This window comes from Netta rufina (assembly GCF_964035555.1).
Source record: "Netta rufina genome assembly, chromosome: 4".
NCBI lineage: Eukaryota > Metazoa > Chordata > Aves > Anseriformes > Anatidae > Netta > Netta rufina.
In genome coordinates, this window is record NC_140127.1 from 8017878 (window position 1) to 8076152 (window position 58275).

Genomic DNA, 58275 nt, shown 5'->3' on the forward strand with positions numbered 1-58275 from the left:
ACCAGGAAAGCAAGCCCTCCCGCACAGCAGTGAGGTGATTCTCAGTACCTCATAAGCTCCAGAAATACCAGCTGAGCATCAGAGAATTAGGTTAAAAAAAAAAAAAAAACAGAAACCTTACTGTTAATAAGCAGTTCCCAGGAGGGCACTCTGTAACTGCAGGGTTATATCAATACAGTATTAGCTCAGCATCTTAGCAAAACCAACTGGATGCAACAGATCTAAAGTGCATACGCTGTAACAGGTGATCCTCTGGGTTACACATGCTAAATCATGCCCATGCCATTATGCTGGCTGGATTACATTCTTACTCTGGAGAACCTGCAGCTTAGAGTGTTTATGGAGAGCTGGTTCTGTAACACCAGGGCAAGAAAACAAAGACATTTAGCAATACAGGCGTTCAGTTCAAAGACTTAGTTTCTTCCCAGGCTGCGGAATTGATGGCCTAGCTGTTGGGTAGCAGTTTTCAGACTACTTTGTTCTGCAAAGCTGTTGATTAAATGAAGTGTCTTTGAAGTAATCCCTTTGTAGCTGCTCGGCTAACAGAGGGATTCATTAACACAGGTGCTCTTCCTTACACCTCACGCTTGGCGACTGAGGTACTGTATGAAATTGTACTATCTTGCCACATGCAGGGACTTCAGTGACCAAAAGTTTCCAATAAATAACTGCATGTAAAATGCATATACACTCTGCTGACTGTCACGTGAAAACGCAGCAGCACTGAACTAGCACTTGTTCCCTGCCCTCGTGCTGTTCCTTTCATTCAGCATTACCTAACACATCATCTTTCCTTAAATATTCATGCCAATTTGCAAAAACAGCATGAAGTTTTCACACCATCACGTGTCATTTCAGAACTGGGGATGATAGTAACGGGAAAATACTTCCCGAGATTGTTTCAGAACAAATTGCACACTTGTGTTTTTTGCTAAGCGTGAACGACTTCTAAAAAGCACCATCAGAAAGTTAAAATCGGGTTGTTTTTCCTTTTGAAGTAGATAGCAATTCCTGCAAAAATCAAACACAAATCATTTCCCACATCCAGTCAGCACAAGTGCAATACATAATGTTCAAGCAAGGCTACAGCTAGATAGGTGAAAAAGGTCTTTTTGCAATATTTTTATTAAATAAGTTCTGTTCTCCAGGCTGATGTGTTACCTCATGTTCAAAGAACAAGGCGGAGATGTTCATCAAACTTTTCACTCGTTTAAAAATACCGCAATCGTATGAACTCGGTAGAAATTGTGGTTTCAATTCATAGGCAGAAATGCATAGCATCAGAGATTACCTGTGTTGAAAACTTGCAGTGTTGGATTTGGTCGTATCGGTGCAACAACAAAGAGGTATTCGGGTTACACATGCAGAGGTTGAAGACTGGTTTTGAACTGGCTGCATGCATCTACGAGTGGGCTTGCGCCAGTGCAAGCAATCCTGGATATAAGTGAGCACGCTATATCCCGTTTTGGATCACAAAACTGTAATTTCTGTTAAAAGCAGCTGCAACTTTTTATTTTATAGACCAAAACTGAAGTCCCCCATCACGCGCACACACACGCACATAGAAAAGGCAAGACCGCTGTGACCATTCGAGCGAGTGATATGGTAGGCAAACCTCCAGGACAGCCACCGCCCCGGCACGTTACGTTTCGTTCAGCACAGGCAATTCCACTCGGAGTACTACAGTCTGTTCTGTTAAAATCTATACACACGCACACACGCATACGCACACGCACTCTAGATGCATCATTTCAGGTCACTTTACTGCATAATTAAAAATAATAATAAAGGTAATGAAAACATTGCAATGGAACTCTTACAGCAACAGAGGTCTGAGGCACTCAGGGCAGAGAAGACGGTTTCTGGTAAATTTGGTATTTGGTAGCGCGCGCGCGAGTCCAGTTCTGTGAAGCACTAACCCCTTTTCCCCACCTAAATTCTGCAGTGCCAAGGGGAGCCGAGGGGATCCAGTACCTCACGCTTGGGTCTTATGTGGCAATAAATCCACCAGCCACCTTGGTAAAAGGTGGGTTTTATGCCCGTGATGGTATGATTTTGTGTCTGCATTGGTTTGACTACTTGCATGACAGTGGTGTACGACTTCTGAGTCTGCAATGGGGTCTGAAAAAAGTTTCATTACGATTCAGAGAAGAAAAGAAAAAGTAATCCCCTCAGCAAAGATAATGGAAAGGAAGTGGGCAGGGGAAAAGAAAAAGTAGAGAGAAGACAGAGGCTTAATCCACCCTTGTTAAGGTGACAGTTCCCAGCTCACTGTGACCCACTGATAGAGAAGTGCATATTGATTGTGAGATTGCCCACTATAGAGCCTGAGGACAAAGATCTGTTTTCCTGTGTCCCCCTAAGACTTTTTAAAACCACAAAACTCTCTCAATTGCTTGACTGGGGGAAAAAGACCTGTTTTAGAACTACCAAAGAAAAAAAAAAAAAAAACAAAAAAAAAAACCAGCATTTAAGGTGTTTTGTCTTCTCACACTCGGCCTTTTGAGATATATAACTCATCTCACTGTAAGTCTTGCAAATCCAACCCCCCACAGCTACTGTGGATGTACCTTTATAAAACGTCCCACAGCTGACCCACGCAGGGATCTCATTTCTCGTGGGATCTTTTTGGTTCTCGTTTCATTCCTTTCCCTAGCCAAGTCTGATACATCAGCTTCACCAAGCATTTGGAGCAGGAGACTGCCTGCAAGCGCTGCTCTGCAGAGAGGTGGCTTGTTCCAGGGAGCTGCATTTAAGACCAAATTTAGTAATTTTCCGTGTAGGAAGCCCATACTACCCATCTCTGGTAAAAGAAGCCCTGCCACTAACACAGCGCGTCACCTACGGTCATAATTACCACGGAGGCCATCAGCAGAGAGATGGGAACAGAATTAAAGGTAACGGTCACCTACTCTTGGCAACACGCGTGTCTCTCTCCCCTCACCCACTTCTCAACTGATAAACAAGGCCCAGCCCATGAGAACACTATCTGCAGAAGCAGGAACAGGTCTTTGGAACTAGAAATGCTTAAAATCTCAGGTGCCACTCACACCCAGAGAGACGGGGCACACTGAAGTAGTGAAAAAAAAAAACCTGGATCCCAAAGTCCCAGTGGGAAAGGTTACCCACACTTTTCTAGCTAATATCATGGCGGCAACAGAAGCAACTGCAGGTCTAGTTGGAAGAAAGGTGCAAAAGAGATAATTGAAGAAAAAAGAAAAATACAGCTTTGAGTGTTGTAGGCAGGAGGAAAGCAGAAAATTCTTTGCATTCTTCTCTGCTTTACCAGACATTGGGTCAGGTTGTTCAACGTATTCCTCTCTTATCTACAATCAGTGAGAACAAAGTAAATGATGAAATTCCTCTCTATTCTGTACTCTTAAAAAATGCATAGAACAGAGACAAAAAAAAAAAAAAAAAAAAGAAAAAAAATGTATCGTTCAGATCCACCTGCTCAGTCTGCTATCACTGGGACATGAAATGGGGACGAATACTATCTAGCCTCCGAGTGAGGATCTCACAGCCTGTATCGGTGACCAGAAGGGTGTGTTCAAACTGGGCAGATCGCTTCCCATCTCTTGTTACCGCAGTCCAACCATCGGGCCATGTTTCATCTTGCCAACCACCTAGAAATATTAAACAAATCAAAAATTCATCATTTAAAGACCAGATATTAGTTCCCCCCAAAAGAACAGGACCAGCATCCTATTCCATCGCTTCTTAAGAGTCAATATGAGTAACCATTTTACTCGGTTCAGGCATTATGCAGAATCAGTTTAGTTTAGTGATTTTTGGCTTTTGCCAAATTGCTTACCTTCACAGATCATTGGTTCGATTGTAAATACGTGACCTGGCTTCATGACTCCAACCGCCTTATTTTCTGCAATAAAGCAAACAATCAGGTTAGAAAATTTATCCCATCTTAGGTAATAAATGAATCGAGTTCACTTGTCCATTATTTTTTATAATAAAATTTCCATTAGTCGTTTTTCCTTCTCTCCATGCTCTAACACTGATATATTTTCTCAAGGAACGGTCAAGTAATCCCATGATTCCATTTATGAAAGACATCCTCATTACTCGGGAATACTAAAGAAGTCAAGGTAGTCTTGGGGTGATAATGCTGCATTTCCTTAAGTAACAATACTTTAAGTAACATTAAAGGAAAAAAAGAAAACAGTTTCCAGCATTGGAACTTTCTGATGTTAGATTCCCCAAAAGCATTTGCGTGGAGGCATAAAATGCTTCTCCATCTGCAGAGTCCAGATTCTCTTAGAATTGTGGAATGACTTGGGTTGGGTTGGAACACTTCCAGGGATGGGGCATCCACAGCTTCTCTGGGCAGCCTTTTCTCTTCGTTTTACATCACAAAACTTAAATAATATGAATTCATACTTGTTGACTAACAGATTTTCTCTGTTCTCTGTAAAATCATTTACAGAACTGATTTTCAGCAATCCCTGATAAACCAGGGACATTGCCGTTTCCAAAAACTAAAGCAGAGAACCTGTGGGAGCAGCAGGTCCCTCCTCCTCTACCACACACTACAAAAGTTTTCCAGGAAGACCACAACACTCAAATAGAGAAAAGCAAAATATAACAGGATCCAGATTCAGGCACACCACCTGCCTACACCACTCAAAAAACTTATTTACATCTGGAAACGGCATTAAGCTTTCACTTGGACCTTCTGACTGGAAACATTTGGCTATTCGGGGCAGACAAGGACCGATGTCTGAGGGATTAGTTGGGAATTCATGCAAGAATGTTGACCACTAACTAGTTCAGGTGAGGGCTAATCATTAGCGTAGGCACAGATTGCCTCAGTATGTGACACAAGACACCTTGCTTAGCTTCATGAAGCACTCTATGGTCCAGAGTTCAGAAAAAATATCTCACAAGTGCACAAATGCTAACTTGATGGCTGTCAGGCAACGTGCTATTAAAATATAAGCAAGAAATAAATTGGGTGTGCTCATTGCAAAGCATATCCTGTCTGCAGGACAACACAACGGGAATACTCACTGGCATAGTGTGGCACATTAGGGGCTGTATGGAAAAGTTTATGGATTCCATGCCCACAGTAGCTCCGAACGACCGAGAATCCATTTGCTTGAGCGTGTTTCTGAATAATGTTTCCCAATTCTCTATACCGAACACCCGGTTTTACTGCAAAATTAAAAAGATAGTTACAAATTTATAGAGCTTTCTTTCAACATAAGTAACGATCTAATACCATTCAGGCTCATATCACCTCTGTAACACTCCTGGCTGGCGAGCCCATCTGTTCTAGTATGCAACCTCCTTTCTCCACTATGTTCACTTAATTCACCAAGAATGTGAGTGAGTGTAATAACGTGAAAAAGGGAGGAAACAGCCTCACATAAAGGAGAAAGTGAGGAAGAAGGAGAGAAACTCCTTTGCAAGAACACTACCTCTTTCCTTTCATGGACATAAGAGCTCATATATTAAAAGGATGTTGAAGTTGGAAATCAAAGACAAAAGATTTTCAACACGCTTGGCAACTTCTCATATCCAGAGTTTCAGTGCTTCTTTCAATGAATGTATGAACTGTATTTTAATATGTACTTACCTTTCCATTATGTGAAAAGTGCACACAAATTAATAGGGAAAAATGATTACAGGTGAAGCACCAAGAAGGGAAAAAGATAAAACGGTTATCTCTGCTCTCAGACTTGGTTTTTAATGGCAAAGCTACAGCAAATAAGAATGTTCATATGCAGGGCTAGCATTTTTGATGGTCTTTTAGGGAAGCCTTGAAAATTAAGTAATTTGCCACTTATGAAAATGGCGTGAAGAATTCACTTTGAGCACAAGGGATTGATAGCACCATGAAAGCAACGATGCCTCATCTGTCAACTAATAAAGCTGCATACTGAAAGCAACCTTCAGCAGCTAAGGAAAAAAAAATAAAAAGGAAATTTTATTTTATTTCAAGATCGTTCAAAACTCCGTGAATATATGCTGTTCTTTCAGGAGCCAGACCTTGGGTGGTTAAGTGGAGCCATGTTAAGCAAGATAAGCCTGAACAGTTCGCATACACAGCTAAAAGCTTGCATAAAGCAAGCCACAGTTCACTTCTCTGCTAATGTGAACAACTGTAGCTTATCAGTTCTGCTTACTGAACTTAGAGAAGTTTGGCTTACTATCAGAATGTGCATGCTTTTCCCAAAATGTAAGACAGACACGGTGGAAAAGACGAAAAGTTAATCTGTTGGTGTTGTACTAAACAGTTGTGCAATAACCTCAGGCCTCACAATTCCAAGCAGCTCAGTGCAATGCAACAAGGAGCTCTCTGCTGGGCTCTCTGACACGACTCCCCTAGTTAGGGCTCTGCTGGTCCAACAGCCCGAATTTAAGATGGCACAAACAGGGCTATAAATGAGACATTTGCTGCTGGAATTCCTATTAGCAGGGAGTGGCTGAAAGACATCAAAAACTGTTACAGCATCTGAAAGGGTACTAAAAAAACCCACTTACACTGAGAATTTATATATTGGTATAACAAACACAAGAGTGAACCGCTGTAGTTTACACATCAAAGCCAGGATATGAAAGATAAGAGACAACATATTTAACTTTTGCTATAAAAATTAAGTAGAGGAACAAAGATAAACAATCTAGGTCTAGCTCTGGAAAATTAAGTCGTCCTTTCGGAGCAGTAATCCCACATAAATAACCTAGGTCCTTCACAGCTCGACTCTACAGTATTTTCTCACTCACAGAACAGGTGTGCAAGATATCTTTCACATGGATTTTTGTCTTTGCAGTTTGGTTAGCTACCTCCAAATTATTAACCAAAGTAAGCTCACTTTTTTTTTTTTTTCCATTTAATTAACTGCATGTTTAAAACCTTCAGATACAGTAACGTAAACTTCAGCCTGCAGGATCATGAAGTGAGTAAATTTTACTGGAGATTCTAAGAAGCTACAGGATATATAATACGCAGAGGATACAATTATTTGCAGGGGCTTGAGAGATTTTTGTTTTCCCTGTTTGTCCAAGAGAACTTGGGATATTCATTTGTGAATACAGTTGAACACAGCATTCTCTAGCTACCTTTCTATCTCTATGTATGTCTCAGTGAAGGTGTCCTGATTTAATATATTTAATATGTTTATAAGCAACATAATCAAAGTCCTGCAGGTACTGAAGGATATAGATCTCTCTTCCCCAGCATACTCTCAAAGTTTAAAATCTAAGCACATAATTAGCTTTATAAAATAACCATCAAGTTTATGGGAGTAATGGGGTGAGTTAAAAAGTCTTCAAACAATGTTTTACCTTATTGATTCATTTTACAATGCCATGTGTGTTAGAAAAGTAGAGAACCATACTCTCATTTTCCAAAACGTACTTTGTTCCTCACGTTCCTTAAACAATTCAAATCAAGGACGTCTTACTCATCTAAGTAGCCCAAAAAGGCTATTTCCATGTAAATATCAGCGCTCGTGGATCACCTCAGCATCAGTTACATTTCCCTTGTCAGCCCACGTTTCAAATAAAAGTTGCAACCACCACCCACAGGACCGTAGGGTTTGAACCATCACCGTGTTATACAACATACATCATCTGCTAGTGACGCACACCAACACTTCTGTGTTCTGCAACAAAATTCATTCTCAGGGGATAACAAATATGAGCACTCGAGCTTGAGAACCAAAGCCGTGATGTTTCAGGCCTCTGCCAGAGCATTTACCTGCATCGATGGCTTGCATTAGGCACTCGTATGTTGTTTGGACAAGCCTCCTTGCACCCTCATCCACTTCTCCAACGTAAAACGTCTCGTTCAGATCTCCATGGTAGCCGTTACGATAGACAGTAATATCCACTGCAAAGAATACCAGACACGTCATACCACTGCCACTGTGTTTTCCACTGCTTCTCTTTGTTTGTGAAAATACAATAACCACATACAATGTGTTACTGTAATTGTGAAGTTATTTCTCTAATTATGAAGAATTCCTCATATCAACTTTTTCAGCAGATTAAATTCTGACGCTTAATTCTATAAATTCGACGGGATAACTATCAAGATAATGTTTCACTGCTCAATGATTTAAGAAAAAATAAAATGGGAAAAAAAAAATCCACCTGTGCAATACAGCCATGACAAGCTTATGATTGGTTTTCTAGGCAAATATAAAAACAAGAAACAGATGCTCTTTACTCCATGGTGATTTACCTGGCTAAAATATTTCCTTAGAACTAACTCCAGCACTAACAGGAGGAAATTAAATTTAAAGTAGGAATGTAATCATGTTTTAAAGCCGTATTTTAGCTTTAGTACTTTCAATGCACATTTAAAATAATAAGTCACATATTTGCAGGAATCAGAATGCCAAAACCCACTGTTTCCAGCCAAAAAGGTAAAGTTTTATCGTGAACATTAAACACGAAGAAATTTTCCAATATTATTCCTAAGAAAAAATACACCAGATGGCTTAAAACTTTTTTCTTTTGAATTAAATTATTTAAACATTCAGTATCAGGCAAACAGCAAGAATGAGAAGGGGTATGCTTAAAACAGCTTAAGTTTAAAAAACATAAAATTAGAGCTTATAACTATGTTGCAGCAAAACCTGGTGTGTAAACTTGCTTTGTGTGTAAAGTTGGTCATCAACTTAAAGTTATAAATTTACTCTTGACAAATATAAATAAATATAAGCAGTTTTATTGAATATGTATTTATATCTGTCATTTTTTGTTTAGCCCACTCCAAAAATACATCTCTTTTGGAATAAGAATGTCTAAACAAGATGTTCATCACAAACAGTCCTTTTATGAAACGTTGGGAACAGGCCTACCAGTTGAGACATAGATGTCATCTGCTCTAGAATCATGTCTCTCATAGTAGTTTTTAATATTTGGCTCATGGCTGCTATCTATAATGACTGTATGATAGCAAACACACAAAAAACATTCTAGATTTGCAGGTCAAGTTGATGTCCTGTGGTAGAAGACAGTACTCAGCAATAATACTTAAAGAATACATACAGCACGTGAGCTGCTTAGCGAGACCAGCACAACCTCAATGGGAAACATGGGAAAACACATCTGTGTCAACAAATCTGTACTGATGGCAAACGTGGAAGAAGGAAACTACGCTGGCTGTTATGGGTGCATGCATGTACAGAGCTACACCATACTCACTGCGTGATTATGTGCAACTACTGGTACATTTAGATCAGTGAAGTTACCAGTAACACACCAACACACCACACAGAAGCCAGCAGCCAGGTAACTTACCCAGCTAAGTTTTTTGCAAACTACATTACCAGTGTGTACTTGCTGCAAAGAAGCTATTTCCAGAGGCTACGTGATTATAAGACTTTCTCCTGACACTGCCAGACATGGCCAAAACATCTCACTTTACACAGAATCTGCTCACAGGGTACAGTATGATAACAAAATGTTACGATGCTCAGCTTGGAGCAGGAAACTGGACTAGATGTCATTTGGCTGTAACTCCTGGTCTACATTTTCCTATGATTGTAATGAAAATTCTGTTTTGGACCTGAAATGGACACCTTTTGCTTCTACTAGGCTGAAAAGCTTTAGGTAAAGAGAAAAATGGATAGGCGCTCCCTCCGTTGTACTTTTTCCTATCCCCTCACTTTACCCTGTGTTCCTCTTTCTAAAGCACCTTTTGAGAAACTACCTTTCTAAAAGGAAGCCTGCAAGCCTTGGAAGCCTTTTGAGCCTGTGGGGAATGTACATTTGATCCACAAAACATGGACTATTTTCTAACAAGACCTACCAAGCAACAAAAGAGCCAACAAATTCTTCCAAACCAGAACAAAGCAGTAGGCTCAAGGCTTGCAGAAGTATACTCAAGGCAGGGATATGAGCAAAGGTATTCCTAAATCCTCTTCTAAAAGGTGTTTTCTAGTGCTGAGGTGCAGCCCTTGCACACAAACTGGTAGAAGGTAAAAGCGTGAAAGGTTAAAATCGTAAAAGTTAAATTTTCATAGCACTTACCATTAACAATATCCCCCTCCTGTAACGGCCTCCTGTCAGGAATTCCATGGCAGATCACTTCATTCACTGATGTACAACATGACTTAGGGAAATTATAATAATTCAGAGGGGAAGGATAGCAATTCCTTGCAATACAAGCCTAATTTAGAAAATATAATTACATGTTTTAGTGAGTTTCTTACAATGAAAAAACATAAGCACAACAGATTTACAGTAAGAATGATATTTTGAAATGCTGTGACTCCTGAAAATAAGATTTTTTGAGCTTTTTTTTTCATTATGATATTTTGTTATGCTTTGCACTTCTTAACAGCAAGACAGTAAGACTAGTTTCATTTTATTTCTATTCATTTTTATGTTCAATTATGAATGCTGAAATATTCAGGTTCCGAACAATGCATGGGAATATTTATTCAGGTAGAAAACTGTCATTTTCAAGGATTGTTTTTAGCACCTGGTCTAAGATTTTTTAATGTATTTGCAAAAGCCAATCCTTATGTGCTTCCTTTGCATTCACTTTAATAACCTTTCTGTGATTTTTGCAAAACTGACATATACATGCTAAGAGACATACCGAGCAATTATGGAAAAATAATACTGTCTTAAAACTGCAAAATTTCAGTCAGTATCAATCTCCTACGCAAAAGTTTGCAAAAGGTGGAGGGCGAGTATATTACCAGTTAAGTTTAATGCAGTTCCAGAGTCCTCAGGCCTATTAAACCATAGAAAGTGCCTCAATCTCAGCTCAACAGCTGCAAATGCAGACCTATCTACATCAGAATCCTGGCCTTCTCCACACTGCAGATTGGTATCCTTCAACCATCAGTTTAAACACCTTACAGAAAGCACAGCTAAGAAAAATTAATATTACACAACTCAACTTACCTATGAATCAGCAAACCAGAAAAATACTTGGAACACACATTTCAAATAGTTTTCTAGACTGGGGTTATAGTTCACCTGACTGCATCAAACACCTCATCCCAATTCTATCTCAGGCTCTGCAGTTCTGATTCCCAATCATAAATAACTGAACTTTCTCCTCTGTATTTCTTAACTAACAACACTGGGCACAAAAGTCCATGGCCTAAATATGATGCTTTTTAAATAGTGGTATCTGGAACCCAAAGGGTTTACAAGAAAAAAAAAACAAACGTGATGTTAACAGAGAAAATGTGAGGAAACTCAGAGGGAGTCTAAAGCTGGAAATCATCTAAGGAGCTGATACAGAGTCCCAGGAGTTCCTAACTGAGGGCTTATTTTGAATCTGCCATTGTGCTCTAACATACTTCTAACATCTGCTCTACCTATTAGCTTCAAAATGAGAAACAGTTCAAAATAAAGAAAAAGAATTCATGCAACAAAGAAAAGCCCACAACTCTCATTCCAAAACAGAGGGAGAGAAGAAAGCACTTAAAACCACCAGAAGAACAGTAAAATAACCTTACTAAATGGACAGCATGATCAATTTCTTCAGTAGTCACACCTGCTTTCACCATCATGGCAGCGACATCCAGTACTTCTCTAGCAAGCTGCAAACAAGGAAACAAAAAAATACTGATTTAAAAATGAGACCAGGGCTACTCCTTGGAAGGTCAGCAACTTGTTTTCTGCAGCTACACAGACTGCTAGGAAAGCTGGGTAAACTGGGACTACAGAAAGTCTTCAAGATGCCTGCAGTTTATAGTACCGAGTCACCTCAGTGACATCTGAAAATATTTTGAAAACACCCCAGTTGAAAATACCCCAATTAAGATTTCTGTTAAGATTTCACAGCGTCACAGAACGGTTGAGGAATGAAGGAACTCTGCAGGTCATCTGGTCCAACTCCCCTGCTCAAGCAGGACCACCTAAAGCCGCTTGCCCAGGACCATGTCCAGAGAGCACTGGATCACGATTTTGTCAAATACCACATACATGAACCAGACTACCTAAATACATTTCAAAGTCAGATTGGTTTTGATAGAAGAACTCTTTTCCCAAAATTGTCAGGAATGGGGCGCTGTTTCAGTTTTGCTTTTTAGTTCTTACTTGGCACTAACTCCAGGAGAGGAAAAAATTCTGTTCTCCTTCACGCACTATAAAATATATTCCTAACAATAACAACATTTCAGCCACAGACTATTTCTCACTAGTAACAACAATGCCAGAAAATGGATAAAAGTTATCTTTCTGCTTGCAAAATAATTCACTGCAAGTTGGAGTCAACAAGGAGAAAGAAAATATGAGATTTCCCAAACTATTTTTCAGTGCTCAAAAACGGTTTAAAAGTCTGAACTCTGAAGTATGCTGTCACAAACTGGTAAAATAACTATATATTTTTAAAGAATAAAGGCATTTTGTAATGAAAACCAAAACCTCCTTACCCTACACACTACTCGCATCCCTTCTATATCCTCAGGTGAGAGTATTTTTATTTGAGAGGTTCCTTTTAAAGCCTGTTCTGATTCAGACATTCCTGGGGAATGAACAAACAAACAAAATTACATGGAGGAATGATTGCTACACACGTCCAATCAAGGAACTTAATTAGCTTACCAACAGCAAGAAAAATATATACTTTCCCACCAGAGACTAAAATAAGAAACCCAGTTATAGCATTATCAACATTAACCAGATTAATTTGAATTCGTAAGCCTTCCACAACATCGTAATGTCCAAACGTGTTCAGGATGCCCAGTCACTTACATTCGCTTGCCCAGTCAGTCAAAACACTCTCAAAACACAACTTTAAGATTTCTATGAATAAAATACTTCCCTTGAAAGTGTAGTCTTTTTTTTTTTAGCTACCCTGGAGATAATAAATAATACTATCTATAATAAATAATACTATGCTATAATAAATGTGTTATAATAAATATTAAAATATGTAATATTCTACAGCAGACCTTAAAGGAATATGACTATATATGGCTATATCTAGTATAATATTATAGTATCTGATAAATGACCATATCTAGTTATAGAATTGCTTGGGTTGGAAGGGATCCTTAAAGATATCTAGCTCCAACCCCCACGTAGTCCTACTACTGCAATAATCAAGTGATAAATACTTCTAAGTTCTTCCTATAAGGTTTTGTGCAAACTCAGTTTTACTGTTGAAGAACCCTCAAAAAACAGTATTTTGTGCTGTTTAAATGTTTATCTTCTGTAAAGAACTATTAAAGACCCATTGAAGATCTAAAAATAATTCCAACAGATTTTTTAGCAGTTTTTTGAGAAACACACATCACCAACACCAATGCAAAAAGGGGACAATACCCAAACAAACCCATAAGCAAGTAAGTTTGAATCTATCCTCTCTCTGTCTAAAAACAGCTGTAAATCACCTGTTTCCTTTTGGGTGTTGCTTACCGGGGTTTTGTTTGTTTTAGTTATTTTACAACACAGTTCCAAAATGCCACTGACAATGGCTTATCAAACCTCATCTGTGTCAGCCACCTTTTGCTACCTTTGCTGTTTGTTATGAAGTTAAACACAGGAATACAGCTTGTGGATTTTTTTTTGTCTTTTCTTCCCTGAACACCTTTGAAAGACAACTCATTACAAACTAATCATTTTTAGTTTTATTCTTTTAAATCAGTAAGTTAACGGAGGGGGCAGGGAAAAGAAGTAGATGAGAAGAACATAAAAAAGAAGAGATTCCCTGCTCCAGCATCTCCTTCATGCTTTAAAGGCTTCTTCAATCAAAGGAAAGACAAAAAGCAAATATAACACGCCATAATTGTGATTAGTTTCATGTTACCTAGTGGATGATCAGCATAATCTGGTCTCTGAATATAACTTGGCACAGGTCTCGTTGGTGTCTAAATAAATCATAGTCAAAGCGAGTTAGTTTGCAAGAATACATACTAGAGCCACAAAAGCAGAGACCCACACAATAAAATCAAACACACTGAAACATGGCTAATTCCACACAGGAAAAGATGTAATTATGCAAACAGTCCAAAACAGCTCCAATCTCCAGTTCTCAAAGAATCTCCTGTTACTCTTTACTGCTTTTATACTATACACCCCCTAATAGCCAACTTCACAGCTTTATAAAACCAAATTTGTGTCTGTCAAATACATTGTAGCATTATTATTGTAGCACTTCCCAGACTGCAAACGTAGTTGTTCCAGGCACATCCTTCCCCTCTGTGATTATTAGTGTATTTTAACAAGATTGTTATTTTTAATCATCGCCCTATTTATTAGGGCTTTTTATTATTTCATATACATCAATCCTACAGGAGTCAGGAGACAAAAAAAGCAAATGCTCAGCAGCAACACTAGTAAATTACTTGGCCAGTGTCATATCCAAAAACAAAAACAAAATTCTCCAAGGACACAAAGACACACACATGGGCTCAGGCTCTGTTAGTCTCTGCTCTGAGCCTGTAACAGATGCTATGGAGAGGATGCCACAGGGGCAGGATTTCTAATAGAGGCCAATTAGAAAAGTCACATGTAAATAAAATGCCATTAATTCTGTAAAAGTTTTGGCTTATTCCATGTACAAACTTGTACTGATTTTAAAAATACAGCTATACTGTCTTCTAAACCCACCTTTCAACTCTGAAGATGTTGCTGACCTCAGCTGTCCTTCACCATTCCAGTGCTGGAAGTTACTACATGCTCTGTTTCATCTGCTTATTTCAAACCATTTATATACAATTATATCAAACTATTTATTTCAATTCTAAATTAACCCCCTGATTTTTTTTTTTCTGAAACAGACTGCTTCATCATTGGTAAGAGCAGCAGACAGCTAGAAGACACCATCTTAACTATCAGCAGCTTTTTGCAGAATAAATGTCAAAACATACAGCCAAAAGGCATGAACTGCTGCGCGTTCTCTCACAGGCTTTTGCTTCATTTTAAATATACCAAGACCTAGATCAAGTTCACTAAAAATGAGCCACGATAATAACAGTCATACACGTCCTTCCCATAAGGTTCAGACTGATAAAGAAGCTTTCCTCCTTCAGCTAAAATATGGAAGGCAATCAGGTCAGGACTTCTGGTCCATCAGTTGTTACAGAACGTAACCTGCACCTTTTCCTGCAGTGCTGGAGTGCAGAGTGCCACTGAACACTTACCAGGGGATAATGTGGCCTGAGTTTCCCAGTATATCGATAACCAGACCAGGGATTTGTGTTAACGTCACCTTCCAGCATCCAGGAGGAAACTTCATGTTTAGCTTTTTCATCTTCTGAAAAGAAACAAACAAACAAACACAACAGCAAGATCAGTCCTACCAAGAACCGTGGGGTCCAGAAGGCAACCAGAAGGTAGATAAAGCTGACATTCATTCTGGTGGGTTTTTTGTTGTTGGTTTTGATACTACTGATAGATAAAAGTGTAGGTCGTAATCCTCATTTTATTTTTTGATCAAGTTTTTCACATTCAAAAAAAAACCACAGCCTGCCAACCTCATCTTTTCTCAGCAGCACACCGTGGATTGTCAGGACAGCAGTAGTGCAGGCACGAAGGCAGTGTAATAGCTACCTGATTCGTTCTTCGTTTGTGGCTCTAAAACATAGTTCTGTGCTTCTTTTCATTCTTGGGAGATGAGCATATTTCTACAGAAACCCTCATTATCCCTTCAATTAGCAATCTGGCACTGCAGACGAAGACTGCTTGTCTGGGATTTTCTCCTGATTCAGTGACAGAAATGACCTGGGGTGAGGAGGAGGGTATCCAACAACCAGTTTTAGACTGGGAGCCTGCTACCCCTCCAGATCTGACGGTTTTAACGTGGAGGATTGAAGCAAGTTGATCCTGGGCATTTCCAAAAGGAGAAAAATAAAAGGGGAAAAAAAAAAAAAAAAAGATTTACTTGGAAGGAGGAGGCAAGGGTAAAGGAAGAGCTTGGCAGCGTTAATCTTTAACTCACAACCTGATAGCTTGAGTTTGTTTTCCCTTTTCATATCTCACAAGAATGAAGAAATGGCAAGAACTCTAACACAGCAAGTCCTAATATAAATTTCTCAGTCTCCAGGGCTGACTTCTGAGCCACCTGCCCGCCTGACATCCGGTTTAGACAAACCACTGAGAAATAATCTAAAAAGCTAAAGTTATCGTGAAGGCATATTTGAGATTCCTTTGAGATGCTTCAGTAATTTGTGACACTGAGGGCTTGAGGGCTACCAGAGCCGAGACCACTCATGCTGAGCTTATCCTGCAGTTATCCAGGAAGCCAACAAGATCGTGGATTTGGCGGTATCGTCAAAAAATTCTCTGTCAGATAAACAACAGCATTAGAGGACTGCACCAGAGGATTACCAGAATTATCATACTGAACACGAAGACAACTTCGTATTCATACTGCTGCAGAGTAACGGGATAGAGAATGCAAGTGGTGCCTCTTACTTCACCAGGCATCAGAATGGTACAAGTTTGGTACAAGTTGACGGGCCTCATCGTCGTGGTTTATTGTTGTCTTTGTCCTCTGTGTCAGGAGCTCTCTCTTTCTCTTCACATACCTGGTAATTTGGCTCAAGGAATATGTTAGGCAAAAATGGAACAGAAATTGGGATTTCTGTACCACACGTGGTCTCTGAAATTGTACATTTTTACTCTGAGATGTATCTAATCTGCAGATTGCCGGGAACTGAGCACAATTTCAGATATGCCAAACACAATGCCAGATATCTTGGAAAAATCCTTATCACTTCTTGGCACAGAATCACAGCCCCAGCTCTCTCAGCCTTGCCTCGGAAAAGAAGTGCTCCAGTCCCTTGGCCCTCGTCACGGCCATTTGCTGGACTCTCTCTGGTACACCCACATCTCTCCTGTACTGGGGAAACCAGGACTGGATGCACTACTCCAGGCACAACCACACACTTAGGTGTGGAAAGATGCAAAGCAAATTGCACCGTGCTGCTCTGCCACCAGTACTCATACGCAGGCACTTTATTTTGAAGCTACATTAAATCAAACACGATGATGCTGAATTATGAGGGGGAGCAAATGCACAAAAAAAAAGAACAGTTTTCTATAGGCACATTCAAAACAGAATATTAAAAGAGATAATAAAATAAAAGCAACTTACTTGCTTTCTTGTGTAGTAACTTGTGAGTAGCCCAGCTTCCCTTAAAGCATTCCTAGAATTGCAAAGAAAAAAAAATAAATAAATAGCCTTATCCTGGACAGACACATCACTCCCAGGAAACTGAGAAGCAAATGTATTTTAAAATACCAAAATATGGAGTTTACTAACCTTTGTAGCAACATGCAGTAAATGCTACTTTCACTGCCAGTCTCTGCACCAGAAAATACCGCTTGCAACAGCTAATGAGCCAAAACAGTCAGAAAGCACAGGCAAACAGATGCGCCCACCCAAATGAAACACGCTGATCTCATCCTATCTACTAAATATCGTCCCCTGATCAACTCGAGGAGTAACTAAACACCGTGGCTGGCCGAGATGTTGCGATGTTCAGGGGCACAGAGGTAGGAGTTCACCTGGCCTGTCTCCACGCCTGACGTGGTGGCGTTGCAGTGGTCAGGGTGATCCTCTCCTGGCTCCTACAAGGAGCCATCTCCTCCTGCTGACTGCGTCCCTTCTGCCTCCTTCCCCAGCGTAAGAAAGCAGCGGAGGTCAATCAGCGTGGTCACGGGGGAACAAATTAAAGAGATTAAGGTGGGGAAAAAGCCTGAGAGCTACTGCATGGAAATGGGAAATGTTAATCACAGCCACAACAAAATGAAGTTGAAATGGAAAGCAAGGAAAGAGTGCACGGGAAGGGGTTTGTGTTTTTCCCTTTTCCCCCCAAGCACGCACAGAGCAGCTCATGCAGTGAATAATGAGTGAGCAGCGGGGCAGGTGGAAATGGAAGACCGAGGTGAGGGAAAGGCATGGAAAAAAGGAGAGATGGAAACAAAAAAGCTGCTGAAGTAGGCATTTAAAGGCGATCCTTTAAGATGCTGACTAGGAAATTGATTATTTTTATAGACAGAAGTGAAATTCAATGGCTGTGTGTACACAAGACAACCCTCAGAAAACTGCTAATTCCGGTTATTTACGATAATGCTGAGCTTGTTCTGAAGACACGGGCAGGAGGTTTTCCTTTCCTAGGAAGGACAGTACTAGTGGCTGAAACATCATCATACAAACACGGCCCAGAGCCAACGACTGATTGAGCCTAACATACACAACACCAACCCAAACCAGGTGTGAAAACCAAACCAAGAATCGTAGCTGGGGCTACAAAGCACCGTCGGTGTGCCACGGCGTGCTGCACACACCCTCACCTTGACAGCAGGCTTCCTGACAAGCCGTGGAAGAAAGCCACTCTTCGCCACCATCTGGGCCACTCTGTGGAGAATTTGCTGGAGAAAATGCTGCCTGTTGCTGAGCCTCCCCTGCCCAGACGCTCACTGCCATCTTCCTATTAGCATCCCTGCCTCTAACGAGCCTTCCGTGCTCCTGTGCCATACGCGGATCGAGACAGAAAACTGTCAATGACTAAATAAAGAAAGCACCCAGGGTGAATTTCAATATTGAGATGAAGAAGTGAACACGACTCCTTTCTAATGTTGTCAAAAAAAAAAAAAAAAAGAAGACCGGCTTCATATGGCTACGTTTGAAAACATTAAGTAGCTTCCAAGGGAAAGCACGCAGGAATAACACAGTTTTGGCCCCGAGCTTCTTGGAAGCCTGCCTGCATTTTATTTCAAACGTTACAATATCCATTAATATCCTGATATTAATACCCCACCCCATCACTTAGAGCATTGATCTTTCTATTTCATGTGTTTTCCACGTAGCAATCAGGACAGAGGACTGTGCAAAGTGAGAGGTCGAACCCTGCGTACAGCCAGGCTGTCAGCAAGAGAAACTCAACTGCAACTTTTAGCTAAAGACCATTCACATATTTAAACCTTTAGCAACATCTCTGACCTCGATCCAATGTTTGCCAGAAGCTGTGCACTTACCAGGAGGTAACACAATCACGTTATGCTCTGGAAAGACTCTTGGACCAGCTCATGGAAGCCAAGCTATTGCTCTAAATGATTTGCACCTCGAGGACTCAGTCCAGCACCTCCTGGATGACACTGACAGCAGCACGCAGCCTGGCAGAATTTGTTTTACAGTATAGAGCATTTTTGTGTGAACACAGAGGTCACTACCAAATGCCTCTGGCTTTAAAAAACACCAGCCATTGAAAGAATTTCAATCCCGCAGCGATTTCCATCCTTAGGGCTGCTGCTTTCCCCTCCAGGCTCCTCGTCCCCTCAGGTACGCCGGGACAGTTTCGGGGAACTCCAGCTCATTCCTGACTTCGCCGCGCTCACCATTTAGAGCCCCGGAGCTGAATTTCCAGAAAGACAGCAAAAAAATATTCTGCAGCAAAAAAAGACAGCTGGAATTGAGACTGCGGGGACAGACTGGCTGGCACTCTGCATGTCATCACACCCCGAGCTGTAATAGTTAGGCAAATGTCTAGGAAGCAGTGCCAAGCAGGACGGTGCATTTAAAAATATTCCGAGTGATTTATTTTTTTTTTTTAAGTACAGTTTTAAAGTGCCCTTTGGAAGGTGAAATTGTCCCTGAATTAATCCAGGATCGTGCGATTTTACTTAAGGAGAACCGGTTTTTAACCCAACCACCTTTAAGGTATGCCAACAAAACACAACAAAACCCTTGAGTGTGGCATTTAGGTTATAAAAAAAAATATCAGGTTATCAGTGCTACATATGTAACATGGCACAGATTAACCTCACAGCTCACCCGCAAAGACAAGAGCCTCGAGGGCTGCGATTGCTGCTGCACTGGCTGGTAAAACAGGTGCCTTTAGCACGCCCAGCTCTGCTCTTCTAGGTGCTGAACGAGCCTCTGTGATACCATGCACGAGCATGGCACCAGCTTCTGGGAGCAGCGAAGGAACAACCAGCACGAGAAATTCAAACTGGACGGGCCTTTCAGTGCATTGAACCCAGCTCAGCCTGCCCGGGAGCCTGGAGCTGACCTTCAAGACCCCAATTTTTCTGAAATGACCGAGACCAAAACGCTACGTACAATTTACACACGAGTGACGTGTACCTAAGAAGGCAAATTTTGCAACTGCAAATTCATCTTAGGAAGAGCAACGCCAGGCTTGAGATGCCATGCTGGACACCTGCGTTATTTCCAGGTTCAGGAGATACAGTAATTGAGCCTGTTGTGCTGATAAACCCATGCAACGCTGTTGCAAGTCTCTACAAAAGAGAAAGCAAGACAGTGAAAGATAGCTGGTGGCGACAGGACCTGATTTACTAGGCTAAATGAAGATGGTATCAAAGGTTAATAGCAGACAGAATTCCTCAGTAGAATATTCCCTCTCATTATCCCTTGGGCTGAAAGGAAGGGGAAAAAAAAAAAAGCCAGCGTTCAACACACTGCTACAGCTCCTCTGCTACTAGGAGCTGTCTTTACCTCGCCTCTATTACCAGTTCAAAACCCCACTGTTAGGGCAGGACTCGGCATCCTCAGCCCCTTTTCCACCCCAACCCCAACCTTCAACAGCGTTCCCCGGTGACAAGGTGCACAACACCCCACTCCCAGGTCAAATGGAGCAGCTCGAAGGCATTTCCGAGGAGGTCAAATGCTTCAGAGAAAGCACTTCCAGGGCATGTTGTTGAGATGTCCTCTTTTTGATACAGAAGGGGGAAAATAAATGGCTAGAATGATGCCCTTTATTGAGGAAAGGAGGAGCACGAATGATAAATCCACCAGGGAAATCGCTGTCCTGGTACAATTTACATGAGAAGTTCAATCCAATTCTCCACGAGCAGTGATGAAAAATAACGTTTAATAAATCCTAAGAACACTTCCTCACTACACGAAGATTCTCAGTCCCATGCTGTCCAAACCATTGTCTACCTGCTAGAGTAGCTCACACTTTTCTATAGTTTATTCTCAGCACCAGAGAAATGAACTCCCACAAATTTGATTTTAGCTCTTATCGGAGCCTTGGCTGTATGAACAAGCTATTGCAGGCTTCAGGCAGATTAATTACCGCAGCACGTAGCACGCAGCATGGGTGTAGCTGACACCTCGGTGTTCAAAAAGGAGGGGCTGACTTTCCAGCTGTGCCAAACTGGGTGCAATGGACATGCCTGCCCTCAGGCTGCACTGTCCTGAAGCACTGGTGTTCTCTGATCCTGCAGCACAAAGCCGTGGGAAGCTGAACCAGCAGAAAACTTCATGCAACTGCTGTTGCTCCATTTAAAAAATAAAAATAAAAAAAAATCCTAAAAACCCCCGGAATGGCTCACCAAAGAGTCAGGTCCAGCTGAATGGAATGGGTGGAAACCTGCAGCCTTGGAGGGAGGGGACAGGACCAGGCCTTCAGGTACGCAGGCTGCACCATGGAGTAACATCCCAGTTCCACTTACTAGCTTATCAAACAGCTTTTCATGCGTGTAATGCCTCAATGGATAGGAAACCACTTCGGAGAAACCTTTGGAAAAGTTTCCCAAATGCTACCCATTCCAGTACTATTGGCTGAAACCTGCTGGAAGTTCAGAGAAAATTTCCTGGCCTTGAAGACTCCTTTGCTGAGCGATGATAAGCCTCTCAGTGCGTGTGTAAACAGCCAGGCAGTTGTCAGCAGCACCTCACCTACCTTCCTGACGGTACCTGGTGCCCCCAAGATGCCATCTCCTCCATCGGATGATGCACAAGACTAAGGGGGACCGAAGCTCCTCACTGTGGGCTGAACATGAGGACTCCTCTCTTAGTGAGTGACATCTTTTGCACATCATGGGAACGGGCAGCTGTTAGCTTCCTTCTTTCTTCCATGAGACGCTTCACCCCAAAATTTCAAAGCACCTTTCATATGGGGAGTAGCTATGCCTCCCTGCTTGACTGATCAAAGGAACGAGGAGAAACAAAACACCCAAGGTCTCCCAGAACTAAGGAAAGCGGGATTCCCAGTTCAGTGTTTTACTGCCTAGGCAAGACAGCTTTACAAGTAGTCAGTCATCCAGCAGCCTATTTTAACAAGCCAGTAAACATTTCCAGTAGTTTTACCTTACAGCAGTAGCAGCTATTTCAACAGCATTAAACCTAGCGGACAGACGAGCAGGATCTCCACGTCGTGCACAAATGTGCTGAGCTGGGGAAGGGACAGAGGGGAGCGAAGATATCACTGGAACCTCCCACACAGGCCTGTCGGCGAAATTTGGGGCTGCAGCCGGCAAAATTTGGGCTGGAGGGGAAAGCCCCAGAAGCGGGCGCGTGAGGCGCACGTGGGAAGCTCTCCCCAGGTCCCATGCAAACGCTAACTACTGGTTCATATCCTGACTCAGAAGTGACTTTTTTTTTTTTTTTTTTTTACTAGATCAGGAAGTTCCTCTAGCTGATGCGACTAAACGCTTCTGGTATCTACCAAACTTGGGTGGTTTTACCCCAAATTATACTTCGTGAAGGGAGCTGCGCTGCCGGTCTCTGGATCACAGCTCCTCACTTGCTGCTGAGAGGAGCAGCACGCATAGAGGGCTCAAAGTCTTAAGATGCATATTTTGCTCTGCATTTTCAGGTAATTCAAATAGAATAAATAAAAAAAGCCGTGCTCAGACATCGGGCAGCCCTTCCTGCTTAACCGATGGCCCTCACCATCTCACCGCCGAGGCAATAACGAGGGCAGCCGAGGCCTGCAGAAAGCATTTCGCCGAAGTTGATGGTTAAATGACAACTGGCCTAACCTGAATCTCCTCGCCTGGCAGCCTGAAAGCAGCCCATCCAGGGGCGTTTAAAGGCAAATAAAAAAAAAGCAAGGCGCCGACCCGTGTCCCCGGGGAGCCCTCGCCTCGCCAGAGGACCCCGCAAAGCTGCTGGGCAGAGCAACAAGTCCGTGCTGCTGCAGCCGCAGAGGCACACGGAGCAGCACGCCTCGTTTAGCCCCGTCGAGCCCCAAAAAAACAAAAGGGGGTCCCCCAAAGGGACCCTCCATGGGACGAGGAGGGACGGAGGCGCCCCGCTCCCTCAGCGGGACCAGCCCCGGGGCGGCGGCGGCGGCGAGCCCCGGGCACCCACCCGCGCACGGGTCCCCCCCCACCCCATGAACACCCCCACCTACACCCCCACCTCCGCATCCCCCCGCCGCGGGGGGGAGCAGGGGCAATGCCCTCACCTGAGAGCAGAAGTAGGAGCCCTGGATGCCCAGCTTGAGGCAGGTGGGGCACTGCAGCTTGGCCTCGCTGCTGCAGCCGGCGGTCTCGCAGACGCGGCTCTCCACGGCCGCCATGCTGCCCGCCTGCCACAGGCGCGGCGCGGCGAGCTGAGGGAGGAGCTGCCGGCTCGGGGCAGGCGGAGCCGCCGCTGTGCCGCCCTCTTTCCCTTCTTTTCCCTTCCCTTTCCTTCCTTTCCCTTCCTTTCCTTTCTTTTCTTCCCTCGCTTCTCCTCCCGGGTCGCCTCATGGCGGCGCAGGGAGGGAGCGGCCGCAGCGGGCAGCCCTGAGGTGGCGGAGGTTAGCCCGCCGGGGTCCCGCCGTGCGGGCGGCCAGGTGCCCCCCAAAATTAACAAAAAATGAAAAATAAGTGTCGGGGTGTGGAGGTGCTGCCCCTCCGTGTCTTGCAGGTGGGCTTGTGGAACCGCAGCGACGGGCGACCCAGTGGCAAAACCACCCAGCAAAGCGGTGGCAGAGGTAAGAGCAGAAACCAGGCGCCCACATCCCCACAATTAATTCACAAAGATCATTTATGATAAGTGCTGGTGTTGCCATTCCTTACTCATCAGGATCCAAAGATGCGTGTGCTGGGCATTTTAATAGCTTCGCTTGAAACCTGCACTCGAGTCAACTGCATGTGTTTCCAGCTCTTCTTCCAAAGGAGGCTCCTGGCCCTTATCCCTTGTGTTTCGCACCAGTGAGGCTGTATTTTCAATTTGATTCTTTGGTCACACCTTATTAAATTTCTTATGACGGCATGGGATTTTAGTCTGTCGGACTCCGTAGCCTATAATAATTCCTTGTGTTTGTAGCCCTCATTCGGAGAGACAAAGCTGTCGCATTCACTAGTCAGTAGGGCAGTAACTAAAATTAGAAAAATAGGCTGCAGAGTCACAGCGGTATTACCAGAAGAATGCCAGTTTTCTTCCTGGAAAGAGAAAGATTAAAGATAAATGATCTCTTTATATCACATAAAATCTTTGACTAATACACATGTTATTATGTATTAGTCCCATCCATTCTCCCATTTACGTGAGTTGATCTCAAAAAAGATACCACCTGTGCCTATAGAGCTAATCGTGTTTATGTTCTCTGAATGTCAATGTCAAAACTATTCTCCGTATGTACTAAAATATCTCCAACATCAATGCGAGACGCTTTTTACTGGTTTGTGTGTCAAGAGGAAGTTGCTTTTTATAATGAACACAGCGAGATGTCTGTTGAGTAGGAGAATCACTGCAAAAGACTTCAGAGCACATGTTTGCAAGATCCAGCCATTAGTACTGGGATCCCACTCCTTGTTCAAATCTCTATTGTCTTCCCACTAGCTGGCAGACACAGCCTGTTATTTCAGTCAAAACTGCAGGATCAGATGCTCTTGTGGTGTAATGAAGCCTGCTTCAACTTCACTGAGTTCAATGAAACGGCACTGATTTATTTCCTGATCTTGGTACACAAAATATTCCCATTTCCTGGCATCCAGATAGCTTCCCAGACAGTGCAAATCAAAATCCAAGCTAGAATTTCAGGATTTTCTACAATTTTACTGTGTTCTGTTCCCTTTGGTGTTCTGGAACTGTTTTTTAATAATAATAATAATAATAATAATAAAAGCCTAGGCATAGAGGTTAAGTGAAAATTTCCATTTACTAAATCCAGAACAACAACAACAAAAAAAACATATATCTGATTAGTTTATCAGAGTACCTGTATTCACACAGATGTCCTCGCTGTCTTATGTCAATAGGTAAAAATGGAGTAAGTAGTCCAGCTGATTACAAGACCAAGTGACAGATAAGACAGGATTTAATCCTAGTTTGTTGTGTGATAAACACTCGCACTAGCAAGTCACACAAAGTGTCAAACTACCAAAGGAATTTGATACCATCCTATTACTCAATTTTAATCACAGGTGGGCACTCGTCTTTGTGAATTCATCTGACAATCCTTGCCTTCATTTCTCTAGCATCGATAATATTTGTATCAGCCTATTTTTTTTGTAGAAAGAGAATGGCGTGAGAGTGAATTAGTAAGTGTTCCTAGGAAGCTTTTAAAATACAAAGATTACAACTCTTATTTTCTTCAACAGGTAAAAATAGCCACGTGTTGATTTATGCAGCTCATGTTGTGCCAGCATTTAGGTCCAGATTCCAAAGATAGGCAACCAACGTCATGAAGTATCTTTAAAGGACTCATTCACAACCCGACTTCACACGTTCCAAGTCCAAACCATTATTAAAATCTTGGCTTAACCTTTTTAAAGCAGAATGTTATTGATTGGGCACAATCACTCTTACATGATAAATGGTGCTAGCAGGTATTGCATTGAGTGCAGCCCATGAAAAATCAGTGCTCCTTTGGCATGTAACCAGCGAATCGAGCTACCAAGCAACGTAGGACAGATGCCTTTGTACACCTGAGTTGCCACTTCGTGCCGTGTAAAGAACCCTGAGGAGCTGTAGGCATCGTTTACCTGGCTGAGCAGGGTTTACAAGTACTGTGAGTCACTGGCATGGTATAAAAAACCTGAAGCGCTCTGGTTGATCTAGTCCAGTGCACTCCGCTCAAATGCCATCCTTTGCTTCTTGATGAGATTTCACTATGATCATCATTAGTAATTTTGCATACTTCACTACATTTTATGAGTATTTAAATCGCATTTAATTTCATGTCTGAGTGTAACTTCACAAGTGGGAATAAATTATATCTCTCAGTACCCTTACTGGATGTATTTTGTAGCGGTTGACAATGATGCAGGTTAGGAACATAAAAGAGGACCCCCCTTTCTAGCTAGTAGGCAGGGTTCCTTCTGCTACTTCGTTTCATTTATTTGCTGCATTTCTGAAGCTCAAAATAAAAGCATAATGTTTCACTGCTTACTTGGAGAAGCCAATGATGCATAAGCTAATAAAATAATTTTTAAAATGTATTTAGTTAGAACAGTGAGCTCCCTCATTGAGGAACTGATGAAGTTACTTATTTGTTCTTCTCAGTGTTTGGAGATAACACAAACCACGTTTGTGGATCAACCTTGGATAGCAAGTTCTGAAAGATTTGGCCTAAGATTTCTTTTTGTTGTTGTGACTTTAGGGCTTTTTAAACAGCCTTATCTTATTTTCCCCATATGAAAATTATATGGCGTATGTGGTGTTTCAGTGCTTATGATTTCCCGGTTTGGCCTTGATTTTCTGCTTTGATAAGTGAACTGATTCACGCCTCCTGGAGGCCCATCCACTGCCATCTCCCGTTATCTGGTGGTTTGCTTACTCTCACCAGGCAATTCCACTGACCTTTGCTGTGACCTTCCTTGAGTACTTTTTTCTCTGTCAGGCTTTTCACGTCACCTTCTAGCTGCCTGTCCCCTGGTGTCACGCACAAACACACACAAGAGGTGCGTGTGAGTTGGAAATTGTGTAGCCCGTTCGTGATCCGCGATTTATGTCCACGCTGTACTCCTGCTGCCCTCGGAACTCCTCCGAAGTGATGCAGGGCTGGGTGAGTGAGGTTAGCAAACGAGGGCAGGAGGAGAGGTCAGCAATGTCTCATGGGTCACATAGTCAAAAAGCAGGCACAGCTGGCAACTGAGACAGCTGCTGTTTAGGAAGAAAATGACCACTGAATTTGACATTACTTAATTAAGAGAGTGCCTTAGCTCATGGATCCCCTTGTCACTTTGCTTCTGTATGTTGTGGTAGTAGGGGGTGGGTAATTGTGCTTTCCCACTGAAGCTCTTGGGTATAGCAGCAGTCTTCTGTTGAGGCTCATTGAAGACCCAATTAAATGACTCTTTGTTTAGTGATAGCTGAAACAATGAAAAAAAAAATACCACCCAGGCACTAGAGCACATGCAAATATGAACTATGGCTTGGCCAGATGGCGCAGGCACTTACTGGGATTCCCATACCCAATGCAACAGCTCCGTGTATCCATATGTGCATGTAAGAAAGAGAAATAGCAAAACCATCACCAGTGCACACAAAGACAAATATTTGAAAGATGACCACAAAAAAAAAAAGACTGTAAACATTCTTCGTAAATTAACAGTTGCATTAAAGAAATTTCTGTCTCCGTTTTTCCTTTTTAAATAAAAATGATGTGGGATTTCAAAGCCTGTCTGATTCTGTGGGCCAAAAGATGCTGCAATTCGTTGTAAGCTCCTGAATCAATCTTGTTCCTTCCATTAGAGGAGATGCAAATTAAATTGCTGAAAGGCCCATTGCAACCACAATTCGTAATGGAGCATGTGTATTCAGAGGCAGTTCCAAGAGTGTCTTCTCTAGTTGTGGTTGGAAGGAAGATCCTGCACATCCTTCAGTTTCATTATGTTTGCATAAGTAAACGCTGCCTTCTGCAGTGTTCATACAGTGATGTTCATATAATTTCTGCTGTGATTTCAGAATGGTTTTCTCTGAATTCAAGACCACTTTTCTGGTATCCAGTAATCTTAGCATCTTTCAGTGTGTGTATATGAAACCTGTTGTTTCTCATATAACAAGAACAAAGGAAAACAAGCTGCATCTTTTTTAATAAAATGATGCTTTATAAAAAAACATTCCTATTTAAGCACCAAGATAAAGGTTTTAAAGAGAACAAGTCCACTGCTGATGATAGTTGGAAGAATCCGCAGATGTTTCTTGAGGTGAGAAAGACTTTTATTCTGTAATATGGTACTGTAAGAAAATTCAACAGGAATCTTATACTGATGGCAACGTGGATTTCATACTTCAGCTTTTGTCACTGAAGTCAAGGTCATAAGGAAACAGACTTAGCAGCAGTAAAATACTAACAATATTTTCTTTCCACTTTACATAGCATGGACAATGCTTATGAGACATTACAATTTTTTTCTATTTTTAGGTTTCAAAAACAAACTAAAAAGATGAGATTAGTGATGTGAGTGATCTGATACATTTCCACTCCAATCAGTGAGGTACAGGTGTGAAAGTTAATTAGAACTTAGGCTTGCGTGCCTCTGACTTTGATGCCATGCTTTGCAGAATGAAACAGAAGTTCCTAACGGCTGCTTAAATTCACACTGAAAACTGATGGAGCTCTGAAGTGCGCAAGGATTACTGAAGCAGAGGCGTTTAACACTTCTTTACTTCAGACCATTCTTTTGTTTCCTAAAGCAACGTCAAAAGGTATGATTTTGTGGATGTAACTATGATACCTCTTTGCCTTGTATATTGATTTTCCTTTTAGCTTGAAGACGATGTCACTGCGCAAGGTAGCCATGCCACTTTGAGGTTTTTAAGGATTCCTATGTCAATGAATTTAAAGAAAAAATTACTGTAATTCATAATCCTCTCATTGCTGTACATTGCTGGATAACTTCTGATGTCATCTTTAGAGGCATTGCACCTCTTTAACTCAACGAATCAAAGAAAAATATGTACCAAATCACGACATGTGCTTACTTGTTTGCTTGGCCATGTTCTGAACTCAGTTGTGCTATATTTATCCATCTTATTCAAAACTGTTAGTATGCCTACCTGTCTTTTAGGGGGCTTCATGTGGTTAATGCTGCGTTCTCATAAGAAAAATGAACAAAGCCACATGCAATATGACATCAGTACAATGTGGTGGTTACCACACGTTAACATTTCTTTCCAGTAAAATGATACTTAAGGCTCTAAAACATAGTTCTGTACACTTGGTTCATTGAGGATGAAAACACAAACACAAAAGAAGCTGAAGAGAAAATGATCAGCAAAGAAGAGGATTCGGGATGGATTATCTTTATCTATGTTAAGAGGCTTAAAGGCAGGATTAAAACAGAGGCAGTCAAAGCATGTGCATGGTTGCCAAACAAGTAAAATGGAATATCAGATCTATCTGGCAGCATATTAGGCAAATATATAGGGAGGCTCATTAATTACCATATTCACATTAAACAGTCTGTAAACAATTACTAGGAACCAAACATTATAAAGCATATAAAATCAAGAGCATGTCACCAGGCAAGAAAGTAATGCTTCTGAATGTACTGACATACCTTCTAAATGTACAAATTTAATAGATGATGTTCTTTTGCCACCGTGAGTTAACATTCTACATCATATGGAGAATTATTTTTGTACTAGATTTCTGTTTTATCACTAGGAAGACATGCCCGAGTTATTTTCTTGTGAAATTTCTGTTCAGGATTTATTTTTAAAACAGTATTATAAAAGATTAAGAACGTCAACATATTTTTGTTGTGTTTTTATTTATAGACACCAGGTGGCAGATAACACACTGCTTCATTGAGCCCTCTCCCTTGATTAAATGAAACCAAATCATAACACTAACGTGAATTCAATGGTGGAAAGAATGCAGCAGAAAACTTACTGTGCCAAAACATTTTGGTGAAAAATGATGACTATTCAGTGGTCCACAAAGAAATGTAGGGGCAGACAGCTTTATTGCTTCTCCTAGTAATAAAGAAACAGCAATAAAATACGATGCCCTAAACCACTCCTTAGGTATCAAATGCTATACCCTAAACTAACCTTGACTTGGAGACCACGGCCCCTCTTCAGGACTTTGTACTGATTTTGCCAGTGATAGATATTTTTTTATTAAAACATTCACATACACACCCTCTGTCTGGAGTCCCATAAAGAAAATCCTTAGTTCTAAAGCCAAGGCATTTGCCTGAGTACTTTAAGCCCTTCCTGGTACTTTTCTGCTGGCACAGTGTCTCTGTGGACTTGGATTTACTTGAACTTCTGGAAATATTCTTCCAAAAACAGTCTCAAAGTACCACTGCCCTCATGGGAGTTAGAGCCAGGCAGGTTTTTTTGGTCTGGTGTCAAGATATTGGAGTGACAGGAAGTCCACCTCCCTGTAAAAAACAGCTTGGGGTTGGAAAAGCAGCTCTTTTGATCAATCCAATTAACAAACTCATTATTAGAAATGAAATTGTATCTGCAGAGGTTAACATCAGGCCTAAAGAGGGAGATGATAGAAGAGTACAAAAAATGACTGAGTTGTTCTGTAGTTAACTAACCCAGCGTTGGGTCAGTTTCACTAATAGTGAAATGCCAAGGAAAAGCGGCTTGGTCAGCAAGGGAAGAAGGTTCAACAGGTACAGGAGACCTCATTGCTTGTATGTAGATTGTACAAATGTTATGTCTAGATGTGAAATACACGTGTTGGAAACAAAAGGTCTGTACACACTTGGATTATTAAGGGTTGAGAACGCACAAAGGGGAGACAGCATAGGTAAACAGCAGGATAAGGAAGGTTGTTAGACACAAGGAGACATCTTTTTAAAATGTTCAGTAATACTCCAAGAAATAAAATAAAATAAAAAAAAAAATAGAAGGAAACATAGATTCCTGCAGATTAGATGTAAGAAAACAGTAAGATTGGCTCCTTCCAAAAGGAATCAATGCTACTAATAAATCTTTCTTCGGTCATTAGAAACAGGAAGCCTTCCAGAATTCTGCTGTACGAATCGATAACCATGGTATTAACAGAGCACTCAAAGAAAACATGCCATTGCAGAGAAGTTTATAAACTATTTGAGTCAGTTTTCACCAGGAGGAAACTGGAAACCTTGGTGAGAAACTCACCAGTAGTTTCACCTTCCTGGAAATGGAAGGGATTTTGAAGACAGAGTGGATAAATCTGATGAAATGGACAGTACCGAAACCATTAGGACCAGAGGGAAGTTACTAGCAAGTGTGTGAAACTACACTTTGAAAAATATAACGATACCCATTGTATGCAGGGTGGCAAATACAATGTCAACTTTTAAAAAGAGTTGCATGGAAGATAGGGGGCCTGACAGCTGGATGTCTGGATAAGTATGATTGACTTGGTAGGACCAACATGACTTCACAGAGGAAAATTCTGCCTTACAAATGTACTGAATTCCCCGAGGTCAACCTGCATGTTGAAAAGAGGGGCTTGTATAGCCTCGCTGCATGTACAGGGAACTCATCTGCTTGGACATGGGAATGCAAGCCTAGCTGCAGCACCTGGAGTATTTATTTCCAATCTCACATTACTTAGCAACAGCTAAACAGTTGTTTTTCTCACCTATTCCCAACACCTTCCTTAAATACCTGTCTCTAAGTCTTGGTGATGAGTAAAGTGCAGCTCAGTCCCTCTATCACCTTCCTTAACCTGCTCTTTTCTTAACACTAATGTCTTACTCTGTCATGAGAGGAGCAATACTGTGCTAGTTCTGGAAAGTGATTTCAAGGAAGAGAGCTTTCAAAGGTAGATTTCTAGGGGGAACTGAAAGCATTCTAACCACAATAACTACAAACCCTCCGTTCCTCTAGTTGTAGCTCCACTTCTAGGTTCCTGAGAAAAGGGATGCTGCATGAACGTGCATGAATGAACTCAGTCTCAAAGCCTGAAAACACCCTACTTGCTAACGAAGTCTAGCAGGTAAAGCAGAATGGACGCATGCAGATCCCATACCAGACTTTCTGTGACAGGAGCATTTCAAAAGGAAAATGAAATGTCTCTTTCTGGAGGCTCGCAGGAATTTTGCACTGCTACAGACTTTTACCATGGAACCAAGTGAGAGCTCAAACATAGCGTTATCCCTCTCCTCCTGCTGTTTCTACTGTTCATCTGATTGGGTGTCATTTTTGATCATGACCAGCCGTCTAAAATATGGGTCTCACTGTACTGTGTGAGGATCTTATTTCTAAAAATCATTCCATTTAATTTTTAGACCCTCCTTGTAAATTAGGGGTAAATTAGGGGTGGAACCTTGACATCTTTTGATCTCCTGTGAAACCATCAAAAATCTGAGCTGTGGTAGGTCTCATTTTGTGAGAACCTGAACCCTGCTATTTGCACACAGCAAAGCAATGTTTTTCTTCCACAGCGGTTGGGATAAATTTCTCCGGACTCCTAATTTATTTAATCGAGGGCCAAGGGTTAGGGAAAATATAGCTGTTGCAACCCCTGTAGTTGTGGTTAGAAATACACTTCAAACTGGCAGTGGAATGGGACTGGGACAGCTAAAATAGTGGAACAAAAAGCAAAACATCAGCAAAATGTCAAGACCTTTCAGTTTTTAAATGAGTCGCTTTCACCTATGTCTTCTCCCCTCTTTAAGAGGATGCCATCTCCAAGGATTCTGTATTTAGAGATATTATTTTCTGAGGATAGGAACAAACAACAATTGCTCTCCCAAAAACGTAGCCCTTTAGTAAACTAGCTTTATGGTTGTCACTGACACACGAACGCTGGATGTCGGCCTGCCTCTAGTTTCAGACATCAGGGGAAGATGACACATCTTACATCTGTAAGGCCACTATGTGCAAGCACAACCTCAGCTAAAACCCAAAATGCTCGGTGGCCCACCAAGCGGTAGACATTTGGCTGGAGGACAGCATGCCCCAGTGTGCCTCACAGTGCTTTAAAATGCCTGAGGGGCTTAGGGATACAAAGACCAATGTCCCCAGGAGGGCGGGAGCCGACAGGAGCTGTCCTTAAGGGATGCAGTGCCCTGGCAGCCCTTGCCCCCATGCAGGCACGTCTGTGGAGCTAGGCACGATTCCTGGCACTCTGAATTAACTGCGGAGAGCCTGTTTTGTGCCAGACAGAGACACGTGTCTGCCAGCCGTGATTTTCTGTGCTTCATCTGCCAGCAAAGTGCTCAGCTGGTAGCGTTGTGTGCCCGTGCCTTCCCCGCCGGCACACCCTGGGTTTCATTTCTGTGCTGGGATGAAATGGACGGACATTGCTGGCTTCTGCTGCCGTGACACACGGGCTGGAGGGACCTGCAGCACGCTTTGACCAAGTCCCTGACCTAGGGGATCGGGCTGGGTGTCCGGGGCTTGTCAGCATATTCCTAACTTTTAAGCGTCCAGCACCCTTCATTGTCAAAGCTGGCTCGTTCTTTGGGTGGACAGCACTCCTCCCTGCCCTCCTCCAGCACACCTCGGCCTCCTCTCACAGATAAATAGTGATAGGACCGGAGGGAATGGCCTCAAGTTGTGCTGGGGGAGGTTTGGGTTGGCAATGAGGAGACATTTCTCCTCAGAAGGAGCGCTCAGGCGTTGGGACGGGTTGTCTGGGGAGGCGGTGGAGTCACCGTCCCTGGGGATGTTCAAGGAGAGGTTGGATGTGGTGCTTGGGGACATGGTGACAGTGGTGGTGGGTGATATTATTGGTGGTGGGTGATATTTTTGGCGGTAGGTGGTATTATTGGTGGTAGGGGACGGTTGGAGCTGATCCCGGAGGTCTCCTCCAACCGCAGTAACCACGCAGCAAGCCCCACCACGCTGCCGCGCATCCATGTGGGGCAGCGAAAAGCAGCACAAAACAACACGCAGAACAACCGGGGCACACGGAACAAGAGCGGCAGGCGATGCAGAGCACCGAGCTGCCCTTCCCTCAGCGATTTGGGACAGCGCCCGCCTCACCGGGGGCTCCCAAATCCCTCCCCCCCTCAGCCCCCGGGGGCCGCCTCTCCCCACGCGGCGGCGGCAGCAGCGAGGGGGGGGGGGGGGGAGCTCCATGCCTACAACTCCCATCAGCCACCGCGCCGCGCCCGGCGGCGCCATCCTCCCCCCCCCACTCCCCTGAACGGCCGCCGGGCCCACGTGACGCCGGGGCAGCCAATAGCATCGCCGGATTCCCTCCCCCCCCCCCCCCCCTCCCTCCCCTCCCTTCCCTTCCCCGCCCCGCGGCGCTGGTGCGGCCGGACCGACCTAAGATGGCGACCGTGGAGCCGGTGAGCGCTGCGCCGCCGCGCGCCTCCCCCCCCCCCTCCTTCATCCTCCTCCTCCTCGCCTTCCTCCTCCTCATTCTCCTCTTTCTCCTCATCCCCTCGTTGCCCTCGCTTCTCCCCGCTGGCACCCGGGGCTGTGGGGCGCGGGCGGCGCCGGGCGGCTCACGCGGCGCGGCGGGGGTGGCCATGTTGAGGCGGGCGGGCGGGCGGGCGGGCGGCCCCTCATGGCAGCGGGGGGGGGGGGGAGGGCTTCGAGTCGGGGTCCCCCCCCTGCTGTCTGTGGGCACCCCGGGGTGGGGGCACCCGGGGGTGGAGGGAGGGGGGTGGGGGTTGTGCTGCTGCTGTTCGTGTGTGAAAATCCCTTATCTTTTGTGAGGAGGGCGGTGCGGCGCTGCAAAGGGTTGGTTCTCGTGGTTTTCTGCCTTTTAATAAATAAAAATCGCCCGGTTTTTACTCGCCGGGGAGAGGGAAGCGCCGCGGTGCTGGTAAATGGGCTGACAGTTGGCCAAGGCCGCGCCGCGGGGGGGTGAAGGGGCCAGCAGCGCCCTTCCCCTGCTCGCCCGCCGGGCTCCAGCGCTTGGTTGTGTGCCCAAAACGCGAGCCCGGGGTCAGCGGGGCCTTTGTGCCAGCTGGGAGCTCGGCAGGTGGGAGTCTGGTGGCCCTAAGTGATTGAAGTGGCACTAAAGGCATGGCTTTGGCTCCTCTTGGCCTGGGAGCCTGTCTCCGCACTATTCTCTATTCACTATTCTCAACTATTCATTAATTTTTGCACAAGCCCGTGGTCGTATATCAAACCAGGCCTGGCACCTTATCTAGCCCCAAATAACTAATTTTACCAAACGGTTTCCCAACAGGTTTGCTTCCCCAGATCCACTTTATTGTACAGTAGTTGCTGTGCTGCCCCAGTAAAGCTAGAGGATAGGGAAACACTTTGTAACACCTCTGAATATTCTGCTTTGTTCAAAATATACTCGACTTAAAGAAACAAATATCAGCCGTACTTGTTTATTTTCAAATTTACTTAAATAATTTCTGTTTATTATCCTTTCAGGTGGCTCACAAGTCTCCTACCTACGCTTCGAGTTAGACCTACATTGTAACTGAGATCATAGATGCTTGATGTTGCATAAATCCTGTGTGATTTTCAGTTGAACAGATCGGTTGCGTGTGTGTGTGTAGGGATCTGATTACCCTGTGATCATAGGGAGCGTTCTTGCAGACCTTCAAAATCCAGACCTAGGTTTGTAGAGAAGTCTTTTTTAGCAAACGTGATAGAAGCCATTGCAAGAAGTATTCTGTGCAACTGCAGGGTAACCTCGATTCTCTAATTAAGTTAAAGGGGAAAATAGGCTAGGGAGTGAAAGAAAAGGGCAGTATCAGCTGTCCCTCTCAGCCCTGTGTGATGCTTCCCTAGTGTGAAATGTCTCTGCTAATGCAGAATACTCATTAATGCATTTCTTTTTAAATGCTCAAATCCTGCTCAAATCAGCGATGTTTATAGAACTCGTGTGTTCTCAGATGTAACACGCATTTTACGTCCAGTTAAGAGGCTGGAAAAACTACTGAAACTATTTAGGAATATTGAGACTCGAGGTTAGGGTACTGTAAAGACTTCCGTGGAAGTTGGGAAGAACAGGAAGGTTGTTCTAGGTAAATATAAACCCACTGCACAGGGTGCAAGGAAAGGAAAACTTGAACCTCTGCAAAACTGAAAGGTTAAGGCTGTCAGCTTATCTTGTGCTATCCAGGTGGTTGCTCTTTTAAGATGATTCCGGATTAATTTGCTAGAATATGCAGAAATGTGTCCTATTAGTGTGCTTGTATTTGTAGCCTTTGGGGATTGAATGTGATAAGATAACAGCGTGCAGAGGTCCACAAAGTCAACAAGAAAACCAGTAATAACGCTTTAGTAAACAGCAGTTTACCAAAGGTGACTCTAAAACGTAGCCATGCAGAGGCTAAGTTGCAAGTGGGGATAAATTGCGTGGAAGTAACTCGGGTGGGAGCACCTGAGCCCTTATCACTCACGCTGGAAGTGGGCATCGTGCTTGTTTGCTTTGCTCTGTGACAGTTACCTTTACACCTGGGCAAGTGCAGTTCTTACGAACTTGGTTCCCCATTTCAAGGCTAAGGTATGCAGGTGAAACTCAAGTTACGTATAGCTTGAAAAGTGCTTGTTTGTGCAACTAATCATCAATAGGTAGGGCTCAAAGCTAACCCGCTCCGTCTTTAAACGAAATAATAGGACTTCTGAGGGGTTACAGACATAGTGGTGTAGAACCGGGGCATTCTAGGAAGTTCAAAATAGCTCCTGAAATACAGTTTGTGCAGAAAGGTATTTATTTTGTATTAGTGACAGACAGTATGTAAAGGAAATGCAGGTCAGGCTGAACTTCAGACTTAGTCTTAAGCAGGTCTTTCTGCTGAAGTGATGTCAGTGACCTGCTGTGGCTGAAATCAGTGCAGTATTCAGGTTTAGTACAGTGAACACTTATTCCTGCATGTTTCTGAAATGCAGGATAAATGTGTCTTGGGTGCTGGTTGAGAGCTTCAGTAACAAGCTGACTTCCTAACTGTAAATTCCCTTTCTGACTGAATGCAAAGCTTCCTATAATACTGTAAAAGAAGGAGGGCGTTAGATGGTTTGTAACCAAGAAAAACATTTTTCTGAAAGCAGTTCAAGAACAATTATATTTCACAGAGCATATAAAACTTCAAACTTATTTGAAACGAACACACAAAAATAGCATATGAGACTGAATCGTGTTGCTTCTGCTGAGGCTACCTGCAGGTGTGGAGGGCATGGGAAATTTCGATGACAAAATGTGACCCCTTCAGCAGCTCTGTGAAGATCAGTGTGAATTTTGAGGGGACAGAGGGAAATCAGCTGCAGGATGTTGGTAGTACGCCTACAGCGTGAAAGGGAAATACAGATTTTAAAAAGGAATTAATGACTTTTTCCTCAATGAAATAAATCTTTTTATAAAGCTATTTTTAAACTAGAAACTTCTAAGTAGCCACTCATTCCTAAAGTCCTGAAACCTAGTCTGTTTTGAATTGGTTGTGCTGTAAAGGTATTACAAGTGTGGTCTACAGATGTGAATGTGCTGTAGGTGGTTTTTTAACGCCTGCAAATGACACTTTGTCATTTATTACATAGTGGATGTAAGGCAGGCAGTGAAGTTTTACCGTTTTAAAAGTTTGGTTTTTTTTTTTTTTTGCTAGATGTGCAGAACAGTTGTTCAAATGAATAATCTTCTAAAGAGCACTCCGTTTTTCTTGCATCCAGTGCTGTTTGTCCAAGTAGCTTGTGTACATTTCATGCTTTACAGTGATCGGGCATACCCCTGATATGTCCAGGACTTTGTTTTTCTTTTTGTGCTTGAAGACTGATCTCCTCAGCAGCCATATGCTATTAAATAGCTTTAAATTAATAGCCAGGGCAGCAGCAGCGTGCAGACTGGCACGCGATGTGGCAGCACAAGGGCAGCCTGCTCGTACAGGTAGAAAAACAGACACTGAGATGTTTTGATCCACCGTGTAACTTTTTGACTAATTCCAGACATGAGATTGTGAGTTAAACATTGAAAATTTGATGGATACTTTTAAGTGTATGTAACCACTGTTTCAGAAGTCAAAAGGGCTGTAATCTTTCACTTCTTTTAAAAGCCAGGATTACATTTTCTGTATAACAAACATCTCCTTCAAACTCTGTAGGAAGCGTGTGGCTCTTCCACTTCAGTCTCTTGTTCCTGTCCTCCTGTACATGTGTTGCGTTTCTGTTCTAATTTGGTGGGATGTCGCTTTTAAAATCACGTCGTAATTTGTGTTCCAACAGCGAATGCCTTTCTAAAAATCCGTGGTGTTGTCAGTAATAGTGAATGCTGTTAGGATGGGTGCTCCCTGTTAGGCCTTGGTTACGTCGTGCCTAGAATGTATTTGTCCTGGTGTCTGGAAAGCTATTTATCAGTGCTTAATTGGTAGTAGGTGGCTGTTGGTACCTTTCTTCCACCTAGTAATACGCGTGCCACACAGGAATGAATACACAGAGGTAAAAATCCGAAGGGTTGGGTATCAGTCCTTCAGTTCCAGTTGCTTGTAAGAATACAGCGTTTATTTTGTGTTTTCTTACGACTCATACTTAGTTGTAGGTGGGCCTAAATCCTTTTTTTGTCCAGAATATTCAAGATAAATAAATAGATCTCAGTTTTTGTACTTTGTGGATTGTTATCCTATGCGCAGTGGAGTAGCAGCTATCTGCAGTAAGCGCCAGGAGATAACTGACAGGCTTTTGCCCTAGACTGGAGCATGCGTTCCTCTTGTTCTGCTGGGAACCCTAAACAAGGAGGTGGATGTAACTGAGCTTGGTTTAACGCAAGGAAACTTCACAGGCTTCTTCCACGAGCTGAATCCTCTTAACTTTCAGCAGGAGTGCCCAGCAGTGCGAGGTGGCATCCTGCTGGGACGCAAACATCTCTTCTAACTGGACTTCCTGACCAATGCCTGTAGGTCGTTACAGGAGCAGAATGAGGTCTGGGCAGCACCTGGGAACACTGGGTGAGACCTGGCAGAGCTGGTCGATTCTCTGAAATAGCCCGACCTGATTAAGCAGCGTTTACTGTAAGTCGCCCTCCCTTCCTGTCCCCGTGGCACGCACGCCTTCCTCGGATGTGTCGGTCATTACGCGCCGCGGAGAAGGGCTGAGTAACGCCACTTCAAGCCACAAGTGTCAGAAGGCAAGTAACGTGCAGATGCGCACAGTCAGTGAATGCTGAGTAGGCGAATGTTTCACAGACTTCTGCGGGCTCATTCCTACATCAAAAAGCATGTGGGTAGTGAATAAATGTCACTCTTAATTACGTGCTGTGGTGTGCGTGAGGAGCAGGGTTGGCCCCGTGAAGCTTTCCAGTTGGGCTGGTAATGCTACCTGGTTTTATTACGTCTGCTTTAAAAGCAGCAAACCCGGTGACGGCTTAGCTTAATGGCAGACGCAAAGTCAATTTTAGGCTAAAGGATGCGTTGGGTATGAGCAAGAGCAAAATATTGCGAATAAATTTCAATCTGGAAGTCCAGAAACTGCTGGTGGAGACGGTCTGGCTTTAAGTTAGTAGCGTAGCAGCTGCAGGATTTCAAGGTGTGTGTTGTTAAAAATGTATATGGCATAACCTTAAGTGATGCTGTATCCACAGAATCACTGGAAATGTGTGTTAGGTGCTTGCTTGGGGCTTGCTTTTGAATTTCAGTGCCTGGAAGGAGGTTGGGCGCAAGGAAGGGACTTTGCCAGTTAGTGAAGTTGCACCGCTTTGTATTTGATTAATGGGAAATGCTGGACAAATATTTCTGTTGGGTCAGAATGGCGAGATAAATGCGAGATGAAAAGATGTGGGAGCTGGGATGGGTAAATAGCTAAAAATTGTTCTCTCTTTGACAGCACGGGGAAATAAATGGTGGCACGAATTAGCTGCTTTAAGCTCCTGTCTGGGACCAAGCCGAAAGCAGTGTTGTGGCAGAAAGCTCTGCTTGCAGCTTCCCACCTGTTCCCGAGTTCATGGTGTGTGCAGCTGTGCCTATCCTCAGCGGGCAGCCTGGTCCCCAAAAATTCCTCCTCCGTCTGGCTCCGTTCTTGAGGGGAGCTGTGTAATCCTGAGCTGTGGCAGCAAGCTGTCAGGTGCTGGTTTTGGGGCAAGAGCCTGAAATGTTCACCTGTGAAGGGTGGCCATCAGTGCACAGGGCAGGCGCTGGGGCTTGTCAGGTTCTTGTGTTGTCTACAGGTGCTACCTGAATTCTTCCTAATACTGCCTTGTATTCAAAAATGTGAAATTGAGCACGTGCAGGGCTAATAACATATAAATAGTGATAGTTTTGTATCGATTCTTTCAGTTTAGATTGTTGTACTTCCGGAGGAGTGACCAGGGAGATGTTAGGATCCACCCTTTGCATGGTGACAGCTCTTTGCTCAGCAAATGTGAATGAGATTCTCAACTGACAGCATTTTTTGGGAGATGCTCTGCATCTGTCAGAGTCCTTGGGATGTAAATCTTCAGTGCAATAGCACTTCTAAATCAATCCTAAATATTAGAAGTCACACTGTGAATGAAAACAAGCATTATCACAAAATCCTGTGTTTAGTTTACTTCTAAAACACCAGTAAGATTTTTCTGATTATTTTTTTTATTTACACATCTGTTTTCAATAACTTTTCTAAGTTGCAGATGGGGCAGCACCGCAATTGTGGTTACTGGTATGTCTTCACCTCTTCTAGCATAAAGCAAACTGTAACCAAAAGGGAGATACTGAAATACCTTAGGTGTATTTGACAGCCTCTGAGCATTGACCATCCCGTGTGTGTTTAAGGGAGAAGGTGGATGTCTGATTGCATCAAATTAAAGTAGATGGGGCTAATGCTGGAAATTTTATTCAGATAAAGTTTGAAGCACTTGCTGACAATATTTTTTTTTAAGAGCTGTTTAGTTTTTTATAACACTGAAGGAGATCTGACAGATTGCTTAACACTGTGCGTCTGTGGGTTTGTCAGTGATGGCTCTCATTAGGGGATCTTGAGGAAGCATTTCTTCTTGGGAGAGGCAGGAAACATTACAACCTGCCCCTTGCACTGAGTGAATCCAAGCAGTATCCTAATTGTCGCTGCCCATCTTAGGCCTTCTCGTTTCAGTCTTCTCACTGTGAGCATGGGGGTGTACGAAGGCATTCTCAAACGTGGCAGAAATTACGTTTAGCTTTTGCACTGAGATCTCTGCTAGTTAAACTAAGCGTGTTTGGGTTTTCTTTCCTGAGCCTAGCAGTGTAATTGCACTGAAGCAAAACGTGCTGCTGTGCTTCATGAACGGCACTTGGTCCGTTGATAATGGAAGGAAAATCCGTGTTAAGCCAGATCTCTAGATGTGACCTGAGGAGTTTGCCAACTGGTCCCGTGGAGGTTAAGAAGTGCTGGTTGCTATCACTGGAAACCCATTCCACTTTTCAGCAGCTTCGGTGATGATAAACTGGAAATTGCTCCCTTAATTAGATGACTGACTTAATCCGCTGATTTCCTTAATCCACTCGTGCGCTGCTTTATTCTTTTAAGACCACAAAGATTAAGTTCAGTTTTAAGTACTACTTCTGTATCGCTGCTCTAAGGGATGTCCAGAGTCTTTGGACCTGCTGTAGTTATTATGGTTTATATTTACATATACCAATGTGCTTTTTTTTCCTGGTAGCTGTAGGAAACGAGCTTTATTCCTCATTTCTGGTCGGCACTATTCTAGTAGGGACTGCGGATTAGGGAGAGGTGGCAGTAACTGGGGGAGCGTTGGCCTCACAAAAACGCTTTGTTCCTGCTCTGAAGGAACGGCATGAGAATTTCAGACCTGACACGGTGGTTTCTTGAGTGACAAGCTTGAGGGGTTTCACATGCAAAGGGAATATATTATTTCACTTCTCTGTGTTAAAGTATATTTGACATCTCTCGTTCTCTCTGGAGATTTGAGAAAATAATGCACGGAATCCGCCTCATCTGTGGTAAACCATATGTGTAATTAAATTGCAGTTTGACATGCGAGAGCTAATAGTTCAAACACGTATGTTTGGTGCCTGAAGCCTTGTTAGCAGTGATACTGAAATAAAGGTAGTTACTTACCGTTTCGTATGATACCTGATTTCAGACCTGAAAGTTCTGGTCATGTCTCAGGCTTGTAATAACATTTTTTTCTAAACAAGTGAGGACTGCGTGTCTGTTTCCAGTGATGCTTTGTCTGAACCGAAAATTGACGTTTTCATTCTGAAACATGATTGTTCTGGGAATGAATTTAGAGGCGCATATTCTATATAACGTGCCATAATGTGTATTCCTGAAATAACTCCTCTTAATTTGAGACAGCGCTAAGCGTGGTAAGTAAACAGAGATGGAAACGGATGGTGTAGGAAGCAAGTCAATGCAGAGCAGAGCGTGAATTCGTGCAGCTAGTATTATTGGACCCGTTCAGATGGCAAAGAATAAAGGGATGCAAATTCTGCTGCTGTGGTGTGATTTGTCCCCCCCCAGCCTGAGATGAATTAGAGGGAATTTTTAGCTTCAGCAGTCTTAAAGTTACTTGAAAGAGCTGAGGTACCTCAATAAAAATTGAGAAGGGACTTATTAATCTCCTTTCTTCAAACAGGAAACCACTCCCAACCCTCAGCCTTCAGAAGAGGAAAAAACCGAGCCAGCACCTACTCAGGAGGTTGCCAGCCCTGAACAGTATATTAAGCATCCACTACAAAACAGGTAAATAGTACAGAAGCGTGATGGAAAACTTGCCAAAGATGGAAGAATGCCTGTGGCTTTCCAAATGTCTTATTTACCTTATTTGTTTTCTAGCAGCATTTTGAGTGTGTTCTGAAGATCTTTGCAATGAATGAGGGTGTAGGGAAAATGTAATCTGATCCTGTTTGAATTTAGAGCTTCTAACACTTTTCAGAGTGTTATCATGGAAGTTGAAATCTTTTCCAAGTTTTCATACTGCAGCAAGGAACTTCTGCAGACAGGTAATGAGAGAGTACAGGCTTCCTATTTAGGCGGAGGCAAGCGGAGATTTTGTTGCTTTTGTCGTCTGATGTTTTAAGAAGCTGCTGCCTGAGATGAAGTTATTGCTGAGCAGAACTGAAGGTCCTTCTGTTCTGCCTCATGCTTCTGGCAATTAAGGTGCAGTTGTAAAGGCTTCTCTTATTTCTTCTTGGGCTTACTTCTTCGTATCTTACGACTTTTCTCTCATTTAGAACAGGAAGTTGTAGAAACTGAGTCAGCCTAAGAGCTTATTATTAGACTTGGATCATCTGGGTGGTTGGTGTCTGCAGTTACAATGTCATTACCTGTAGGAAGCACAGCAGAAGAAACCCTGCGGAGTAGTCATGCATGCGTTTGTGTCAAAGTCTCATTAAGAGAAAGCTGCAAGGTGCTTGAATTCTCTTCTTTAATGAGGAAGACATGGAGCAGCAGTTGAAAGTAAAGATGCTGAAAATCCTAAGCCCTCCTTACTAAATTCTGTGTTCAGCATGCAAAAGTAGGTGCTTCTTAAATTAGTAAGCTGCTACTGCTGTATGACTTTGCTGTAGAGACAGTGAGGACTTCTCAAGTACAAAACTTCTTGATAAACCTGCACTTGGACTAACTTCCTGCAGGAAAGCAATCTTAAGCTCAACAGGGTGAATTCCTTTAAATGTGCGCAGAAGCGACTCCAGCAGGATACGTACGCTTCAAGCAGAGCAGCTAGGAGGTAGTTTTTCCCCCAAACTGCAGTGAGCTGCAGAGCTGGGGAGTCCTCAGCACTCACTGTTGATAAGTGCTGCCCCGAACTGAGCATGCTGCCAAGTGGCCCCTTTACTCTTTTCTCTCCTGTAAGTGTTGAGCAAACACGGAGAATCATGCTGTGCTACGTGCATTTCATTTTCCCCTTATTTTCTCCTCTCTGCTTTTATCCTTCCTCTTTTTCCTGTAAATGCTTTGCTTAAATTGTTGCTGACGCTCTCTTAGAAGTGGTCACGGAGCTATTACTAGAAAATGGTAAATTTCCAAAACAAGGTTTGAAGTGTCAGGAAAGGCCACAAAACAACAGACTGACAGCAGGTGACTTCAGGAGTACTCTGGGAAGATAAATCCACTCTAGTGCTAACTTGAGTGAGCTCAAGACTACTGAAATGATCAAAATGAAATATAAACCTGTTTTATTAAATGCCTCTTCAGGTATCCTGTTCCAGCATTTCAGACAATGCTCTTTAGATTCTTAAATAAAATCTTTGAGTGTAAGGGTTCAGTTTATGCTACGTGTTGTACTCAGTGGAGATGATGTTGAAGAAAACGGGGTGGAAATTTTAATTTAATCTTCATGTCTATAAATCTGAACTCTTGAAATAGAGCTAAAGTTGGTGATTCTGTACAGATGGTTGCCGTTAGCAACAAGCTCAAAGCAGCTTCCTCTCCTAGTATTTGGAGTGCCTGGGAAACTTTCATGTCATATTTAAAACTATGGAATTATTAAAATTATGTTTTGGAACTTCCCTAAAGAAATTATGGGAAAGGGAGCTGTGTGCCTAGTTTGACTAGTTGATGGTGGTTTAGATCATAATTGGTTATTTGTGGTAGGAGACTAGTTAACCAGTGGTGATGAGGAGAATCATCTGTGGCTTTGAAGCTGAGTCATAGAAATGATCCAAAGGTATTTAAGTACATACCTGAACGGGAATAATCAATTCTCCCACAATTCTTGCACCTTGAACACAAATACTGTTGACTTGCAGAGTTAGATTTGAGAACTGAGGTTTTTCATGTAGCTTATTGATGAAAATTGGCTTCCACGCCAGTCTGTTGAGATTTGCATATAGTAATGCACAATACTGAACTTTATTTGTAAGGTGCTTAAATTTCTAGATTCTATTTTTTTTTTATATTCTTTTCCCCTGTAGATGGGCACTCTGGTTCTTTAAAAATGACAAGAGCAAAACTTGGCAAGCAAATCTTCGTCTGATCTCAAAGTTTGATACTGTTGAAGACTTCTGGGCGTAAGTAAAGGTTTTGCAATCTGCACGCTGCTGGCATACATTAGCAAAGTTTTATACCGGAGTCAAAACATGAAAAGAAAGTACTCCATTGATTGCAGTTCCTCGGATACAGTCTGAAATTTGTTTACGAAGTTGAAGGTGGGATCTTTGAATTAAGTTGGAGAAGTTCTTTGTATTTCAAATGCACTTTGTTCTGCTGATAACACTGCTCACACATGGTATACGTGACGTAAATAATACACACATATGATTTTCTACATGCTATCATGAATTTGTAAACTCTCATTAAATTCTCATAGCTTGCTCGCTTCAGATGTGCAAGAATTTCTGAATCTGGAGCATAGTGCTTGGAAGACTGAAAATTAATGGCATCCTTGAAAGAACTTTATTAGAGGTTAAAGAAGAAGCTACTTTCATTCTGAATTGCAAGTCTGCAGAAACAATTAGATAGGCTCAAAGAACAAGAACAAAGCCTGTGAAGGGAGCACTGTGCTTTCCAAACACTTCAGTTAAATTCAGATGGCTGACTTGGAAGGTGTTGCCTTCTGAAATGATGGAATATGGAGAAAAAAATCTTCTGTTTAAAGTGGCATGAGACTGAGAACAGAAACATGTACTACATGTTCTGCCTTTGCTAGGTGCCGCATGCTACCTTGAGTGTTAGGTTCCTAAGGTTTTTGTTGCGTATGTTCTTTCAGATGCCATCAGTAAGGGAGAGAGGGTGTCTCAAAGTTTGGTATAATTAAACTCATCAGTGAAATTAGCACCATCAGGGAAGAAACAGATGAAGATGCTGAACAAGTATTTACCAGTGTAGTCTGCGGGAGAGCAGTGGGATTCTGTTCTTGCAACCAGCTTGTGCATTCCTGCTGTGGGGGAGGCTGAAGGTTGTGTAAATAGTAGTTTGCAGGGTATGTGATGAGAGGTCAGATTAAGTTCATCAGTAAAGTTGGTTAGGGGTACGTTTTTGAGGTCATAATCAAGACTGGTCTGGAAAATTAAGGTTTTAGATATCTCTGTTCTAGGTGTAAAGTCAGCAGCAACTGAGAATTTACGCCTCCCTAGTGATGATCAGACTGGGAAGGAGGAGTGTTGTTTTGGGGAGAAATTAAGGTTAACGTGAGCTTAGGAGGAAAGCTGGTAAATCCCTAACTTGTTCTTTAAATTCCTGTGTCTGATTCCTAGTTGTTAGGGTATCACAGTAATTAGTTTCCTTTTTAGTGCTGGACCATGACTGAATGTTAGTTGGTCTTGGACTGAAAGAGAGAGTAGCCTTAGAAGTGTGCATTGTTATCCTTATTTCATGTATGGGGGATAGGATACACACACACACACACACACAGAACTTTCTTTGTTGCCATGAAAGTTCAGTGAGTTAAGCTTCTAATAATCGTCAGAAGGACGTTTAGAAGAAGGAATGGTACTTCTGGAAAATACTAAGGTCTAAGAACCCATCAAGTGGTGATAAACCAGGTTCCATTCTGCTTCTGTAAGCCCAGAACATCTTAGAGCTAATGCTTTTGTACTGCTGAAAAATACTCAGGTAATAGAGTTGCTTCTGAAATAACTATAATGATGTTGAATTCTTGTATTTTATTGTCCTGTGTATTAATTTCTTTTAAAAATTTTGTATTTTAAAGTAATGCTTATTTTTTAATCCTGCTTTTTTTTTTTCCCTTCCAATAGTTTATACAACCATATCCAGCTCTCTAGTAATTTAATGCCTGGTTGTGACTACTCGCTCTTTAAGGTATGCTTGCTAACCATTTTTTCTTCAGTTGTGGATGTTGATCGATAGTTTCTCAATTAAGCAATACACTTTCGCTTCAGACATGTAGGAACATAGTTGGAGATGTCCTGGAAGTGTCAATTTTCAGGAAGTCTCAAACATATGCCCTGTGAAAATCAGATGGCTAGTCAGTGGTTCTGAAAACACAAGTAATTCCTTCAACATTTAACATAAAGACTTTTTAATCTGCAGCTATGTTTGTCGTCGCTCTAGGTTTGTTTGTGTGAATAATTAAGTCTCAGTTTATATAATGTGAAAGGATTTTCCAACTCTGTCAGTTAATGTCACGTGAAATGAGTTAAGATGTGTGAGCTCTATGCAAGATTGCAATGTTCTACGGTATTCTGCATGCATGCTACCAGCCAGGTGCACAACATTCCTATAATTAATATTCACAGCACCAGTTAAATGCCATACTCCTTAGGCATGAAACAGAAAATTGTGCATGAGGCTGGCAGTTAAAGCATCCTGACAGTGTTCAAGCTAGCAATAGGAAATGCTGAGGAGAAATTATGCGTGAAATCCCACCTCTTGTCTGGAGTGGGCATCTTATCTGGAGCTCTAAATTAAATCCTAATCTCTACCGAGTGCTTCTAACATACAGCTTCCTTTCTGGATTCCGATACATAAATGATCCTGTAAGTACTGATGCCTCGTTCCTCCTTTCCTTATGAAACACAGCCACTGGCTGGGCCTCCTCATTACGCTGTATGCAATTTGTAAATCCCAGCAGCTTGAGGCAGTGAAGAGATGGTGATGCTTGGGTTTGGGAAGTAACAGTGGTTTTGGTGACTGAGAAATGTTACTGGTAAATGTTCAGCATGACCCACCTGCAGGGCCCACGGTTTATGTTTTTGTCAAAATCCTAAACTTGTCTTTATGTGCATCTATTCTGTTTGCATATTATCAGCAAAAACTTAATAATTAACAAGTGTGTGGAACAGGTATAAAATTGGCAGCTGTTGTGGGCTTCTGAGTGATCTCCTGCTGTTGTCCTTCAGTCGTGACCTCATGAGAGCTCCCCTTAAAGGTGATGAAGTTTCAGCTCTGCAGCTGCCAGTGAGGGCGTTAAATTTGAGAAAGTGAACTGGCAGCGCTCCATCCTGTATGCTGAACGCTTAACTGATGTGCAGCTCTCAATAGCCACTTCTTATCTGAATTTCTGTCTAGATGTTTACCTTCTTTTTTCATGACTAACTTTCCTGAAGAGCAGTGTAGCTGCTGGTGTGGGAGTGGCAACCAGCTGCTTTGCTGGAGCGCTGCATCCAGAGTCGTTGAATTCAGTGCAGGGCCATTGGTAAAGCATGAATGAGACTGCGACCTGCTTCTGAATGGTCTGCTGATTTTTGTGCTCCTAGCAATTAAAACCCTCTTATTCCCAGCCTGTGTGTGCAGGAAGTCACTGGGATAGCCTGCCAGGGTATCTTTCAGCAAAGTAATCATCACGTAAGTCAAGCACTTGGCCAATGTTGCACCGAGTCCAAGATTTAAAATAAGGACTCCAGAATGTAGCTGCTAATTTTATCTGGTTTCAGGGAGGACAAAGTGAGTGTTTGACTTTGCCTGTTCCCACAGTTTTCTTTTATGCAATACTTTGTGGCCAAAACTTCTGCATGAGCTGTGAATCTCCTGTAGAAACAAACAAAAAGAAATCAGTAGAGAAAGTGTACTTTTAAAGCTGTTGTGGAGCTTTGGTATTGGTACGAGACTGTTTTTGGACAGGGATGTAATCTTAAACTATACACATCTTCTCTTCTGGTGCAGTTTCAGTTATCACTGGTCTTTTGGTTATTCCTGATGAAAAATACAAACCAAATCTGATTTAACTTGTGACTGTTATTTGCAGGATGGCATTGAACCCATGTGGGAAGATGAAAAAAACAAGCGAGGAGGCCGATGGCTAATTACACTAACCAAGCAGCAGAGACGAAGTGACCTTGATCGCTTCTGGCTAGAGACAGTAAGCATTATGGCCTCAAAAGTCACAACTGAGGAAACTTTTGTTTATAGTTAACACTTTAACTGCTTTGTTACTGCTGTACCCCACTATGAACTTTGAATTTCCTGCCAGCAGAGCATCCACATGCAGGCTGTATTTTATTGACAGGCTGTACATGAAGCATGTTTTTTCCAATTGATGCTCAATGTAGTGGTATGTTATTGAATACTTTCTTGCAAAGGGCAGTGATAAGGCTGATTGTACTAACGTTTTCCGGCAGAGTATCCTAGATGTATTTGCAGAGCTATCAGTAATACTTTGTCTTGAATGTGAATCCCAAATTTATTTTAACTGCTCAAAGGTAATGGTTTGTTTTACAAATACTCTTACAAGGGGATGGTTTCCAGGTTTTGGTTTTGCTGAAACAAGTTTCAGATTTATTTTTTCTTCATTCTGTTCTTGTCCTAACACTAAGGTAAGAAGGAATAGCAAAATCTTCTTGTATACTGTAAAAGTACTTCTTCCCCATTGCTACTATCTGTTTTGGGGTAGATTTTTTGAAATTAAATATATTTCTAGAGATGATATGGGTTGCAGTAGGCGTATTATGGAAAAGAATACAACTGTGCTATCTAGGAAACAGCTAAGAGTAGTCTAAGAGATGCTAATAAGGGCTGAGTTCTAGGGGCATCTCTTACAGGCAGTGTAATGCAAAGCAATTTCATAAAATTATTATTTTATTATTATTATTATTCCCTGCTTGTTTGAGAGGAAAACATTCTGCCTCTTGACAGGAAAGAATGGCCTTCAGGATCAAAGCAAAGATGTGCAAATACAGGAGCTTTTAGGATATTTCTAGTCACTGTAATTGTGATTTGAGGAAAGGATGACGGACATCATACTGTGGGCACTGTCTACCCGAGTAGGCAAGACTCGGGCATTTGTGCATTTGGGCTTTCCACCTGAATATCTGTGTGGGCCCTTCTGACTCATCAGAGCCACCTCACGTGGCTTGGAAACATGCAGTCTGTATAAGCTTAGGCTTGGCTTTTTGTGTACTGACAAGTAATGGCACAGCCCAAATAGCCAGGTGACTGATCAATGCTCTAAAACAATCCTGTCACTTCTAATTCTATTAACTATCTACAACTATCTCCAATAAAAATCAAAGTTGCTTCCTTCTGGAACAAATTTTTATTAAAATCTAAGAATCTTTACCATTAACTGTAAACTAAACATGACTTGAAGACTTTCCCTCTTGTATAGCACTCCTGAAAAATGTCCTTGACTGTAGTGCTTATTCAGTGTGGTGGTCATCTTTGCTTACATACCTGCCAAGGCTGTTGATCAGTATTTCTGAATGTTTATGAGTGGTTTAGCCTTAAACATTTACAGCTTTCATTACTCAGTGACGATGTGCATGCTGCAGTTGGGTGTAACATTTAAAGTGTGTGTAGTTAAACGTAACTTTCTGTTGCCTTGATGAAGTCAGCCCTTGCAGCTCAGGGGTGCTGAAAGACCTGCTTTGTTCAACATGTTGCAAGAGTGTTGGATTTCCAAATGTCATAAGCAATTCTAGAAAATTAATGTAATGGCAGTATGCTGAACATAATGTGCAAGTGGAGCAAACAAGTATTCGTTTGGCGATGAATACTTCAGAAGGATAACTACAAGAGGTTCAGCTTTGAATATCTAAAAATTGCTTGTTGTATGATTTGAAAGGTGAAAACTTTAAGCATCACCTTCACAGTGGCATAGTGACATAGCTTAATCTGAGGTTCCTGAGGTGTTACTGCTTTTGCCGTTTCCAAACTTTGCCATTAGAAATCTGCGGGGATATCCTCGTGTAATTCATATGCTTGTGTTGTTGCACGTGCACTACGCTGTTCACAATGACTGGTAGCCACTTCAGAGTCTGTGGGAGCTCTGAAGCTTCTGCAGTATATTGATAGGAAATAATGCTGCATCAGATTGCAACTTCGATGAAAAGTGGTGTCTGATTTACCTTTGAATTGATACTTTTCAGAATTGAAGTTGAATCTTTTATAGCTGCCACATTGCCCAAATAGTTTTACACAGGTTCTTCCCAGGTAATGAATGTAAACTACTAAAACTTGAGATTTGTCTACCTGTGTGTCAAGTGTACTTTAGAAAGAAGATTATATTCCTTTAATTCTTCGTGTTTTTGGATCGGGAGAGTGGGAGACAAAAATGATCATCTGTCGGAACTTGCAGCTGTCAGGACAGGAGAGAAACTTGAGGAGGATACCCTACTGCAACTCAGTTAACAATCGCTTGTAATGCTTGAAATTTTAATGATAATTAGAAGCTCATTGTTCCATGGCATGTGGCTATGAGCAGTAAAAAATATTCCTCCCAGTCCTTCTTGTACACAGTGTTTTGTCTGTGAAGTGGGATTCCGACTTTGGACTGCTACTTTAATGGTTAATCTTTATTTTGTAGCTGCTGTGCCTTATTGGGGAGTCATTTGATGACTACAGCGATGATGTATGCGGTGCTGTTGTTAATGTTAGAACTAAGGGTGATAAAATAGCAATATGGACAACTGAATGTGAAAACAGGGATGCTGTTACGCATATAGGGTAAGTAATGCCACTTGCCTTGTTGCTTCACGTTCATTCAAGACGCGTTTAAAGCCAGTTAACTTGGTTAAATGTGTGCTTCTGGCAGATGTAATCTGAGCAGAGCTGTATTCCAAATTCAAGTACCTCAGTACAAAATTGCTTGCTTTCTGTAGTTTTTATGGGCTTACATAGGAACTTCGTTGTGCAGCTGTACTCTGCTGTAGCTTAGAAATGATCAAGAATTAAACACAAATCTTAGCAGAAGATATTTGTTTCAGAATATTTTTGTTTTCATCATAAGTAGTGCTTGGCAGTAGTGTAGATTCTATTGCAGCATGCAGTGGCTAACAGTGACAATTTAATGGCACTACAATCTTACTCAGACATGAAAGGTGATTAACAATATTAACAACAGACAAACTACTGTGGGTACGCATCTTGTGCTGGTAGAAAATACCTGCTAGGTTTGATGTAAGGTTATCAGAGCGCACTTCAGAATGGCATTAATAACTAACAAAACAGCTAAGATACCTCTGTTAGAGAACTAACTGCAAAAGTTGAGTTTTTTGTAAACTTACCCAGACTTGACGCTACGCAGTCCACTACCTGCTGTTACATCGCCAAAGACCCTACATTAAGCTTTTATTTAACAGTTAAAATTGGAATAGGTTATGGTCCTGTTAACTGCCCCATTATGATCAGGGTAAGTTAAAAGAATTAACTTTGTGTATAATTTTGTTAGAACAAGCCCATTCAGCTGCAGACTGGTTTAGTCAGAGCTTGCAACCTAGAGCCATTAGTAGCTTGCATCTCTTACTCTTTTCTAAGCAACACAGCGTGTAAGGGGCTACTGCTGCCTCTGTCTCTGAAGTCAGAAGATCCAAGGTGAGCTTTTTCCTCGAGCTCTTGTTGGGTAGCTGCCCATGACAGTGCTGTAATGAATTGGAGCCTGGGAAGGGGGTTCCAAAGACAAAAAAAACAGCAAGTCTGTTCAAGTGATGTGTGTAGTGGTTAAAAAAAAAAAAAAAAAAAAAAAAAAATTGTTCTAGGGAATTGCTTTTTAGTCTGGTTTAGGTTACTTTATCACCTCTGGAACTGTGGGCCTTGACTTTTTCATAGCTCTTTTGCTTGTGCGTGGGGGGATTATGGCTTGATGATACTAATAATATTCACATAAAGGCAGCAGAATCTGCTTGATATTTATGTAGTATATTTCTTTTGACAAGAGCTTGTCCTAACTTGTATGGTAAGTTATTGTTTGTACAGAACTGTAAGCTGATTTTTTTGATGCAACAAGCTAGAAAGAAAAATTCTGTTTGAAGTCTTTATACCTGAGAAAATGATTCTAAATAGGCAACTATTTTATCGTGGAAGCATCAGCAGATGTTAAAAGCAGGTGTCCTGTTACTAATTCCTTCCTAAGAATTGTGTGTAAACTGTTGTTCTGTTTCTGTTCTCAGGAGAGTATACAAGGAAAGATTAGGACTTCCTCCAAAGATAGTGATTGGTTACCAGTCCCATGCAGACACAGCTACTAAGAGCGGCTCCACCACTAAAAATAGGTTTGTTGTTTAAGAAGACACCTTCTGAGTATTCTTTCATAGGAGACTGCGTCAAGCAATCGAGATTTGGGAGCTGAACCAAAGCCTCTTCAAAAGCAGAGTGGACTACATTTAAATTTGATTTCCATCTAAATGTTACTAAGATTTGTGAGGAGTCTCATTCGCCTTTGTCTTGTACTTCTGTGTTCATTTTTTTTTTTTTTTATTTTGGCTGAAGTAACCATTACCAATCAGAATTTTAGTACACTTCACCCCCCTGAGTCATAAATGTTTTTCCTGGCCCACTCTGTGATAGCTTGGTAGAAACATTACTATTACAAAAAAAAAAAAAAAAAAAAAACACATTTGTTTATCCACAGTATTCAGACAAGTTGCATTTCTGTACCTGCAGGAAATTACTCTGTTTTACATTTGCATTGTATGCAGTAACATTTTGCTGGTTTGGAAAAGAGTATGGTGCATACAGTTTTCTAGCATTTTTTTATACAGCATCACTTTTGCTGTAACCTATGCTGATGGCTGCTAGATTAATTTATTTGTTTTCCCTATTTGATAACATTAGTGATATTTTGATTTCAGTTGTTTTTGCTCATGTAACATTGGTGAAGAATCTGGGAATATGACAAAGGTGGAATAAACATTAATTTTTTGCATTCTTTGGTAATTTTTGTTTTTTTTGTAACATCAAAGCTTTGATACAAATTGATGCATTTCAGTCAAATCAGTGATCTGTTTGTGTGATTTCCTAAACATAATTGTGGATTTTTTTTAATGTAACACCATAATTTACATTCCTTACTAGAAATAGTATGTCTGTTTTTGTATCTTATGCTGTATTTTAACACTTTGTATTACTTAGGTTATTTTGCTTTGGTTAAAATGGCTCAAGTAGAAAAGCGGTCCCATTCATATTAAGACAGTGTACAAAACTGTAAATAAAATGTGTACAGTGAATTGTCTTTTTGACAACTAGATTTGTCCTTTTTTTTCCTCCATCTGTACAGCAAGTATTTGTACTTCTTGTGACAAGGCGGTCTCTGCTGTGGCTTCTATTGTAGTGTCTTCCAAGAAAGATGAGTCTGGAGCTATAGTTTATTGAAACTTAATAAATCTTAGGTAGCACCCTAAACGAAAGTGGAATGATATTGATGTGGCTACTGTTTTTTCCTAGTGGTTGGTCTAACTGATCATGGCTTGTGCTGTTTGACTTTGGTGCCTACCAAGGAGTTTGACGGTACTTGGCCGTTTGGGTGCAGGTGGTGACTACACTAAAAGCACTGAAGTGAATGACTCTAAGGAGATGAAGTACAAGCAAAGCGCACAAGGTAGAGACGTGGCTGCAGAGCGGAAGTATGAGGCAGTAGGTAGTTTGCTATTGCGCATGTCTTGCTATGAAACAAAGCTTTTGTTGGTCTGAAAGATCCCACGGGGAGATGTAGGTTTGTTTGACATGCGGCATTAGGGGGAAATTTTGGAGGAGGCCATTGTGTTAACTTTTTGTTTTGAGTACAGTGTAAGAAGCTTTTTCTTTATAAAAGTAGAGGATACAGCAAATTGATGCTGTTGTTAATATCCTACTTCTTAGTCCTTTAGGATCTTGCCAGGGCTGTGTAGCTCTCTAGTTAAACTTAAAAGCAGGTGCGTGTGAGTTTTTTTGGTCTTTAAGTGATAACTCAGAGCAAGTTTAGTCACTGCGGTAATGAAGCTTTAGTTTAATCAGGCTTTTAAATCTGCCTCTGATTAAGGCACTGAACAGTGTTTCTACTTGCATAGATAGACTTAAACACTCTCTTGCACGTTTTTTAAGAAATATGTTAAGTAGAGCATTAGGTGATACCAAAAAGGCATTACGTTAGCTTCTGAATATCTTGTATCTATTTCAAAGAAACACTTAGATTAGCTATCTCTGTCTAATGATACTATGCCTTCAGTATTGGTCACTAACCAGGCTGGATGTCGGAGGTGCAGAGCTGTTAGGCTGTTTGGAAGCTGGTTTCTGTGGGTTCTGGTGTAACTGGTTGCCTGCCCTGACTCTGCAGGAGTGCTAAGCCAGGTGGGTTTGTTTAATAGGGCCATTCGTAGGTGTCGTAGGCCCTACCTGTCTTCCAACTGACTGCTCCAGTGAGTCATCTCTTCAATTAAAGTAGGCTCAACGTTTCTGTAAACTATTTCTGTTCTGTATCATCAACCTCAAGCTAAGTAATACTTAAATAGCTTTGACACTTCCTAATAAGCTAGTATGCATCCTAAATCAGTGATGTTCGTGTGCTTGGAGGAGTTAAGATGACCTGGTTTCCTGAGTGGTAACATTGGATTGTCTAGCTATAGCTAACTGGTTGTCTAGCTCTATGTAATTTGGGAGCACTGTAGCCAGGCTTGCTAAAAAGAGTTCAAAAACGTAGGTAGTGCTGTCCTTCTGTAAAGAACTTGGAGTTCAAACCAAGTGCTCTTGAGAAAAGGATGAAGTGTTGTTTTTGTTTAATTTCACTACAAGGCTGAATGGAATATCATTCAGGGTAGCTGCGTTTTGTTCATCTGGAAAGGTGGTCGACTGTATTCTCAGTGTGGCCTCAGGTTTCTGAGCCTGTGCCTGTTGAAGCAGCCAGTTGACTTGCACCGTGATTTGAAACCTTGCAGTAGGTTGATTGGAGGTTGCTCAGATAGTAACTGCTGTGTTTCTAGGAGACTCGAGTGGAAATTAAATTACGTGCTTGCTTTATCGAATATCTAACCGATGCCTGTGACTTCTTGCCAGAAAAAACAAGTGACCATGAACCTTGTTCTCTCAAACTTGCAAATAGCTTTGTGCTGCATAATGTGCTTCTGAGTATAACAGTGGTGTTTGTATTCTACAGGATGCTGTGGGAGAAAGCTGAGAGCTGTCCCATCTGTGTATTAATAAAATAGCCACAGGCTTATAAAACAAAAGGTGGTAAACATTTAGGTTTGTTTACATACCTAGTTCTGTACAAAATACTTAATGTCATTAAACTTTTCAGTAAATGGGTAGCCATTGTCAATTTCTTGCAGTAAGCCTGAGGAGGCTGAAGAGTAAATGTCTGAAGCATCAGTTCTGAAATGTGTTCATATGGTACAAAACCAGTAAAACAAGGAAAGAAAAAACTGTTTCTGTACTTAAAGAGGTGCAAGAAAGTGCCAAAATATAGCCTGGGAAGAAGGGGTGACAGATGATGAGGAATGTGTGAACTAACAGCATCTGGGTGTACTGTAAGTCTTGGAACATGCAGTGCTTTGCGTTGTCCCTTGTCCAGCTGCGCTGTCACTGTCTTGTGTTTCAGGCTGTCTGTAGCTTAGAAGACTTAATTTTTAATGAGCTGCCCAAATTCTGGGAGTTTGAATTGGTAGTTTTTAGCAAACCTTAGGCTGAACTCAAAACTTCCATCCATCGTAATGTTTCCTTTTCCTACAGAAAGGCTTGGAAACATATTCTGGACTCCATGGAACCCTTACTAAAAGCAAAAGCATTGTTAGTAAAGTGGCATGCATTTTCTCTTGTACATGTAAGTCTGGGCCTGATGGATTTAAAACTAGTTTTTTTGAAGAACATTCTGCACTGTGGAGTAGTAACCAACATGGTTGAGCATACGAGTTAAATCCATAGGGCTCCCAGACTGCCTACCCCTGAAGTTTTCATGACTTCCCTGTGAATCCATTGCCCTCTTGAGAGCAGGCAGTGGTTTCTACAGTTCTGACTAGCATTTAATGGGGTCTTGCAGTACAGTTCAGGTGTAGAACATGTGCCTTTCCACATGGAGCAAAGTGTTGGCTTGCTCGGGAACTTTGTGTGTCAAGAGTTTACTTTGTTCAGGTGACTTGGCGTTTTCTGCTGATGCTTGTGTGCTTTCTTCCTCCCCATCTCTCAGCTGCCAGTTCAGAAACAAATGAAAATGACATCAGAAGTCAAGGGTTTATACCCGGCTAGTTCATTTTGAATCTGTCCCACCTAGACCTGGTGAGCAGGAGTGCAGAACGTACTAGCAAGCAGTGTGGAACCAAACCTGCCTTAGCTATCGATGCACCTGCTGAACCCCTCCATTGCCATTTCAAAGCTCCACAAGCTGTTAACTTTGATCATCATGCATTTTGAGCCCTCCGGTGTAGTTGCTTGAACAGAATTACTGCCCTTCAGCCCCGAAAGCTTTGCGTTCTACCAGAACTTGTTTGCTGGAATCTAGTTCTGCAGCAAAGCCTTTCATAAGCACTTAGATCCCTTCCCGTGTAACAAAACCCGTGGTCGTTTCTGTTCTTGCCTGGCGCTTCCCCAGAAGACCACGGGATTCCCCAGCCCTCCTGTTCTTGGAGTGAAGCAAATTCTGATGTCCAGAGCTAAATGTTAAATGTGAATTGCGGCTGAGCACGATTGTTTTGCTTCCCAGCACTAGTTTGTTTTGTGTGATGCCTTAAATGTAAAAAAAACAAGCAAAAACCTTCTGGCTGAAGTCAATCTGTTGGTGTCAGTTGCCTGCTAACCAAACGTAACTCAGTTGTCTTACTCCCTGCTAGTACTGAGCCAGTGATGAGTTTAACCATGCATTTGTGGGGTTTGTGATCACCTGTGCTCCTGTGCTTTTCCCATCTTTTTTTTTCCTAAATCCTGGTCCTTTTCAGCTTTATTAAAATGTTTTTAATAAAGGTAAAGACCACACTGAGTCCAGTCGCTGCTTTTTTGGTCACTCTGATGCTATGTGGAATTCCACCTGTTGCTAAACCCAGATAAAGACTGTGTGACTTCTTTGGCATAATCTGCTTAGGGGATTTTCCTTATTTTTTTTTTGTTTTTTCCTTTTTTACCTCTAGCCATGTAAGTATGATAGCAAAACTGATACTTGAAAGTGTGTGTGAATATATCATAAAAGCAAAAATGACTCATCTATTTTTTCAAAGTAGAAAATGACTGTTTTTGTTATTTCTAAAGGATTTCTTTGGATGACTTTCTGTAATGAATTCTTGGATTTTGCTTACAGTAGGTAGTTAAACGAAAAAAATACTGATCTGATGTTGTGCCTGTTAGTGTTACCTAGCAATTGGAGCCAGCCTCATAGGCAAGGTCTGGCGTTCTCTGACATAGAGCAACTTTTTTTTGTTTGAACTTTCTCTTCCTTCGTACGAACAGGGTAGTTACCTTAGTGCATCTCACCCTGAGCCATATAAATATGCAGAAAGTATAATGAGAAAAATTGAAAGGTACTACTTTATTTCTGTAGTTTGAATGAAAATAAAGCTTCTGAGGAACTGAACGTCTCTGCTTCTTGACTGTATGGGATGTTGAGAAACGCAAATCAAGGATGAATGAGGAGTTGAAATGTGTTCAGCCTTCAGGGGCAGAGGAGTGGGGGATGATGCCAGAATTAAGGGTTCCTTAGACCATGAGGGTTGTTTAAAGGTATCCTGGGAAGTAAAAACTCAAAGTGGGATTCAAGCACCAGCAGGTTTAGCTGGGAAATAACGTAACTGTAAGTCTAACTCTTTGCTGCAAGGAACTGGTGTTCCTTCCTTTTAAATACTTCCTTTTAAATACTTCTGAACAGTTCAAGGTTTTTTCCTGTTCTGGAGTCCATGCATACACCTGCAATACTTATAGAAACCTTCCCTCGTAAGTAGCCCCATATCCTCAAACTAACATTTGTTAAAATTTGTGAAGGTCACCTCCTCAGATCATATGGATTTGTCTCATCTTTCACCTTCGTTACCCTGGGAATTTACTCATTTTGGTTTTAATTTTTTGGATTTTGGTTTGTAGTAGAGGTGTGGACTGGTCATAAGCTGCAAGAGCAGTGAGCTCTTTGGGGCTGCAACATGTTTTTTTTCTGCATTTGGGCACGGGTGCTTTAAGTGGAGCAGTTGGGTCTTTCATACTTCAGTCAGGTGTGAAGATGGGAGCTACCACTCACCTCCAGTAAGCTCCAGGATGGGGGTGAGGTTTTCAGCTCTACCCTCTGAGGTTGTGTCCCCCAAATGGACCTGTGTTGTGGTGTGGAAACGTGCTCCTGGGCCTGATCCACCCGAGGGTATTGC

The 58275-nt window shown here is 42.1% G+C and overlaps 2 protein-coding genes across 3 annotated transcripts; one reads left to right on the forward strand and one right to left on the reverse strand.

Moving 5' to 3' along the window:
* Nucleotides 1-1002: 1002 nt before the first annotated feature.
* Nucleotides 1003-23238, reverse strand: METAP1 (methionyl aminopeptidase 1). 2 transcript variants are annotated; one of them, XM_084286168.1, is made up of 11 exons: nt 23106-23238; nt 17039-17090; nt 15084-15193; nt 13748-13808; nt 12369-12460; nt 11451-11534; nt 10003-10141; nt 7721-7852; nt 5026-5169; nt 3815-3880; nt 1003-3626 (listed from the first exon to the last, which is right to left on the reverse strand). In XM_084286168.1, exons 1-11 carry the CDS (start codon nt 23217-23219, stop codon nt 3466-3468), a joined length of 1155 nt encoding a protein of 384 aa, XP_084142294.1. In that variant the 5' UTR covers nt 23220-23238; the 3' UTR covers nt 1003-3465. The 2 variants fall into 2 exon arrangements, with proteins under 2 accessions (XP_084142294.1, XP_084142293.1); XM_084286167.1 differs by having other exon boundaries at nt 15084-15196.
* A 10550-nt stretch (nt 23239-33788) lies between these two features.
* Nucleotides 33789-57497, forward strand: EIF4E (eukaryotic translation initiation factor 4E). The gene is made up of 7 exons (XM_084285573.1): nt 33789-33831; nt 41988-42094; nt 44269-44364; nt 46051-46114; nt 48000-48113; nt 50556-50695; nt 52138-57497. Exons 1-7 carry the CDS (start codon nt 33814-33816, stop codon nt 52250-52252), a joined length of 654 nt encoding a protein of 217 aa, XP_084141699.1. The 5' UTR covers nt 33789-33813; the 3' UTR covers nt 52253-57497.
* The last annotated feature ends 778 nt before the right edge of the window (nt 57498-58275 follow it).

Excerpts from the sequence above, each read along its gene's own strand:
- METAP1 (XM_084286167.1), bottom strand. The coding sequence starts at position 23,219 with ATGGCGGCCGTGGAGAGCCGCGTCTGCGAGACCGCCGGCTGCAGCAGC. Across the intron at positions 13,809-15,083 it reads TCAGGCCACATTATCCCCTG|ACACCAACGAGACCTGTGCC; the intron begins GTAAGTGTTCAG and ends TGATTTATTTAG. Across the intron at positions 5,170-7,720 it reads AATGCAAGCCATCGATGCAG|TAAAACCGGGTGTTCGGTAT; the intron begins GTAAATGCTCTG and ends TTAATTTTGCAG.
- EIF4E (XM_084285573.1), top strand. Across the intron at positions 44,365-46,050 it reads ACTGTTGAAGACTTCTGGGC|TTTATACAACCATATCCAGC; the intron begins GTAAGTAAAGGT and ends CCCTTCCAATAG. Across the intron at positions 46,115-47,999 it reads GTGACTACTCGCTCTTTAAG|GATGGCATTGAACCCATGTG; the intron begins GTATGCTTGCTA and ends TGTTATTTGCAG.